Genomic DNA, 72089 nt, shown 5'->3' with positions numbered 1-72089 from the left:
CACTCAAAAGCTGATCCCTTATATGTCCCTGGATTCAGTAGGCTGGATTGCACAGCAATGCAAAGCTGTAACCCTCATGTGCCCTTGGACTCAGTGGGCTGGGTTTAACAGCACTTTAAGTTGCCACCCTCATATGGCTCCAGGTTCAGCACCTCCCTAACACCACTTCCACACCACAACCGTTTTGCTAATAATCTACTTGATGAGCGAACCCCATAGGATTTGGGAGTGTTAGAGGGATCTTTAGCTTAGGTACAAGAAGCATTGTGAATGGGGAAGCCAAAAGACCCCTGAAGGTGAGAGAGGAAGAGGGAGGGGGAAAAAGAGAGAGAAGCAACCAGCTTAACAATGAAAGTTATTTATTTCTAGGCCGTAACTATACAAGGGGAGCCCAATAAACAAAACAGTCACAATATTAAATCTAACAGTTACAATATTAACTCTAAGTTAAATCTGATTACAATTCTTAGGGCTAGCAAACCATATAACTGATCACAAAAGGCAGGGTCAGGCAGCTATATGTAGCAAGAGGTGGATGGGGGTGAGAGAGAGAGAGAGAAAGAGAGAAAGAGAGAGAGAGGCTATGTCTAGACTACAGGCTTCTTTCAGAAGAAACTTTTTTCGGAAGAGAGCTTCCGGAAAAACTTCTTCCGAAAAAGAGCGTCCACACTACAAAAGTGCATTGAAAAAGTAATCTGCTTTTTCGAAAGAGAGTGTCCAGACTGAATGGACGCTGTCTCGCATGTAAGCTGTGATTGCTATGGACGGAATTGCCACCAGGGCACCTGTGCTTTTTCCTCTTTCCTCTTCTTTCTAAAGAACTCCCTCTTCCCCGTCCACACGTGCCTTTTTGTGAAAGAGCTCTTTTGGAAAAAAGCTTCTTCCTCGTAGAAAGAGGTTTACCAATGTTGGAAAAACCCCTCTGTTCTTTCTATTTTCTTGAGGAAGAATGTAATTGCAGTGTGGATGTTCCTCAAGTTTTGTTGGAAAAACAGCTGTTTTTCCAACAAAATGCTTTACTGTAGACATACCCAGAGACAGTGAGAGAGATTTCACCACTCCATGAAGCTTGAACTCATCGGGGATCCCAGATGGCAATGGTAGCTGGGATGGGGGGGGATTCTAGAGTGCTGGAGACAGGCAGAGCAGAGCCCCCATCACTATCAGTCAGCAGCAGATGAGGTCCCAATGGAACTGATGCAGACTTTAGATCCAGGCATCAGAACCGTTTTCTTGAGCAAGAGTAGGGATTTTTGTACGGACATAACAATAGTTCAAAGGGAACACTGGATTTGTTTATGGGTAAACAGATGGTTCAGGGAGTATTATAAAATTTAGTTTAGGCTAGACAATAGAAACTGATCATTCTTAGCTATGGGTGGTGTTCCTTGAGAGAACTCATAATGCAATATTTCAGTATTTTGGATAACAATAGAGGATCTATTACTACAATTGGTCTGAAAATTACTGATTTGAGTGTGAGCAGGCATGGATTCATTAGCATCTGGAGTAGAGATTTTCTGCCAGGAAGTGCTTTTCTGCTTTTGGATCCCATAGTTCAGTGCGGATCCTGCTTTGGAAGTGCTGTTCTCCATTCTGTATGCTAATGTAGATGTTTGTCCTAGCTTCGATGCTGATGAGGCTAGGGGTGTTTCCTCAATTCTTTCACCCTTGTCTGGAGGGGGTTTGGTGTTCTCCATGGCTGTGTCTACATTGGCACCCCTTTCCGGAAAAGGGATGCTAATGAGACCAGTCGGAATTGCAAATGCCGCAGGGGATTTAAATATCCCCCGCGGCATTTGCATGAACATGGCTGCCGCTTTTTTCCAGCTCGGGGTTTTGCCGGAGAAAAGTGCCAGTCTAGACGGGATCTTGCGGAAAATAAGCCCTTTCAAGCCTACTTTCAAGTAGGACTAAGGGATCTTCCGGAAAAGGGCTTATTTTCCACAAGACTGGCGCTTTTCTCCGGCAAAGCCCCGAGCCGGAAAGAAGCGGCAGCCATGTTCATGCAAATGCCGCGGGGGATATTTAAATCCCCCGCGGCCTTTGCAATTCTGAAGTGTCTCATTAGCATCCCTTTTACGGAAAAGGGTGCCAATGTAGACACAGCCCACGAGTATCATGTCCTGGCTCCCCAAGAACACAGGGCTGACAGGTAACCATGCTTTGGTTCACCAATAACACAGAACTGGTAGGTAACTCTGCTCTGGTTCGCCAACAACACAGAGCTGATAGGTGACACTAATAGCCACTGATGGACCTATCCTACCTGAATTTATCTAGTTCTTTTTTGAACCCTGATCTTATAGCTTTGGTCTTACCAACAACCACTGATTATGTATTGTGTGAAGAAGTACTTCCTTTTGTTTTAAAGCTGCTAGCTATTAATTTGGTGGTCCCTAGCTCTTGTGTTATAGTAACACTATATTTATTTTCTCCACACCAGTCATGATTTTCAGACCTCTATCATATTCCCCCTTAGTTGTTGTCAGGGCTGATCCCCACTCTGGCACGCCAAGTGCAGAAGGTGGGAGGAGGGGCACAAGAAACCTTAAAATACCTCAGTTCTACAGGTTCTGCTTACAAAACCTCCCCAGAGTCACAGATTTACTGACTTTGAGGGGTTGCTGCCACCATCAAAGTATTGACCCTAAAAAAACCATGGGGGAACACTTGAATCCTCTCTAGGGAAACCCTAAGCTCTTTTACCAAAAGAGAGCTTGAAAAACAAGAGAAGAGAAAAACGAACTGCAGTCTCTGGTAGCTGACTGCTCAGTCTAGGCAGGCAGACACGCCCACACAAACCCCTGTTCCTTTCCAGGACACTGCTTTAAAAAGGTGATTTTTATTAACAAAACAAAAGATATACTTGATGAAGCATACTTGATTGCTATGTGTTACAGAGCAACCAAGTAAAACAAAATTAGGTTGGACATTAGGAAAAAGTTCCTAACTGTCAGGGCAGTCAAACACTGGAATAAATTGCCCAGGGAAGTTGTGGAATCCCCATCTGTGGAGATATTTAAGAGTAGGTTAGATAAATGTCTGTCAGGGATGGTCTAGACAGTATTTGGTCCTGCCATGAGGGCAGGGGACTGGACTCGATGACCTCTTGAGGTCTCTTCCAGTTCTATTATTCTATGATTCTATGAAAATACAGATAAAATCTCTGGGAACAACTCTTAGGGTATGTCTAGACTACATGGCTCTGTCGCCAGAGCCATGTAGATTAGTTTACTAGACATACCCAAATGAAGCGGTGATTTAAATAATCGCTGCTTCATTTAAATTAAAATGGCTGCCGTGCTGAGCAGATCAGCTGTTTGTTGGCTCAGCGCGCTAGTCTAGACGCTCCGCAGTCGACATCAAAGGCATTTGTCGACCACCCCGTTATGCCTCGTGGAATGAGGTTTACCAGGGCGGTTGACAAATGCCTTTGATGTCGACCGCAGAGCATCCAGACTAGCAGCAGCCATTTGAGAGAATGCTACCATGTGTGTCCCGGATTTCAATCTCTTAACTAGTAATCTAAATTTAGCCTTCAGGAGATCTCTCCTAATTGTTCCCTATGTTATTGGCACCTCCCAGCACTACAAATAAATCTGTCTGTCTGGAACAGGAAATAACTTTGGCATCTTTGATGCAAGCATAGACACATATTGACATTCTAATGGCAATGGATGGGGAGCCAGCTGCCTCTCAAGTGCCCCCTCATGGCCTGGGAATAGCTTTGCAGCATCCTGTTTCACTTCCTCTCTGGGTCTCCTCCATAACTCATAATAAGGTTTTCACAAGTCCAACAACACCCCTGGTTGTAGGCTAGGTTGATAAACAAAACTGTTTAAAACTGTCCTCAAAGCAAAGTGCCATAATGAACCACTTCCTGCCCTTTCCAGCCAGATTCCTTCCCAGGCCTCTGCTTGCACTGTTTGCACTGTTTGACTCTTTGGCTACAGCAAATTCCCTCTGGGGCTAACCTAGTCCTTCTGTGATTTTTCAGCATCCCTGAGGAAGCCATGCTGCTTTCTGCCACAGGGTGGCTGTAGCTTCCCAGGCTTCTGCCCTACTCAAGCTTCCTTCAGCTTCTATGTAGAATAGTGATAGAAATGTAGCCGTGTTAGTCTGGGGTAGTTGAAACAAAATGCAGGACAATGTAGCACTTTAAAGACTAACAAGATGGTTTATTAGATGATGAGCTTTCGTGGGCCAGACCCACTTCCTCAGATCAAATAGTGGAAGAAAGTAGTCACAACATATGGTTGTGACTACTTTCTTCCACTATTTGATCTGAGGAAGTGGGTCTGGCCCACGAAAGCTCATCATCTAATAAACCATCTTGTTAGTCTTTAAAGTGCTACATTGTCCTGCATTTTGCTTCAGCTTCTATGGAGGCCTCCCCCCTTATCAGAGGATCAGTGAGTCACATGACCCATTTAGTTCTATAACAGCAACCAGTGTAACTACAGCTCTAATAAAATTTTGGATTATGTGGTATAGAACGAACAATTCAAAGAACAGCTACTGTGTATTTGCATTATATCCTACCTGGGATGGCTAGCAGCCAGTGTATGGTCTGCAAATTGAAATTAGCTTTTCAAAATATTTCATCTTCAAAAAATAATGTGACCCCGCCAGCTCTACTTTGCTCTTCTGCTGAATACTTGAGTATTATTAGTTATTTACCAAATACATAGAATATGTTTGGTGCATTAGGGAACACAGAAGAAATAACATTTCCAGCTTCAAGGAACTTAAGATGTAAGGCCCCAATCCTGCAAACATTTAAGCACATGCATAACTTTACTTGCATGGGTGGCAGGGCCATTCCTTTGCCCCAGGCAGCGTGTGTGCGATGCATGTGCGGCTCTGCCCCTGGGCACAGGTCGCATGCATGGCCCTGCCCCCCCCGGCACGCTCCGCACCTTACAGCTGCGATCGGGCGCCTGATGGCAGCTCTAAGGGGCACCGCGCGACCCCCAGACCCAGGCATGCAGCACCTGATGGCAGCTCTAAGGGGCACCATTCAGCCCCTGGCTCCAGGCACGCGGCACCCCATACAGCTGCCATCAGGTGCCACCCATATGTTGGCACCCCGGGCAGCTGCCCGGCTAGCCCCCGCCTTAATCTGGCCCTGATGGGTGGTCACATCAGTGGACTAAAGTGGGGCCACTCATATAAATAAAGTTACTCACATGCTTAAATAGTTGCAGAATTGGGCCTTAATTGTGTGTATAGACACCATAGCTACCCAGAGTATTGTACACACAAACCCCTAATCCTGAATGCTTAAGTAAACACATTGTGAGTAATCCCGTTGAAAATGATGGGGTTACTTTGTGAGTAAAGTTGTGCACATATTAATTTTTTTCAGTATCAGAGCCATACATCTTAGGTATACATAGAAGGCAGATGAAGTATTGGTGGGAAGGATGAATCTTTATGCTTTTGGTGAATTTATATATTTGATATTTAAGGTTATTATTGAAAAATGTTATGGAATTAGTAAATTTTAAGGAGGGTTTAAAATCTGTGCAAGGCTTGAATGAAATGCTCAACTAAAATCTTTGGCAGACACTTGACAAAAAAGTAAATAATTGGCTTAATTATAAATATTTTTAAAATATAAAAACATTTGCATGCTATTAAAATAATTGTTTAATTTAAGTCAGTCACTCTGCTTATAAATATCACCAGCTACTTTGAATGCCTGGGAGCCTAATACCAAAGAAAATCCAAATGTGCTAAAAGATTTCCTGGAATGTATCACTGAACCATGTGTATTCTGTCTGAAAAATCTACTTACTAAAAAGTGTTCCCTGGAGGGTTGTAGTAACTAGGGCTATATTGAGATTAACTGCAGAAAAATGATGTGTGGTTTCTTTTTTTGGTCATTGCTAGCCGGATAATAACTCGTTAGAAGATTTAATGGCCAGTTGAAGGAAAGTGTGCTGGTGGTTCTCATTGGTAATAATCAAAGAACCATCTATGAATACTATTAAACCCTCTTTATCTTTTCTGCTGTCCCCGTTAAAGAATTTCTCAGAGCTAATTTCACTTCCTTCTTTTCCAAGGAAATTGATGTGCACTAGACACTTTTTAATATTGCTTCTTTCAGAAGAGCTTTGATGTGACTTTGAAATCCTGTGTGCACGTGTGCATGTGGCGAAAGGGCTGTGGAGCCATAACACTTGAGCTCCATCCCTTAGCTGTGCCATTGATTACATGTGAGATTTGGAGCAAGTCTCTTTACTGTACTACTCTTTGCCTCGGTTTACCTATCTCACACTGATGCTGTGAAACTTAATTAATGTTTTTGAAGTGCTTTGCGATCACTGGAATGGAAGATACTTTAGAATTCAGAAATAATATTATTATATCATGTTATTTCATCACACTGAAAAATAAACATGCCCGTTTCCTTTTTTCCATTCCACCCCTCTCTCATCAGGGAAACAGCTGATTTGCATAGTTAGAGATTCCCTTTGAGAATTATCACAAACAGCAATTAAATACACAGTTGTTTATTAGAAATTAAGATTATGGCAGCATTATTGTTATTTTTCTTACCATTTTCATCATCAGTATGTTATCATTAATTTAACCTCATTCAGGGGACACTCTTCAAGTAATCATTATATATCTTCTTCACTAAGTCATATTAACCATGACATTTTTAAGTCAGTTAACACAACAAATAATTTTCTTCCCATTGCCCCAAACCCAAGGAGCAAATTACATATAGTTACATATAGTAACTTGCATTAAAGTTCAGATCCAAAGATGCTATTGATTTCAGTGGGTATTGGATCTGACCCTAGGTACACATAGTCTCACAAATTGGTTGTGCATGAGACCGACCAACCCTGGGGGCCTCCAGCCTGGTGTTATGGGAGCAGAAAGAGAGGGTGTGGAGCTGATAAGTAATAAACAAACTCTTTGACAACTGAATAGCTTTCAACAAGATTTAGTATAAATGTATTGGTCTAAATATATAATTGATGTAACTCCATCAAGTTTAATACAATAAAATATTGCAAGGTTATATAAGGTTGTGATTTCTTCCATAAATATAATCCAGCAATGCAGGAACTGTATTTTCTGTGGTGATTAGAAAAAGAAGAAAGAAAACTAAAAGGGGAGGGGATATGACAGAGGTCTATAAAATCATGCCTGGTATAAATAAAGTAGATAAGGAAGTGCTATTTACTCCTTCTCATAACTTAAGGACGAGGGGTCATCACATGAAATTAACAGGCAGCAGGCTTAAAACAAAGAAAGTGTTTCTTCACACAATGCACAATCAACCTGTGAAACTCTTTGCCAGAGAATGTTGTGAAGGCCAAAATTTTAACAGGGTTCAAAAAAGAACTAGATAAGTTAATGGAGGAGGTCTATTAGTCAGGATATATAGGGATGGTGTCTCCAGCCTCTTGTTTGCCAGAAGCTGGGAGTAAGCAACAGGGAATGGATCAGTTGATGATTATCTGCTCTGTTCATTTTGTCTGACGCTCCTGGCACTATCCACTCCTGGAACACCACTGGCACACGTTTACACGTGGGGGTGGAGAGTGGCTCCGTGAGAAGCCAGCTTTTAAGCTTTTGCACGTGGGAAGCGAGCTTTTAAACTGGCTCCCCAAACGTACTGGCTCCCGCAGAGCTATCTGGCCCCACTCCCCTGTGCTGCTGCCTCTGATACAGAGGCAGCAGTGTGTGTGTGTGTGGGGGGGGGGGGGGGGCGGGAGGGGAAGAGGGCAGGGGCAGTTTGTGTATAACCATGAGCCCAGGATTATAGGTTAATCATTTACTCATGTACATTATCACATCCCTAATTGTGAATCTTATCAATCCTTAGTTAATTTGCAGACGCGTTGTATATCTGTGGGATTTGGGAAGTGCCTTAGCGATAGATGCACAGAATTTGATTCTTCTCATATTGGATTTACAATAATGTGACTTAATGGAGAAAATCCATATTTATACCAGAGTACGCAATAGAAATTAAACCCTCAGGGTGTGTGTGTGAAATATATTCGCTAGTGAAAACTGAAGTGGGAGTTTGTTTCAAAATGCTAGTGGTAAAGACAAGGAATCAGTGACTCTCAGTAGGTTCATTTCATGAAGTGGGAAAAGAGAAGCAGTAATTACACTGTGTAGTGTTGATGAAGCAAAAGCTTGAACTCTGATCTACATTAAGGTCCCCATAAAAACAAACCTTAAAGCAGACATAAATTATATTTAGTCTCACTTTAATTCCACTTAACACTGCCCCAAGTACTGTAATGGGGTCTTTGTCAGGCCCAAAAGTCAGTGGATCTGCTTATGTAGGAAGATGCTATTCAGCATGAGTTAATGGTAACTTAATGTGATATGTTATGAGAAGAAAAATAAAAGGTGAGTGATTTCTATTTCTTGGAGTAGCAGGAAACATGTTTTAATAAATTCTGTTCAGACTAGAGCAGGGATACTCAACTTTGGAAGCTCCAGAGGCCACAGTGATACCCACAGCACATGCCGAGGGCCACAACTTAAGCGTGGTTACAAATATATAGATGTAAGCCAGGGGTCTGAAGGACTGCTTGAAATGCAGCCAGCTGAAGTTGTTTAGCCTTGTAAGATAAGTAACTGTTGATATGTAAATACAGGTCATGCTGGGATGTGAAAGGAAGCCAGGGTGTGGTTATGTAAATCTAATATAGCCAGGGCTGATGGAGGATCGGTTGTTAGAATGGAATGTGATGTACTGTAACTAATTTGGGCTGTTATGGGGTCACAAATCATGCTACCCCTAAATGTGGGAACTGTAAAATATGACACCAGTGCTTGCAGGAGAGACACCATCATTGTAAGAAGTCTCAGATGAAAAAGCCAGAGTTAAGTGAAATGAGCTGGGGGGGGGGGGGGCTTGGGCCAGCCTGCTTCATGCTTGCCAGGTATGAGCTGTAAGGCTGGCTCAACCTGCCTTTTCCCACCTTGTTTTAAGGATAGACCTGAAGCAGACTCCAGGGCTGTGTCTACACTGCACCCCTTTTCCGGAAAAGGGATGTAGATTAGACACTTTGGAATAGCAAAATCTGCGGGGGATTTAAATATCCCCCGCGGTATTTGCATTAACATGGCTGCCGCTTTTTTCCGGCTTGGGGATAAGCCGGAGAAAAGCGCCAGTCTAGACGTGATTCTCGGGAAAATAAACCCTTTTCCGGAGGATCTTTTATTCCTACTTGAAAGGTTTTTTTGCTAGTCCAGTAGAAACTGGAATCTTTTGCCAGCCTAGGTAGTGGCTAAAGAGTTGAAATCATTAAGAGCTGAAGTCACTGGTTTGAGCCAGACCCATTGCAGTGAGCAAAATTGGTGGCAGGAGTGACCAGCAGGTGGCCAGTAGGAGTGGCGGTAGGCAGCTGGCGGGAGCTACAGGAGGGCAGTTGGTAGGAGTGGTGGCAGGCAGCTGGTGGGAACAACTGGTGGGTGGCCGGTAGGCGCGGCAGCAGGTGGCCAGAAGAATGGCTAGTGGGAACGACCAGTGGGTGGCTGGTAGAAGTGGTAGCAAGCGGCACAAGCAGACCACAGGAGCAGCACAAAGGTGGCATGACCTCAGGCTCAATGAGTGGAGTCATGAGGGTGATGTGTCAGGGACTGCACAGAGCTGTAAGTGGGGCATTACAAGTGGGGAGAAAGTTTTGGTAAATGAATAGAACTCTTAGGCTTTGTCTACACTGGTGGGTTCTTGCACATGAACATCTTGCATAAGAACCCTTGCGCAAGAACTCTTGTGCAAGAACACGTCCACACCGCCATGTGCTTTTTCACAAGAGCATCCATGGCAGTGTGGACGCTCTCTTGCGCAAGAAAGCTCTGATGGCCATTTTAGCCATAGGGCTTTCTTGCACAAGAAACCCCTGCCGTCCGTCCACACTGCCCTCTTGAGCAAGAGCTCTTGCGCAAGAGGGCTTACCCTTTTAGAAAAGAGCGTAGCTCTTGCGCAAGAAGCCCTGTCTTCCAACACCATACTGTAAATCTTCTCGCGCAAGAGCAGGATGGCAGTGTGGATGCTCTGTGGGTTCTTGCGCAAGAATGGCCATTCTTGCGCAAGAACCCGCCAGTGTAGACATAGCTTTACATTGTTCGACTAGTGAGCCTGAGGGACAAAGGACGCTCAACTCATTTGAGCTGGGATGGTTACTCGTGGGGGGTTAGGAACTATGTTTGTGGTATTTTTCCAAGCTAATGCCATGTAACTTCTCTCCCTTTTTCATTAAAAGTTTCTTTTCTACATTCAGACTCTGTGCTTGCGAGTGGGGAAGCATTGTGTTTCAGAGGCGTGTGTGAATTTCCCAGGCTACTGGGTGGGGGCTCAAGTCGGTTCTGTGTGAGATGGATGAAAAAGGACTCCTAGATATTGAACCCAGCCCTGGCTGCTGCTGGCACTACCTGGCAGAAGGGTTACATACAAATATATGCAAATGTATGCAAATAACCTTTGATACTGACGGGCATGAATACAAAGATTAAGGCAAGACTACACGACACGCAGGCCCCATTTAAGTCAGATCTGCTGATATTAATAAAATGCAATATTTACCTGATTTCCACCCATATGGCAGCACTTTTAATGAACAATGAGAGTTCAGCAATTTAACTACTAAAACACATATCAACAGAAGACCATTATATTGATTACTACCCAAGCTCCATCCCCGGCACAGTCCTTCCTCACCCTGGTCTCACTGCCTTGCTCCGCTGCCGCCTCGCTGTCTCATTGCCCAGCTCTGTCACTGCCTTGCCACATGCCTCTTGCCACCCCCAGAAGCTCCTGCACACACACCGACATGGCCTGGCTCAGGCACTGCGGCAGACATGGCGGGCATGCTTTGCCGCTGCTTTTTGCCATCCCTCCCCCCGTCGGCCGACAGCTCCCCTCCCCCCACATAGATGTGGCTTGTGTCAGTGCCACACCATGTGGCTCTGCTTGCGGGGAGGCGCTGCTGCGGCAGCATGCTCTGCCACCACCTATTCCCATCCCCCAGCCCTGCCAGCTGGCAGCTCCTGCGCACACGGCCTGGCTCAAAGCCGAGTGGCTTGGTGCTGCCTCTGGAGCCCCAGCAATGAGGCACGTAGGCAGGTGGCCCAGGAAGCAATTTAAGGCACCGTGGGCCACATGCAAAGGGGCCACAGGCCGCATGCGGCCCACAGGCCACTTGTTGAGCAGCCCTGAACTAGAGCCTTGGGCATGCTCCAAAAATAATTAGCTGACAGAATTAACTGCAACCCTTCACTCTCTCTCTGCCTGCCTGTACACACATTAACAAAAATATAGCTGGTTGGTTCCCAAGTTAAAAAATACTGGGGGTTCCCAAGGAAAAAAAAAGTCTCCTCATAAGTCTCAAAGCAATTGTATTCAAAACAATTTTCAAGATAAATTAAGTGAACATTTACACACAATGGAATCTACCTGGCAAGCAGATGCAATTTTAGCTTTTTTTTTTTTTTTTTTCCTGGGCATGTACATTTGTAGTCATTCATGTTCTGATCCACTGGTTAGGAGTAACTGACAACTTCTGATTTATGGATTTACAATCATTGGACTTATTGGCTACTGTACACTTTCGGAATGAAATATATATGTTTCCATGGGAAAGGATTTAAAGTTCCTATAGTTGTAAAATGAGCATGAGTCTGCCAAATTATGAAACTTTATTTGGAAATTAAGTTCCTATGTCACTTTATTTTAAACATGAGTGTAAACATAGGTATATAGATGCCAAAAATGAGCATCTCCAAACAGTAGGTTCTAAAGATTCAACTCTTAATTATAAATAAATGTACTGTTTTAACAGTCATCCTCCTCTGCCAGTAAGATGGTGGGAATTTGCTGTGTTTACATTCCTTGCCAAATGTGATGAATGTTTGGGAAGTCCCCGGAACGCACATGTATTTATAAAGATATTTTAGAGAGCTGGTATGTCTGTCTGTGAGCCCATTTGTTCAAGAGCACCTTCTAAACAGTAAGGCTACCTCCAGATTGCATCCCTCTGTTGACAGAAGGATGCAAATCAAGCACTTTGAAAGTGCAAATGAGCCCAGGGATTTAAATATCCCGGGCTTCATTTGTATACTCATGTTCAGGCACTGTGTCGATCATGTGCCCTTTCGAAAGTGAAAGTAAAGTCTAGCTGCGGCTCTGCCGATAGCGGGGACCTTTTTCGGCAGATCTTGTACTCATTTTTTGAGGAGTTACAGGATCTGTCGAAAAAATTCCCCGCTGTCAGCAGAGCCGTGGCTAGACCTTACTTTCACTTTCAAAAGGGCGCTTGACCGGCACAGTGCCTGAACGTGAGTATGCAAATGAAGCCCGGGATATTTAAATCCCTGGGCTCATTTGCACTTTCAAAGTGTTTGACCTGCATCCCTCTGTCGGTAGAGGGATGCAGTCTGGAGGTAGGCTAAGAGCTAGGACCACCAAATTTGTCATGAAGCTTCCTTTTATCCTAACTTAAAGCAAGGTCAGAGTTTGGTTGTGCTAGTAAAACGGGAAGTGCTTGAACAGTTTTCCATAACATGGAAGGGGAGGGGGCTAATTGGAGGACTATAACTCCCCCAGATGTGGCCCCCCCTGCAGGATCACCTCTGAGGCTGGGCAGTGTAGCCTGGTCCCCTCCCAGGAAAGCCCCTCCCCCCCCAAAAGAAAGGCCAGGACCAGGAATTGAAGCCAGTCCCCTGCCAGGAAATACCTCTCTGAAGGAGAGGCTGGGAATCATAGCCTGGCTGTGGACTAGCTGCAGGCTGGGGAGGCAACTGCAGGTCAGGGTTGGTCCCCAAATTCTCCCTGGGCTAGTTTCAGGCTTGGGGGACGGGAGAGGCTGTTGGAGGCTAATGCCAGCCCCCGGGCCCTGCACCCCCTCAGAGCAGCTGTAGGGGGGGAATGTGGGTCGATGGAGGCTGGGGCCTCCTTTTATTTATTTCCTTTTGTTTTCCAAACAAACCCCCAAACTCATTACTTCACTTGAAGATACAAGCAATGCCAGGTATATCAGGTGATATAAACAAAAAGTTAATCTTTCTAACCAGGCTTTCAAAATTCATATGTGAACTTTTATCTTGTGAAAAGTAGGGACTGTAGGGGAATCATTATAGCTACAAGTAAATGGCTCAGATTTAAGTTGTTTCAGACTTACATTAATTGAAAACTATAAACAAGATCATGTACTAACCGTATCCAGATTGATTGTTCACAAAGTGTCCTTGGTCTGTGCACAACTCCCATGAGTATCAACTGAAATTTTGCAGTGGTTATGGGTTGTATTTGTTGAGATAAAAAGCCTGATTCTCTTCTCAGTAACACCAGTGCAAATCTGGAGTAATTAAAGTCCATAGTCTCATTGGCTGTGTCTACACTGCACCCCTTTTCCGGAAAAGGGATGCAGATTAGACAAGTTGGAATTGCAAATGCAGCGGGGATTTACATTTTCCCCGCTGCATTTGCATGAACATGGCTGCTGCTTTTTTCCAGCTCGGGGCTTTGCCGGAAAAAAGCGCCAGTCTAGACAGGGATCTTTCGGAAAATAAAGCCTTTTCCGAAAGGTCCGTTATTCCTCTTAAAATCAGGAATAAGGGACCTTTTCCGAGCCGGAAAAAAGCTGCAGCAATGTTCATGCAAATGCAGCGGGGAAAATTTAAATCCCCGCTGCATTTGCAATTCCGACTTGTCTCATCTGCATCCCTTTTCTGGAAAAGGGGTCCAGTGTAGACACAGCCATTCAGTATTAGACCAGTTCAGGAGAGCATCCCTACTTATGAATGGCATTTAATCACATGCTTAAAGTTAAGCAAATGCTTACATGCACTCCTGGGCTATGTCTACACTGGCAGGCTCTTGCTCAAAAACGGCCATTCTTTCGCAGAGTGTCCAGACTGCCCACCTGCTCTTGCACAAGAAGATGTACAGTAAAGTGTGGTAAGAGAGAGCTTCTTGTGCAAGACCTACACTCTTTTCAAACAAGTGTAAGCCCTCATGCGCAAGCGCTCTTGCGAGAGAGGGCAATGTGGATGCGTGGCAGGGATTTCTTGGGCAAGAAAGCCCTATGGCTATAATGGCCAGCAGAGCTTTCTTGCGCAAGACAGTGTCCACACAGCCATGGATGTTCTTGCGCAAAAGCACATGGCAGTGTGGACGTGTTCTCGTGCAAGATATTCTTGTGCAAGAACCCACCAGTGTAGACATAGCCCTGAAGAGTAACATTAAATGTGAACGAGGGGATAATCAGGCCCTGTCAGAGGGTAGCTGAGATTTGGCCTAACCACCTCTGACAGGCTGCACATGGTGGCATGAGGCAGCTTGGGTTCAGCTGAAAGTAGTTTCTCACTGAGGCAGGTAAATAAGTAGGGAAGGACCTGGGAATCATAAAAGGGGGAAAACTCAAGCTGGAGGTAGTTGCTAGAAAGACAGAGGAGTCTTTCAGCAGACTGACGAGATACTACCAGAGGAAACTAATGCTCCAAAGAGGAAGAAATTAGGCAGGTGGCTGGGGAAGATTCTAAAGTAGGAAATAGCATTAGGGTAGCAAGAGCCTGAAGACTGGTTCTGGCTGTCCCTGACCTGGAACCCAGGGAAGTGAGTGAGTCTGTGTTCCCCTATATGCCCCAGCTAGGAACTTTCAAAGAAGATTTTTCTAAGCTCAGTAGAGCTAAGACTGATTAGCCCCTATTAGAGCTACACTCAGCCACACGGGAGTGTTGGGAGGCAACTGTGCCTCTTCTACTGGCCCCAGATACGTACATTTCTGTGCTTCGGTCATAGAATGAATGCAATCAAAAGAGGCCTTGATCTACATGAGAAGCAAACATAGAGCTATATTCTTTTACTAATATCTTGCTAATGAATCCCAAATTATAAGCATAAAAAAGCCTCAAAGGAGCAGTCATTATAGATTTAATATAGGGAGCAGCTTTCAACCTGGGGAATTTCAAAGATGCTTTGGACTCAATTACCATGAAAGTTTGCTTACACTTTTATGTAATGACCTGTCAATTTTTAATTGTTTATTTTTTCACAATTATAACTTGGCTTTTTCAGACTTCCCTAGAACTGTAACAGGAACATGATAGATTGGTTTGTGCCTGCACAAACACACTTCTAGGATGATATAGTTATCACTAAGCTAAGAATTTTGCAATATTTTCTAGAGCTGTAAACTGAGACAAAATAGACATGGTTATGTTGTTGGAACTCAGTTTAAAACTGTTTTGTGAAATGTTCATTCCAACTATTTCAATTGCCAACTAATGCTAAGTCCCAAATCTTGGGCCCAATAGTTTCCATAGCAAGGAGCCAGAAGTAGCTAGTGTATATGTTTCCTGAGAGGAACAAAAAAAGCATTTTGTGAGGCAGCCATTTATCTCTTAGGCAGATACTCAATCCTTCCTGACTCTGAGGGAGAGACACTGGCTCCACTCAGCCTTACTGCTATATGTGACAAATGGCCAGGGACATTAGCAGCACACTCAAGTGTAAAGCATGAGTCTGAGGCATGGTGTCCCCCAATGCAAGGGAGCTGATTCCTGCCTAGATGACTGCCTGCCAGAGTGGAATTGAATGGTCAGACTCTGGAATAACACTTCCAAAACAGTCACTGACCAGAGGGAAGATTGGGTCTATCAATCCAAAGGCTGTCCTCTTTATGACAATCAGGGAAGGGGGAGAATCCCCCAGATCTCTCCAGTCTTACATGGTGCACTACAGGTATTTAAGTCTCTCTTTCTCCATCACCACTATGGTTAGTATAACTTATATGGCCCCAGTAGACGCAAGAAAAGGGTTGGGATATGTGATCATTTAATCTAAGATTCTACCATAATTTTTAGGCACAAATGATGAAGAATAAAGTTGCCTAGACAAATTGAAAAGTGTTCAGGAAAGAGCTACAAGAACATTTCAAAGTCTGGAAAACCTGCCTTACAATAAAAGAGTTCAAGAAGCTCAATCTAGTTAGCTTATCCAAGATATGCTTAAAAGATGGCTTGAACACAATTTATAATCATCTATATGGGATGATTTCCAATAGCAAAAGGCTCTTTAACTTAGCAGACAAATGTATAATGAGATCCAAAGGCTTGGAGCCGAAGCAAGTCTTGAAATGAAGTTGAACAGTGAGGGCTATTAACCATTGAAACTAGGGATGTGGTGGTTTCTTCCTCACTTGAAGCCTTTAAATCAAGACCTTCTAAAAATATGCTCTGTGTCAGTCAAAAGCAATGGGCTTGATGCAGGAGTTACTGGGTGGAAGAGTGTGGTCTGTGTCATACAGGAGGTCAGACTAGATTACCATAACACTCCCATCTACCCTTTAAATCTTAACACAGGTATTTCCACATTTTTGAATGCTTGACTTTGCAGGCGTAATGATATTCTTTTACTGGACTTTTTAGTATGAAATTTCATACGTTTTGTAGACAGAAACCAAATGCTCCATCTCCTCACACACTCCAAAATCTGTCTCATAGAACCATAATCACCCCTGCAATTAATCAGCAAGGTGTGAACCCAGAACCCTCCAAGCAGATCTCTTCCACTCAAATTAAGTGAATTTTAGGCTGTTATCTTCCATGTCTAATAGCCACTGGAAGGATCACACCATTCCATGAGCTTTGGCAGTGAGTTATACAACTATTTGCAAGTTAGCAATGAAATGTTAATCAGGACTCCTGGCTTTTATTCCTGGTTCTGGGGTAGGGGAACATGGTTTAGTGGTCAGAAAGTTGATTACAAAAACCATAGTCAAGCACACATTTATTCTGAGAAGCGTTTGGGTAAGCAGGGGAACAAGATTTGGATCTGCCATATTACTCACTTGATAGAAGTAACTTTGTACCATCTCTCAGTATGGTGATCTGTAAAATGTAGGCAATGACACTCCTCAAGTGGGCATGCTTCCATTGACTAGTATGGAATCTCTGTGGCTTGTGAGTGCTTACATTGCATTTCTGATCAGAAGATTAAAGCTGTATGGATGTGGGTGAGCATACATTTGTTTTGACTTTCCACCCCAACAAAATCCCATGAGACCAAACCTTAATTTACCCCAAGCTATTATTATCATTGGAAACAAGGTTATTTTGCATTCAGATGCTGCAATGCCATCCCACTGTCTGTATCACCCTGTATAGTATTTTTGGAAGCACTTGCATTACAGCTGATGACAGGATTTAAGTTCGAGGTACTTCAGAACTGATTTCTTCAAATAACCTTTCTAGTGACAAATAATAGAATTGCATTGATGTGGAATTCAATAAAGCCACCCACTGTGACTCAGTGGTTACTGGATGCATAAGATATGCTATAGAAAAACAAACTTGTTATAAGGGGAAAATAGGAAGTAGGAATAAGAGATCCTCCGGAATAGGGCTTTATTCCGGAGGATCGGGCCAGTCTAGACGCTTTTCTTCCGGCTTTTCCCCAAGCTGGGAAAAAAGCGGCGGACATGTTTATTTAAATCCACGGGGGATATTTAAATCCCCCGCGGATTTCCCTATTCCCACTTTCAAAATTAGCATGCCCCTTCCAAAAAAGGGGCCAGTGTAGACGTAGCCTAGGGGTACAGCTACACAGCAACATTATTTTGAAATAACTAGCGTTATTTCAAAATAACTTAGTCCGCGTCTACACAGCAGGCAGTTGTTTCAAAATATGTTGAAATACTGTCAAACTGGAGGACTTCTTACTTCCACTCCTGTAACCCTCATGGTATGAGGAGAAAAGGAAGTCAGAGGAAGAGTGCTCTATTTCAAAATAAATGCTGTGTAGATGCTCCCAATTTTGAAATAAGATATTTTGAAATAAGCTATGCTGATGACGCAGCTCAATTTGTGTAGCTTATTTTGAGTTAAGCCCCTGCTGTGTAGACGCACCCAAGGAATGGATTTCTCTGTAATCTAAGTCAGCAATTTTCAGACTGTGGATTGGGACCCCAAAGTGGGTCACAACCAGTGTTTCCTCTTAGCTTCCCAGCAGTACAGCTTCACAGGAAATTGATCAGCACCACCCAGTCAGAATCTCAAGGCTCCCTGCAGGGAATAGTGGTCATGACTCTGTTTTAATAGGGGTCATCTTGGGCTGGTTTACACTTGCTGGGGGCCGGCCCAAAGCCTGAGTCTGAGGGCATCAGCCCTGGCCAGAGAGGTTCAGGTTACAGGCCCCCAACCTGATACTGAAGCCTTGGGCTTCAACTTTGGTCCTCTGGGCAAGGGCAGTGGGGCTTGGGCAGACTCAGGCTTCAGTCCCCTCTTCTTAGGTCCTACAGTAATTTTTGCTGCCAGAAGGGGATTGCAATTACGTGAAGTCTGAGAACCCATGACATGTTAATATACAAAATATGTAGAATTAATCAAATTAGTCCCACATACTTTAGTTCAAACAATTAAGCTTTTCTGGAATAGCATGAAGCTGTTCAGAATTCATGGATTCAGCAATTTGGATTCTTTGTACCCACAGGTATGATCATTTTAGCATATTTCTGAAAGTATTTTTCTACAGTCAGCAATGGCCCCCAATTCCCCACACATTGATACTGGCATAAATCATGAGTAACTTCCCTGATCATAGTGGGCTAGATCTCCACATGTCCCATGGGATGTTCTGCTAGCTAAGATTACTGTCTGCAGCCCTTCTCACCACTGGCATGCCTCCTATGTGCAGAGGAAGCCGTGCTGTGTCTGCTGTGAGCTCCCTGGAATCCCCAGCTACAGTCCAAATGCAGTTTTAAGTCTTGTTTGCATTCCCAGAGAGGCTAGGGGTTTGACCCAGCATCACCTGAGCATGACATAACAATGAAAACCCACACACGCATGCACACATACTTTCAAAACAGTCTTCTTTTATTATATAAACACAGATCACCAGAGAGACAGTTCCAAGTATTGTGTAGGATTTCCTGATCATTCATACATATGATTGTTCCATATAGGTACAAAGGAAGAGAGTTCTGTTTCTTTCCGGCCTGTACCTTTCCAGGGCTGACAACTTTGCCTCAAAGTTTACAATGCTGTGAAAAAGGAAGAGCTTTCCAAGTTGAATATACTTTACAGACTCAGGGCTTGAATCTACTTTTAATCAATGTTAATTAGGAATAATAACATCAAAGTTAATGGGAGATTTTGCATCTCTGAAAACAATACCACTTGTTTTGATACTTGAAAATGTAGTTTGATGCCTAACTTTTAGACATCTGAGTTTAAACATTTTGGTCTTATTTAGTATTTCATGTGTAGTGGAAAACCAGACCACTGTCAATAGTGTCAGCTGAGCTAATAAAATAAACTTCCCTCCAAGCCCATCAGTAAGAAAAAGTGATCAGAAAAAAGTTATGTTGAATTTTGCACTAAATTAAGGACTGAAACTATATTAGATGTTAAAGTAAAACACTCAATAAAAGTGATGCTTTTTATTCTGAGCACATCTGTAAAGCCATAGAACTTTACCTCTTGTTAAACATGTTTTTCAGCTCTTTGTATTTCTCTGACAGAAGCAGTCTTTTCAATTACATAGTCAATTATTGATCACCAGTTTTGCATTTTGAAGGCGTTGATGAAAGACAGCAATGCAAAACTGATATTGAAGTGCTTGGCCTGCTTGTCTATAAGCTACAGACTTGGCAGCTATGTGGAAAGAGCAATTTAATTATTCTTGGGCTTTTTTTTTTTTAACCTAGATCCACTACAATCCTTTCCCCTTCCCACATTCCTCCTCTTTGTGTGTCTATGCCCTACAAAATAGCAGAACTGTGCAGTTCCATTGTATGGTTGGAATCCAGGCTTCAGATAGCTGACACCTTCTGGATTAGCACCACCTTTGTCGTGCAAAGCTTGAGGAAATGGGGGGTCTCGGGTTCTCAGATCTTCCACCACCACTACCCCCCATCAGGCTTGGAGGTATGGCTTTGTGTGTATAAATGACTTGATCACATATCTGTTAGTACCCAAAATGTGATGCACAGTTGCAGATCAGTGGAAGCAGGGAAAGGGGCTGATTGAAAATTTGGCTCAAAGTTTAAAGCAATGATTTTCAAGGCCATTAATAGGAGATTTGTACAGAGCCATTGCCAAGTAGCTTCTCCTTAGAGAATTAATTTGTTAATTACTTAGGGTATAATTTCTGGTTAAATGTTTTCTATTAGAGTGTAGTCAATTCTCATGATTTTATCATGAGTTTCATAACTGTTGGTGCTTTCCTTAAAGCCTAATCTTCTGGAGTTGCATGATCATAGAAGAATTTTAGTTTTCATTTAATATCTGAAGAAAGCTTCTTGCCCTTTTGAGTGCATACAAAAGGATGAAAACATGACTGGCAAAGGCTGGAACACCAGAGGCGAATAAAAAGAACCCAACAGTTATTTTTTTAAAAAATCTCATGAGTTCAAACCAGTCTCATGATAGTTTGAGGCCTGATACATGATTTGTGAATGCTTGATGTTGGCAGTATTGGTGTTATGAATTACATCTGAATTCCAAAACTGTAATGTAATTTCTCAGCCACTGCGTTCTGCAGCCCACATTTTATACCTAATTTTATTAGACGGCAAGTAAAAATAGCTTTAGATGCCAGAGAGCTTGAATGCAGTACTAAAATAGCCTAAATCAAATTGTGTGTGCATGTATATTATTTATAGATACGCACAGACCACACGCACAGTAATGTGACATGGTATAAAGGTTTTATGAGCATGAGTTTAGTATGCTGCATTATGCTCCTTAATAATAGCGCAAGTTAGTTTTGCAAAACATGGAAAATAAGTGTCAGTAAAACCTTCATAAGTAAAATATACTTTACACACAAAATTAAAGTAAAACCTCCATATGTTTATGGTTCTACATGACCTTATTTGACAAAAAATCTATTACTGAATTTTCAAAGAGGTTTTCATATAATTTTGTGGGACTGTGATTTATCTATTTGTATCTTCCATTCACATAGCCAGGCTGCCTTAATATAATGATATCTGTCTCAGGGAAAGAAAAATTATAACTATGGTTCCAACCTGGACCTTCTCATATTCATCAAGATAAGTGTATTTATTTGTAGGGTCAGTGCCTCTCTTTTGAATAACCTCCAAAATAAGTAAGTAGCTTTTATAATAATAATCATGACATGATTTTAATGTCTGAGATTTCATGTCCTTCCAGGGATTGAAACAAATACATGAGGAATTCCCAGCTGCTCTATAGTGGGATAAAGCACTTATTTCTAGTTCTGATGACTCACATTATATGGTCCCTTCACTGGGTCACTGCTTCAGTGATAGGTAGTTGTTGGTTTTGTTTGGGGATACTAAAAAGTTTAGGAACCAGCGCTGCCTAAGCCACAGAATTCTGATTTGGATTCTGAAAGCTCCTCTACCACACTCCATCTCCTGCCTACCTTTCCCTAGTAACTCCCCTTACACTGGGTGCAGTGGGAGTTGCAAGATCCATCTATTCTGGTTCTATTCCTCCCATGGATCCCTTTGCACTGAGATGCTCCTGAGATGCCATTTTAGACACTGACTGCAAAAATGTATTCAGGTGTGTCATTTTTGTGCACATGAATAGTCCTGCTGACTTTAATGGGACTACTCATATGCATTTAAACACAATACAGAAATGCTTACAGGACTGAGGCCTTATAGCAGATCTGTAGTTCACTAGAACCAAAACTCCGGCTTTGTAATCCAATATAACTCACTATTGTAGGACAAGAAAGGGGAACTTTCTATCATGAAGAAGGGACAGTTCTCAACATTCTAACTGGATGCCAGTCTTCCCTGCAGCTCTAGAATATCGCAACCTAAGCGACTTCAAGATTGTACCATTTTTATTTATAAAACAGAGCTCTCTTACATCATCTCAGAGGTTGTTACATTATGTCTTACATCATCTCAGAGGCTCTTTTACTTCAATCTCAGCTTCCTCTGAACCTTTTGTATCTGCACTCAGGCTAATTAAGGCACCTGGCTTTTAATAGAGGGATTTTTTTTTTAAATAGCACAAATAAAGGTTCTAAACTCTAAAACATGCTTTAACACATTGTTTGTGATACACGTGATAACTACAATCTATGCTCTAGGGTCATAAATAATGTACCATATCAAACTCATGCTGAACATTTTTCCATCACTCCCACTCAAGCATGCATTAGCTATGTATAGTGGACAAGTGTGTATACATGTATACAGCATACGTTCATGTTTATTATAAAATATGTTGCCTATATTTTTGTGCTTGCCATATATGTACAACTATTATACACACTGGGAGGCAGATTATGCCTGCCCTATTAAGGGGCATGAGGACCTCTTTGGTCCAAGAAAAGTAGATTAGTCCTGAGATGCATCATTGCTCAAATAGCCCCCATGGATTGAATTGCCAAGGTGTAGTTCTGCCCCAGCCATTCCACCCTCACTCCTCTGCAGCCTTTTTCTGCTTCACCTTTTATTGAGGTCCTTTTGATATTTTGTGCAAATATGCAAATACAACAAACCAGATTCACAGATCTTTCTAACAAGCAGAAATTGAATTATTCTCAGTTTTAGATTTAATTTTATTTGTCATCTATTATGAACAAATTACGAAATATACTTCATTCACAAACTGGAAATATTTACTATTTCTTTACAAGAAGGCATTGTTGAGGTTTTGATTTCTGGCATTCTTGAAGCATTCTGTCTTTCAAAACAAAGACATCAGTGTTGTTTTCAGAAGACTTATCCTTCGCTCATTTGCACTCTGCATGTGCAATGCAAACCTTTTACAAGTCTGATTTGCAATCTCTTCACAGTACAATCTACAGGTTAAACCCTCTCCATTTTAATGGGATTAAAAAAAAAGTCTTCATGAGAGGAAGAGTTTGAAAAGCCTATCTTGAGTGCTGTGGTAATTCTGCGAAGTTATTTGGACAAGAAGAAAAAGAATAGAGGTGGAGTGAATAAATACTGTATATCCACAAAATCCTTGGGAAAGAAATTTCAGATATGTTTCTAAAGGGAAGTGTGCTCTTCTGCAGTTGTGAAGTTCTAGTAATAAAAGCCAAGACTGTTTCCATTTCATTTCAGTCTCTTGGTGCCTGTTTGTTTGTCCTGAAAAATCTTGAAAATATTTTTTCCTTTAACTTTTTAAATCTTTTCATACACTCTTCCATTGTAAATCAGCTGTGGTCCTCCATTGCTCATATTGTCTGTCATTTCCTGTAACAAGAATAAAAAAGGGATGATCAAAATTAAAATTATTTTATGGATCTTGAAATAATTGGTTAATGGTCTAATAAATATGGAATGGGCCCCGAATGTCAATATTCAGAGGTGTTGAATCTTTTTAAAAAAATCACATTATTAAAAGAAAAACTGCCAATTTTCATGTGAGGTGAGTTCTTATGACAGATGCTAGATTGACTGTCCCAGAGACAGGCATTCATGATGCACAGAACACAGATATGTCACAAATGGCAGCAGTGCAAGCTTCCTCACACTGTCCTGCCAATATGCTTCCACTGAGACATGGATGGCAATCTAATCAGGAGTGAAATTGTAGGTATCCAGGTCCCTTGAGACCTTGGCCTCTCTGCTCAGATGCCCCCAAAAGTGCCAGTTAAAGCAATCTCTGAAAGCGATTTTTGTGATGTAGAAATTAGTCTGCTGAGGTCATCAAAGCCATTTCACATATGCCATCAATCAGTCTCTAGATCGGTGAGGCTTGTACTGAAGCTTTTGAGCTGCAAGTGGCCCTTTTGCAGCTCTTTGCAGAACATGATATTAAAACAGTGTGAAGTGATTAATCAGTCTAAGTTATTAGCCAATCTGCATGCTTTTACTAGATTACTAGCCAATAGTAGTTGGTAAAATATTACTACTTGGACAGTCCTTTTGTTTTGAGAATAATATAAACTAAACCTTTCCTCTGTCATATTGCTCACATATACATACATAGTACTACAGAAAATGAACCTATGAATTCACACTCCTGTGGCTCTTTTGGGTAGTACTGATAGCTAATTTGGCTTCTGCACCACTGAGGTCTGAGTGTCACCACTCTAGAATATAGTAATATTTTGTCAGCTGGGCTATGAGTGAGCAAATGACCACAAAGTGAAAATTTCGGTTTCCCATTTCTATCACTTTAATTTATTGCCAGCATTTTCTATTTGAATGTACTTATCATTTCAGAATGAAATATTCACAGTCAGTATTTTCCTGACATTTCTATTCTAAACAAAAAATTGTAGTTGAGTTTACAAGCATTTGAATGTGTTGGATTTAAGACATGAAAAAGCATATATATTAGAAGTGGTGTAAACTGGTGGTGGATTCATCCAAACAAGATTGTTTGGATGTCTACAACTCAAGTGAATATGTCAAATACTTGGCTTACTTCCAAATCACAGCACTCCACCACTTAAATTGTTTCACTAACTGTTAATACCTGTCCTGAATGCATTACTTCTGAGAGTGACTTCACAGCCTCAGCCAACACTGATTAGCTGAAACTATGCCTTCCTCTTAGAGGTGGGATTTTTCAAAAGTGACATGACATAACACGGTAGCTGCCTAGAGTTCAGCATACCTTGGAGGTAATTCTGGTGTCGGGGGAACCACCGGGCAGCTGGGCAGGTCGGTTATTTCAATACCCCTCAATCTCTAATATAAATATAACAATTATACAATAAATATAGCACAAACATATGCACATATAGTACATGTCTATATTACTGTATCAGTATAAAATATAAAAAATATAAAACTCTTTAGACTTATGTTTAATTAGAGCCTAATTTAGTATTAATTTTTAAATGTCCCTCCATTGTTTTAAAAGACATGCCCTGGTCTTAATGTACTTTGAAAGACTTGTCCTTTCAGGCACTGTCTTTCTCTGCCCCACCCTCTGTTCTTGCATAAGGACTCCTCTTTGTTTTCTTATCACTGTTGATGCAAGAGTTTTTTTATTTGTAGCTCCTAGCAGCTGAAGAGTCTTCCTCTATCTACCTCATTGATTTTTGCTTGTTTCAAATTTCATCTGGAAATGTATTTTTCTCCCTCTTTAGTTTATTCTCTGAACCTTATTTTAATGCAGTGCCTATGCAATTTAACTCTAATGATCTTGTGAAAGAGTGTGTATGAAAGATACTATATGAGTTGTACCTTTGTATAAATAGGTACTGCCTTAGAGATTATTATAATGATGATGATGATTGGGACATTTAGGAAGTGCATTTTACTGTGTTACATGCAGAATTAAAAAAAAGATGTTTAATCAGATTAAAGCAATATAAAATTGTAACACGTTTTAAAAATGTAGCAGTATTTCCTTAACATTTTTAAATGAGTCCAGACTCTAGATCTGTGTAGAATCTAATCTCAGTTAAGAAAGTAGTGAGCAGTGAGCAGACTGCAAAGCAGTCTTTCCCCTTATTGTACTTGGCACTGTTACATCACATTTTATCTAAGAATCTCACAAAGCTTTACATATATGAATTGATCAGCCATTGAGGGAGGTGGTGGATATCATACAGACGGGTGACTAGCCACAGAGAAGATTTGTGTAGGATCCCATACTGAGTCACTTGCAAAGGCATACATAAAATCCATGTTCCTGGCTGCTGCTAAACACTATCCAACCTCTTAAATGAAAGAAAGAGGGCATCCCATCCTTATAGAAGATTTAGAACCTAAATGAGTATTTCACAGGTCAAGAATCATATCATTACACCAATTAGATGGCTTTAAGAACTTTATCTTACTTTAAGCCAACATTTTCAACCTTCACTTTAAAGCACCCAAATAAAGAAAGAAAAAGTCCCTCTGACCATTGGAAGCTGTGAGTGCTCAGAACCTCTGAAAATGGGATCACCTTTATTTAAGTGTCTATCTATGCCTTAAGGTGCTTAATTTTTAGTAACTGATATTTGAAAATGGTGCCCTTTGTGCTTGCATAGCCTACTTTATTAACTGAGTATAAAGGGAGAGAAAAGAATTGATTAAATCCTGCCAATATGAAATGATGTAGGTGCAGAAAGCATGCCATGCTTTCCCCCAGTCCAATACATGATAATTCATATCACTAAGGCTTTCAATTATGTATGATGTGCTATATTTAGAAGCTAAACCTTTGAACAGCTACACAATGGAATTATATCGGAAATGGATGTACTTCGCTGAAATGGATATACTGCAAAGATACACCACCTAAAAATAACTCCATATACTGCAACAGGATAAAGCTTATACAAAATGGTCACATTTCATTTCCCAGAAGCGCTTTCTCATATGTAGTCAAAATTGAATTCACTTACTGCCAATTGCATATGTTAGAGAGAGACAGTGGGTGAGGAAATATCTTTTATGGAACCAACTTCATAAAAAAAATTACCTCACCCACTTTCTCTCTCTCATATCCTGGGGCCAGCACAGCTACGACATTACATAACTGCATAAATTAGCACATACAGTTGCTTTGTAAGAAAAGAAGAGCAAACAAGGAAAGGCGCCCAACTCACTTTCTCTGCCATTTCGTGGGAATGATGCAGTGAATGCTCCCTTTCCGAGAACATTCTTCGTTGTTCATAGCTGGCTAGCCGACAAGTGAGCCACGAAGAAAGGGTGCAACCTCCAATTCCAATGCAGGCAAGAGACATGGAAGTGAGATGCAAGGAATAGAGGGTGGAGGACTTCTTTGTTAGAGCACGAAGGAACTGAAAATTTAATATTCCTCCAATTAACCCACAGATGCAACAGGCTGAAAAAAGGATCATCTGTTAGGAGAAAGAAGAGAGGCAATATCACAGTGACATTCTCCAGAGATTACAGGTCCCAGACAAGACCACTCAGACTGAAAGTTAGCTTGACTATAATAATAATACTTATTACTAACATAGTATACATCATTTAAAGCACTCTACAAACAACAATTACTAATCCCCATAACTCCTGTGTGTAGGAGGTCAGTACATGTTGAACCTCTCTAGTCCATTACTGAGATCCAGCAACATCTGTGGTCTGGCATGATTTTAGTTAGCTAGATATCCACTTACCATGGGCATGGCCAAGTTTCCCGCAGTCCCATAAAGTTTGTTTACAGCCACCAGTCCTGGCTCTAATTGTTCTTTGACATTATTCAGCTGTAATTTACTCCTAAATGTCTCTAAGAGCCCAGTAAGCAGCAGAAGTGTTGGTAATGTTGCTAGACAATATTGACCTCCCATGGTTCAGCAAATTCTCTTGCTCGGCACCAATCAGGTCCCAAAAATGCTGGACTAGAGAGGTTCAACCTATATAGATTGCACCTCTCAAAACCGGGAATCTCTAATCAGGACCATGGATGTTCTTCTTGAATGAGGGAGCCCTAGGGCAGGAGGGCCAACAGCTGAGATCCCCGGGCATAGAAAGATTGGTGGTAGTGGGGCCAGGGCCTCAGCAGCCCAGCAACCCAGCTGGGGCTAGAGCAGCCCATGCATACCAGTGGGGCTGGTACTGCGGCAGCCAGTTGGGGCTGTGTACTGGCCTGGCATTGGGGCAGCTGCCATGGCAGTGGAGCCAGCACCGCATGCTGCTGTGCCAGCAATGGGGCTGAGGCAGCCATGTCACCCAACCGACAGCAGGGCCGAAGGAGCTGGCAGCAGGGAGGAGCGGCAGGCTGAGGTGGCCGGTGGCAGGGGACCTTTCCTGGTCTGGTAAATTTCCTCATTCAGGACCACTCAGGTCTCAAAGGTGCCAGACCAGGGAGGTCCACCCTGTATAACCCACATTTTAAAGTGGAGGCACATCATGCTAATGTGACTTCCCCAAGTTGATGGCAAATTAGTGGAAGAATAGGACTAGGATTCAGGCCACCTGACTTCCCTCCAGCTCCATATTCAAAATTCTGAGCTAAACTTCAAAAGCCTGATTTTGATCTGACACACATCCATTTTAAATCAGCAAAATGCAGTGAGAGCAGAATCAGACACCATCTCTGCACCACTTATTTCCTCGGCTGGAATGCAGTTCTGTAGTGGTATTGATATTGAATCTCTCCCGAGTCTCAGTGCCGCCAACCTTCTCCTCCTGTTCTAACCTCCTCAGGTCAATGTGTGCAGTTTGGTCATGGCCTCTTTGTTTGCCACTCAAGCAGCTTTTGTATAATCTGAACATTTATTCATGGTTGAACTTAAACCAGTGAAATATCTGACAAATTAAAATTTGAAGCAACTGTATCAGGTACAGTGAGTGAGGTGCTACTTTTCAAGTTTAGTTGATCTGAAAGATCTTCTGGGGTCCCAGAAACATCTAAACTGGGCTACAAGTAGCAACAAGTATCACTGCTTGAAGACTGAAAAGTATTTACTACAGTGATGGAAGTAACTTTGTGGAGCCCCTGGAATTGCTCCATGGACCACCAGTGCCTCGTGTACCATTGCTGTGTGCCAATGGGATGGTAACTTTAAGAAGAACATAGTTTTCAAACTATTGTTCATGGTCCACTGGTAAGGGAATATTTATTGTGGTCTAGGAGACCACCAGAATTGACTAAAAAGGTGGGGGGGAGAGGGGACTTATTTCCATGGTTGGAATGCTCCACACAATGAAGTAATCCTTGGAATATTTTTTTAAATGACCATCACTGTTATAGGGAATTGAATAGTTCACTGACTCTCAAAAGAAACCATAGAGAGAATGATTCTCCTTCCACTTATACTAGATTTACATGAATATAACTCCTTTGACATCCATGGAGTTAGTCCCAGTTCTTTCTTGTGTACATCAAAATCAGACCTATAGAAAACTACAGCCAGTTTCAATGCTTATATAAACGGAAACAATTAAATAAGCTTTAACGCTGGGCTTTATAATAGGATAATATTTTAACAGATAAAATATTTCTACAGTTGCTTTTGTATCAATTGTACCATCTGTCTGCAGTCAGGAAGACTATACTTCAGATTCTTATATGAAACTGTTCTAAATTATTTTAGAACTGGTTTAGTCATGACTCAGGTTGAAAAATATTAACTTACGAAAACCAGTGAACAGCTAGAATTTCTGAGATCAATCTGGAGCAGTAACCTTGGAACCTAATCCTGCACTCACCTCAGGACTGCGATGCTGGTCAAAAAGGGCACAAGTCCAATTCCCACTCAAGTAATTAGGAATCCTTCCATTGATCTTAATGGGACTTGGATCAAGCTCTTAATCAAGACAGGGATAACTACAGGGGATACATTTTTGACATGATTTGTATAGACCATTTAAATATGTCCTCCCTTTGCTGTATTAACCAAAGGGCTGATTGTTTTTCCTTGACAGCTTGTGTTTACTTTTCAATGACTTGTTTATCAGCTGCATTTTGGAAATAAAGGAGTCCAGGGTGAAGAGTTCAAGTTACAGCAGTTTACATTTCAAGTACTTATGCATAATGCATGCAGTGCAAAAACTTACAACGAGTCCAGATTTTTTTTTGGCGCACAATATTCCACATATGCCACAAAGCAGAAACTGCAAGGGAAAAAGTACAAATTATTTCATCGTCTAATGCCTTGAGTTCTAAATTAAACTTTGCTCTTGTTATTGCAGTGGGAACCACAAAAGAAGATTATGCAGTTGTTACCATTGTGCCAGTGTTTTTATTACAAACCTTATGTTTCAGGAAGTTATAACTCATCCATAAACACATGTATCCAGGAAGAAACTGGGATGAGAAGTCAGCCTGAGGGTGATTGCTCATAAAAATAGCAAAAATTAAATAATATATGTTTTATAAGCTATGAAGATAAACAAAATATGAAAAACAATGTTGCCAGTATAAGAAGATTCTTTTACCCTCATGTTGCTCAGAAATTAAATTTGGCAAGGCAATAATCAGGAATATGGCCAAGTATTCTGATACTTTAAAAACATATAAAGTACTTATGATGTCATCTTGTAAATTGAAACACTCAGGGAGCCCATGTGGGATATTATTGAAGTCAGCTGGTCTTAGCACAGGAACAGAGGTTCACTGGTGTGAATTAGGTTGTAGAATCTGGGCCTAACATTTGAAATTGCTGCAATGTATATATAGTCTGTTTTAGCATGCATCTTCCAGACATGTAGTGAGCAGTATGACCAGAGTCAGATTAAGACATGCTAAGGCCCTAAACTATGTCAAGTTTTAGAGGTCCCATAGCATTACCAAAAAATGTATTACAGGTTGGGCGTCCCTTGTCCGGCATGCTCAGGACCTGACTGGTCCCCAAGGAGGGAGTTTGCTGGACCAGAGGAGGTCAGCCCCTCTGCTGACAGACTTTGGGCTCTCCTGGGAACTGTCAGCACATCGCCATGCTGTAGCACAGTCCACCGGGCTCTCAGCCCCGTGGTCACCACCGGGGCTGCCAGGCACCGCTGCCTCAGGGCCAGCATACTCAACAGCTTTGGAGCCACCAGAGCTCATCTGTCTCTGCCTTGAGCTGTGGCTCTCTGGTCCAGCAACATCTATGGTCCTGCTGGACCACGGATGTTGCCAGACTAGAGAGTCCCGGATCAGAGAGGTTCAACTTGTGTTAGGACAATGAAAATAGAAATAATAAAGTTTTATATCTGCATATATACCAGTACATAGGCAAGAATGCAACTAAAAACTATATATTTTTTTGTATTTAGAGGCCCCCCATAATCTGAGGCCCTAAACTGTAGCTTACTTAGCTTGTGCATAAATCTGTCCCTGAGTAGGACATACCATAGGAAGGAGCTTTTTTCTTTACGCAAATTTAGTGCTTATAAATTAGCTGAACTGATAATGCTGGAGACTTGTATTGGGCAAACAAAATTCTGTGAATAGATTTATTCCTTATTTTTTGAATGAGTCCACTTCAGCCCTATCTGTGTCCCTTTTACTTTCTGTGAATTGCTTCTTGTGTCCCCTGAGATGTGCATGTTAATTCAGGCTTGCCTGGGGAAGCAATGGGAGTACAGTTCCTGAGGAAGCTAAATTGACAAGGGCAGTATAAGGTATAAGGAGTTGTAGGCGAGTCGCAAGATTATTGTGGGGAGGTTGTGGTACTGCTACTCTTATTTCTGTGGTGCTGCTGGTGGGGCATTGTCTTGAGAACTCAGTGCCCAGCCAACAGTTGCTGCTCTCTGGTCACCCAGCTTGGAAGCTGGTGCAGAAGTAAGGATGGCAATTCTGCCATCCCCTAAAAATAATCTTGAGACCTGCATCCCCGCTAATTTTTATGTCTATGTGCACATGGACACGTATGGTGGGGTGGCACCAAGGGGTTGGAGGTGCAGCGGGGGACTCAGGACTATGGCAGAGTGTTGGGGTACAGAGGGAGACTAGTGCCTGAGAGTGTAGGCTCTGGGGAAGGGCTTTGGGATGCAGGCTGACTCAGGGAGAGAGGACTCCCTCCAACCCTCTCTCACTGCAGAAGCTTGGGGCCAGATGGCAGGCACTATTCCATAGCTGTGGCAGTTCCAGTAGGCATTGCCGGGGGAAGGGTGCCTGTGCCTCAGCCATGACAGTTTCATGCTGGACTGGGGTTGGGTAGGTATCAGGGCCATGGGGCTGCAGCAGCTCTGGGGCTGCTCCATGCTGGAGCCAGTGGGGAAAAACACATCTCCACTGGTTGGGGCAGCTCTGTGCTGGGACCAGTGGGTGGAAGCGCCTTTCCCTCAGCCATGGTAGCTCCAAGTAGGGCTGGTGGAAGGAGGCACCTCTCACCCAGCCACAGCAGCTTTGGGGCTTGGGAAGTGGCATCTTTCCCTGCTGCAGTCCTGAGCCTCTGGGCAGGGCTTAGTAGGAAGCTGGGTGCCCATGTGGCTATGCAGCTTAGAGGGAACTTAGCATATGTCCCTCTGCTGCATCTCCCTTTTGGATCAAGACCCCAATTTGAGAAACACTGGTTTCCCCTGTGAAACCTGTATAGCATAGGGTAAAAGCACACAGAAGTCTAGATTTCATGGCCCATGATGTGTTTTTCATGGCCATGAATTTGGTAGGACCCTATACGCAGCATAACATAGAAGGGCTTCATGTCCATTCATATATGCAAGCATGAAGGGAAAATTTTACATGGTGAAGTAACAAACCATTGGATCTGTGCTTACATGAGTGCAATGGCTGGAGGGCCAGTAGCACTTACTACATCTCCTAGCCTGAGATACCAATTAGAAGGATATCGAGATGTTTCACTGCAGTGCCCAGGCCTGTCTACACCTCAAGTTGGGTAAATTTCAGACTTCCAGCTTTTGAACAGGACACGTACATAAAGTTCTTTTACTTAGACTTTACATGGGATTCTAGAATTTCACTCAAAGTTCTGTCATTATACATTAACTTTAGTTTATGGCATACTGTATTTCATACTTTTACATATGGCGTTTTGTGATTCTCAGCATCCAGATGGAAAATACAGCCAATTCTTTGTTTGAGATATCGTAATAATCTCATTCATTCAGTCTTGATGACTAAATAATGTAAATAGACTAAGTAATGTTGTTTCCTTCTCCTGAAAACTTGACAGGAGTAAAAGAAAAATAATATCTAGAAAAAAGAATGTTTATCAGTTATAGCAAGCTTATAAAAAACTATCTGGAAAATACAATAAATGCTATTTTCAATATGTAACAAATGTATGTACATAAAAAAAGCAAAACTTCCTCTATTTTCAAAGCAGTGTGTTTAGGAATTTAGCTGCAAAACTGATGGCATAGGTCAGATGGGATGGGCTTTTCAAAAGCTTTGCAGCACTGAAGACATGAGAGTTTTACCATTGTCTTCAGAAGGACCAGACTTAAGCCAATACCAAGCCATTTTGAAAATCCCATCTATTATGACTCAGCTTTTACAATTTCCTCTACTTCAGGTTACAATCAAATTTAATTCCTTTACTTGCAGCCAGTGCAAACTCTAGCAATATCTTTGATTCCTGAACATGTAACATCGGCCTTACATTCTGCCAAGAGAGTAACAAAAGAATTATAGAGTCACTTTGCTCATATGGACTGGGACCTACCAATCAGCAAGATCAGCTATTGATTTACTGTCCTTCAAGTCACCCAGCAAATTGTTCTTTAAACCACCATTTGATGGTACCATTAAACCAGTGCGTTAATGTACATTTTCAGTAACAGTCCAAAGAATATGGAACAAGCCATTGCAGCAGGTATACCTTAGTCCTTCGGTTATTCTCTAAAACGATATTGAGTAGGTCCTAAGATGCTCTCTAGGAACTAGCATCTTTTACCATATCAAAGCAGTTTTCTCAACATAAATGGATAAAGAGTGTTTTGTGATTAAGGCACTGCGCGGGGACACAACAGCTGTTAGTTTCATTCCTGGCACTGCCCCAGGTTTCCTGTGTGATTTTTGACAGGCCACTGCATGTCTTCTGACAATATCACAAGCATGCTGTGAGGCAGCCTTTGCTAAGATTCAGGAAGCACATTGAGATGCTGGGATAGTGTGCAAGGATATTACTATTACTGTATTTTTGGGTTGTTGTGCATCAACCTCAGGACATTTTTCAGGGAAAAGGATTCTCCATCAAATAGAATGATGCGTCAGTTACAGCCAGGATGTATTTTGTCCAGTGTTTCAGGCAACTTAAAATCCCACAAAAATGTATGACCATGTCAAGCCCTCTTTTTTTCTGTTGGTGGTGTATCCTGACCCAATGAAACCGGTGTAAAGCTGCTGCACAAAATGAGTAGAGGAATTTAGAGATCTTACTCAGGGATCCTTTACTATTCCATCCCAGAGACTTTAGTTGCCTCATCCAGCTCAAACTCCCTCTTTCCCCAGAAAGCTCTGGAGAGAATGGGAAGTCAAGGGAGATTATAGGTTGACGCTATCCAGTGTGGTCTGATTGGCAAACCAGACACACGCAATTACACCCCAGCATGGAATTATGGTGTTTTCCCCATACATTTTCTGGAGGTTTTTGAGGACTCACTATTACTGACAGTGGTGATGTAATGTGCGTGGGAGGCACGGGTCATGTATACAGAAAGTAGGGCTTGTGCACAGTTCAGTTTGGAAATAAATCTGATAGGTTTGTTTTGATTTGCCTTTTGAGTTTTGAACTCTTAGGTTTCACAACACTGTTAGCTGGAATACAACATGAGTCACTTTTTCTGTCCTTAAAAAGCAACAAATAGTCTAGAAGCACCTTAAAGACTAGCAAAAGATGTAGATGTTATCATGAGCTTTCGTGGGCACAATCCACTTCTTCAGTTGACTGGAGTGTTGGAAGTCCAGATCCAAGAATAAATAAGGGAAGCAGGGAGGGAGGGAGAAGGAAAAAAATAGAAGGGAGGAAGAAAAAAAGAGTCAATAAGTAGATAAGCTTTAGAGGGATAGCCAAGTAGTATGTAGAATGTAGTAGAGAGATAGCCCTTGAGACACCACCAACTTCCTGAGGAAACTACAAAACATCAGTAAACTACCTGAAAATACCATCCTGGTCACCATGGACGTAGAAGCTCTTTACACCAGCATTCCACATGAAGCGACAAGGAGTCCTGTAGCACCTTATAGACTAGCAGATGTATTGGAGCATAAGCTTTGGTGGGCAAAGACTCACTTCGTCTATATTCCATATGAAGATGGATTACCGGCTATGAGGAACACCATCCCCGACAACAGCACTACACACCTGATTACAGAGCTCTGCAACTTTGTCCTCACCCACAACTACTTCCAATCTGGACACAATTTGTATCTTCAAGTTGCGGCACAGCCATGAGCATCCGCATAGCACCACAAAATGCCAGCATCTCTATGGCTGACCTTGAACAACATTTCCTCAGCTCTTGCCCCCTAAGACCTTTACTCTATTTACACTACATCAATGACATCTTCATCATGTGGACCCATGGGAAAGAAACCCTTGAAGAATTTCACAGGGATTTCAACAACTTCCACCCTACCATCAGTCTCAGCCTGGATCAGTCCAGACGAGAAATCAATATCCTTGACACTACACTACTATTAAATGATGGGCAAATTTCCACCACCCTATACTAGAAACCTACCAACTGCTACACTTACCTTCATGCCTCTAGCTTCCATCCCAGACACATTTCCCAATCTATTGTATACAGCCAAGCCCTAAGATACAACCGTATTTGCTCCATTCCCACACACAAATACCTACAGGATCTATACATAGCATTCTTAAAACTGAAATACTCACCCAGTGAAGTGAAAAAAACAGATCTACAGAGCCAAAAAAGTACTCAGACATGAACTACTTCTAGACAGGCCCAGAAGAGAAAACAACAGAATTCCGCTTATCATCAGCTACAGTCCTCAACTGAAATCCCTCCAATGCAGTATCAACAATCTACAACCCATCCTAGAAAATGATCCCTCACTCTCAGAGGCTTTGGGGGGAAGGCCAATTCTTGCTTACAGACAACCCCCTAGCCTCAAACAAATTATTTCCAGTAACCATGCAATACACTTCCATCATAATTATTCAGGAACCCACCACTGCAATAAGCTCCAGTGCCAACTCTGCACACACATCTACACAAGCGATTTCATCACTGGACCCAATGACATAAGCCATCAAATCAGAGGCTCATTTAACTGCATATCCACTAATGTGATCTATGCCATCAAATGCCAGCAATGCTCCACTGCAATGGTTATTGGCCAAACTGGACAGTCTCCATGGGAAAGAATTAATGGACACAAATAAGATATCCAAAAAGGCAACACACAAAAACCTGTTGGAGAACACTTCAATCATCCTGGACACTCATTAATGAATCTCCAATTCGCTGTTTTGTTTCAGACCAATTCCACAAGCCAAATACACTGAGAATGGTTGGAACTTAACTTCATTCACAAGTTTAATTCTCATGCAAATAGTATAAATTGTGATATCAGATGGCTCCCACATTATCAACCAACCAAACAACGAAGGTGCTAATGGTTTTTGATGTCTGTGTAGTATGTGGTGTTGGTCATCTTCCTTTCCAAGTGCAAACTAATGGTTCTTATCAGCCTCTTGTAAATATTTAGTCTTTTAGATGCTATTACACTATTTGTTGTTTTTTAAGTCTTTCCTGTTACAGACTAACTCTGCTATCCCTCTGAAGCTTATCTACTCACTGTCTCTTTTTTCTTTCTCCCCTCCATTTTTTCCTTTTCCACCTCCCCCCCCTCCCCCATTCCCTTATTTATTCTTGCATCTGGACTTCCAACACTCCCATCATCTGAAGAAGTGGGCTGTGCCCACGAAAGCTCATGATACCACCTACATGTTTTGTTGGTCTTTAAGGTGCTACTAGACTATTATTTGTAGTTTTTAAAGTTTTTCCTGTTACAGACTAACTCGGCTACCCCTCTGAAGCTTTTTTCACTCTTTGTCCTTCCATGGCTAGCCTGTAAGATTTCATCTGAAATAAAACTGTTTAAACTGAATGTGTAACTACTGAGTTACTGGGAGCAGGGTTTCCCCCCAACTAGTTGACTGGTGCTGAACAGGATTCATCCTTGTTTTCACTGACCAGCTCAGTCAGCATCTTGTCACCTCACTCCAGTGTTAAAAGTCCTGTTACTAAATGTAATTACATTTCCTAGTGGTCATAAGCTCTAAGGGGCTGATGCAGCTGTGCTAATCGATGCTTGGATCATTTCCACCTGCTGTCCTCTGAATCATTACAAAAGATTCAAAAACACATAGGAGAATGGGGGCTTAGCCTGAGGACTGGGTAGTCACCCGTCACCCCTCTGTACTTGTATTGTTTGAGCCCTATGGAGCACAGACTGCACTACTCCTGGGATTGGAAACACTTTCAGATTGTTGGCTGGAGCTGTATAACAATATATATCGCGGGAGAGAGAATTTCTCCTCCTGGAGGCAAAGACGATAACAAACAATTGGACTCAAGTTTCTAAAGCTGAAATACGCATCCAGGGACACTGATGCAATGATGTTATAGTCCTCCTGCCTGCCTACCTATCTCCTTTATGTATTGCCTTTCATCACAATACCTGAGCTCCTTACACAAATGAGATGACTCAGTGCCCACATGTACACATCTCAGGCTGAGGAATCATAGACTACTAGAATTGGAAGGGACCTCAAGAGGTCATCAAGTCCAGCCTCTGGCACTCACAGCAGGACCAAGCACTAGATCATCCCTTTCATTAGGATAAGTTAAAGGAACCAGCCTGGAAAAACTACCTGAGTAGACAGGCATTGAGGAAGGGACGTGCAATCAGTCCCAGTAGCAGATTTAACAGTCCAAAAGATCAGCAAATTCTGACTGGGCACTACTTTATCTGGGCTCCCCGTCCCTTTCTCCCAAGTCACAGAGGAACAAAAAGCTGGGCCCTGGAGCAGGTTTTTATTGCCATCACATGTCTCATATTCAAAGAAACTCTCACTTCCCTCATTCCCCACCACTGGTCCTTGCCTCTGGATCCCTGCTCTGCTCCCCCATGGCTTCTCTACCCAGGTCCATGCTGTGCCACCGTCTCCCTCTGGCCCAGGGCCTGCACCAGTGCTGCTACCAATAGACAATTTGCCACTGCTCCCGCCAAAGATTCAGCTGCTAGCTTGGGAGCCAAAGCTGTGAACCACCACAGCAGCTGCACCAGAGAGTCCTCTGCCATTGCCATCTCTTCTCTCCCTGGCTTGATGGTGGGGCCCTACCCTCACCAGTATACCGAGTCAGTCACCTTTGGTACCTGAGAGCTGGTGCAATTGCTTGGATTGCATGTGTCTATCACTGCCTCTGGCCAGCAGTCCCCATTTTATATGGACCCCAGGGGACCTGCACCCACTTCTCCGGCAACACCTTTGCTAAATCCCAGCAGCACTTGAGCATGGGAGTAACGATAGAAGTTTCCTATCCCATCCTGCAGAGCTCACAGTCACTTGCTATGCTCCAGTGTGGAAGTGGCTGATTTCAGAAAATGTAGCTTGTTTCCAATGCCTCCATAGATTCCCCTTGCTAAAGGACAGTAAGAGGTATGTGGCTGCCTGCTTCAGCTTCTCCTTACCCCCACAGCACTCTTCCCGATCAGCCTCACTCTAGTTCTGCATATCCCTGCTAGATTCTGCATGGAACAACCAACATTTTTTTAGGATTACCCCACTACTGAAGGTTAAAGTAAGCAGCAGCAAAATGTAGGGTGTAGGGCGTAAGCTTTGTGTAGGGTAGGTCTATACTTCCAACTTAGTTATTCTTAGACTAGAAGGTATCTGAAAATGAAAACAAATACAAACACAAGTCTGGTCTTAGAAAACAAAAAAGAAAAAAGATTATAGATTGCCTCCAAGGCCTAAAGTAGCAGAAACTATCGCTTTGTAAGTTTCCTGATCAAATCCTGCAGTCTGAAGTAGAAAGTTATGTGCAGAGCCAGAAAACGGAGCTCAGTACACCAAAGAAAGAAAATCCTAATATTTAACTGTCTTGCCTGTAGAAAAGAGAGAAAGAAGCTGAAATTTCAAATGGTTGCATGGACCCAGGAAAGTGTCTGAAATCCCTAGGCTCTCCTGTTTTCAGTAATAACACAATGCAATGGGAAAACATACAAATGCCCTCACCCGGTGATGAAGAGCACAAAATTCACACAAGCAGATAAAGAAATCAAATCAAAGGAAAAGAAGGAAGATACAGAGTGTAGATCCATGACAGAGAAAGAAAGAAATCAGCAGGTAGGCAGACCATACAGAAAAAGGTTAACCATAAGAAAATAGGAGATTACAAACAAACAACAACCCCTTTCAAATCCAAATCTATAGGCAAAGACTTCTAAGAAGATCTCGTTAAAGCATACTGAACACAGTGGCGGAGATTTTCAAAGATACAGTTAGTTAGGCATTTAATTCCCATTAAGTTTCAATGGGGCGTAGGTGCCTAATTTACCATTTGTGACTTTGAATATCTCCCCATCAGATTTGTTTAAAAAAGCTATTATGGGGATACAAATAATATCAAAGAATATCACTACAACACAGTAGTGAATAAAAACCCTGCTTGCCTGGGGCCTTTAGGCCTGGATCAAAAACTCACTGATGTACTATTGACATAATTAGGGTTTTATTCTAATTTACTTCAAAAAGGTTAGAATCAGTCCTGATGCTCAATGACAGAATACATTTCACTTTATGCTGTGAACATTATAAGTTACACATCAGATGTTTTATTTAAAGTATTCAATTGTTCTTGTGTAATTTTTTCTTTCCTTAAAAATGGAATCAGAAGATTATTTCTAGCTTATCAACTACGGCCTCAGATCAGCAAAGAATTTAAGCATGTGTTTAAGTCCATCCCTATTTAACAATGATCTTAAACAAAGTTTGTGTAATCAGTGGTTAAATGAATGGGACTCACGAGTAGGAGAAGAGAGGTTTGGCACTGGTAGAACTACTGCTGGAATACTGTCTGCAGTTCTGATGTCCATAATTCAAGATGGATGCTGAGAGTTTTCAAGAAAGATTGGAGAGGGTTCAAAGAAGATCCATAAGAATGATTAAAGAATGAGAAAACATGTTCTGTAGTGACAGACTCAAGGAGTTCCATCTATTTCTCTTAACAGAGAGAAAATTAAGGGGTGACTTGATCATAGTTTATAAATACCGATGTAGAGAACAAATATTTGATTATGGACTCTTCAAACTAGTAGCCAACTTTTTAACAAAGTCCAATGGCTGGAAAGGTAAGCTAGACAAATTCAGACTGGAAATAAGATATACATTTTTAACAATGCGGATAATTAACTACTGGACCAGTTTACCAAGGGTTGTGGGAGATCCTCCATCACAGGCAATTTTAAATTAAAATTGGACTTTAAAAAATATGTGCTCTAGACATTATTTTGGGGGCATTCTATGGCCTTTGGTTTAGAGGAGGTTAGATCGGATGACTACAGCTGTGGCCTTAGAAACTACGGATCTATGACTATGAAACTATAAGCACATCTTCAAATAAAGTAGTCACACATCTGCATTTAAATAACACTGTAAACTGTTTGAGTGTTCATTCGAAATAACTATGTAGTTTGACTATTCTTTTCCAAAGTAAGCCACGCTATTGGTCACTACACTTCCATTTTTTAAAAACTGACTTTAAACATTTTTTAAAAAATAAAGACCACCAACATTGCTTTCACAGTCCGAACTTATCCCTTAGTCTGTGACAGTTCCATAGTAACCCCTTTTTTTGAAAACTTGGGAAATAAAAAACTCCCCGTAACTATGTATTCCAGGTGCCAATTTTGGAGCAAATTCCTATAGCCAAATTATAAATGGTTGACACTGGAGGTTCTTGATGGAAAGGAAGTGCAACAATCACAAACATGGAAAGATGATCTGCATCTTTCTAGAGCTATTGAGTGACACTCTGAATACATAATGCCTAGGAGTGTTTTGACATTCGTCTTCATGAGTGAGAAAATTATCCCATTCCTGAGTGTCATAGCCATAAGGGTGTTATCTGATGTCTCCATACGAGTGAAGATAAATGGCATATTTGACTGAACGGGGCTTGAGTGTATGTGCACGGGATGGGGGTGGGTGCAGGGGTTGGGTCTGAGTTTTATTTACAATAAGGGTCTTTACACCATCTCAATGTAAATGAGAAGTAGGCCCAAACAGGCTTGAGAATTATAGTTATAATAAATGTCTATTATATACACATTCTGCTTAAGATTCCATCTTGATTATAGTATAGTTGACAACTTTTAACATTTGGTTATGTTAGGCAGGAATATTTTTGAAAGAATATTGTTCTGATATTTCTTTTGTGTGACAGCCAGTTCAATGCATTCTGTCAGACTTATTATCCTTGTGTGAAAGTAGTTTTAAGTCAGGGGTGGGTAACCTTAGGCCCTGGGGTCGCTTGCCTGGATCCGGCCCCCGAGGCTCAGGGCTCCCCACCAGCACTAGGGAGACTGTGCTGGCACTCCAGCTCCCCCCTCCACACACACACATTTTCCCACTGCGGGGCTGAAGCACATGTAATCTATTAGGCTGGACCCTCATAGGCTCTGGTGTGCAAAGGGAATGTGGGGTGTGCCCTTCTCTTTCTCAGTTGGGGACCATGACAGTGAGGTGTTTTTTTGTTTGTTTTTTTGCTTCTCACTTGTGTATGGCCCCCAACTGATTTTTCTGTGGGTCAGTGGCCACCAACACAAAAAATGTTCCCTACCCCTGCTTTAAGTGGCAGCATTGAGGAATGCAACATGATTTCTACTTACTAGGAGAAACTATAGCAGTTGGAATAAATGATGACAAGGCATGCAAAACACATAGGAAAAGAATTCCAGAAAGCAATAGTATGTTAGCTGTAGTAGAGGATTTTGATAACCAAGCAACCACCATAATATTTGATAAAGAACTCATATATATGTTTTATATATAGAAAATAAAATTAGATAAACATAAGTGATCATAGATGAAATTGTTTTCATTTGGATATTTGTCTCTGCTAATTTTCTTTATCTTAATAGAGGTCATTTTCATAAACTATTAGGTGAGGGCATTTAAAATACATGTTTTCCCATGTATTATATAATATATATATTTTATAAAATATATTTCCCCATGTATTTTAAATAGATGAGTACCCTAATTCAGATGCATTCATATTTTTCTTTTACTTCATTGCCTGCTATTCAAGTCATTTGGGCACAATCCTGCAGTGCAGAGCATGCTGGTCCCACTGGAGCAGAGCACTTAAACACTAGTCCTATTGATCTCAGTGGAACTATTGACATGCTTTATGTTGGGCACATGCTTAAGTACCTTGCTGTATTGGGGGTCATAAAAAAAACAACTGTTATAAAATAAGAAAGACTATTTTTTTAACAAGTGGGATAATCTGCTTAAGACTCAACATTATTACATTCCATGAGACGTTAATATCATTTCAATATTAACACATTTTAGTCTCAATTGAAGCCATATTCACTTCTTGCGTGCATATGTGTATGTTATATCTGTGTGGATATCTTGTTTCCTGGAGTAATATTACCTGAAAATGTCACAAAAGACCTTTGATCTAGTTCTGACCTCGCTTACCTAGGCATTGCCCAGCGAAGACCCAGTTTCTCATGTAAGTTGATAAAGATGAAGGTTACCATGGAAACCTTAATTCCGATGTTTGTGGATTTTAAATCTCACACAACATGATAGACAGATACAGATATAATGTGTGTGAGTTAAAATCCACAACCACAGAGTCAAGGTTTCCATAGTAACCACATCTTCACTGGGCCTTGGCTGAGTTACAGGCATGTAAGTGAGGACAGAACTGGGTCGAAGGTCTCATTACACTTGTAGGTAACATGACTGCTGGAAATATGATGTTATTTAGCTTAGATCCAGTGGTTTATCCTGTGGAGTTTCAAAGTAGTAATTTTTCTTTCCCCGTTTAGCTTCCCCACTAAAGGAAAATCTTGATTCCAGAGCACTGAATCAGAACACAATTACTTTGTGTGTGACATGCAAAGAGCTTGAACCTCTGGTCCAGCCACGATATGCTCAGTAGCAGACCCCACAGTCCTGAAGCTGGAAAGAGGGCAGATAAGTCTCCAGGGCAAAGCCCAGTACTGCTGCTCTAGTTTGTGTCTAGTTACAAATAGCCCCAAAGAGATATTCCAGCAGCCATGGATCTCTAGAGAACAGTGGCACTCTGACCCACCCTTTTTATCCGCCACATCACCAGCATTTCCCCTATGCCAGTGGTAGGCTGCCTACCTACTCCCCTGTGCCTGGGAATCCTCAGCAGGCTGGGTAAGCCCTTTGAACTGATGGGGCACAGGGGTACAATGGAGGGGAAAGCTCAATCCCAAGATTTCTAAATTTACATTCCAATTAAAAGCAATAGAAATACAATTATTTCACCATTACAGAAAGCAAGGATAGTTTGCTGAAAAGCATATTATAAAGGAACAAAACTAGTATATTTAAAAGAAGACTGTTATATAGGAAATATACATTGCTGTGAAATGTTTCTCACTTGTAAATTTTTATTACCTAAGGTGAAATACTAGCTCCATATCTACCAATGGCAAAACTCTCACTGACTTCATCATCAGTCTTCAAATTTCTCCTTAACCTGAGCTCTTTGAGCAATCCTTGCTACTCTTTTTACAATCAGAAATCCCCCTTTCTCTGCACTGTTGGTAACCTCCTTACCTGTCTTAAAGTGTGTTGTATTGTCTTGTGATTGTCTCCTGTCTGGGGGCAGGAACAGTGTCTCACTATGTTTGTACAATATCAGGAATACTTACAGTGCTATGTACATACATTTATTTATAATTATGAACACCAAGAATAATATTACATTAATGCCTTTGTTAGGAGAGACCTCTAAAGATTATCTAAGATTCCAACTGTAGTGAGTAATCAATATTTTTCCAGCTTCTCACCAACTAAAAAATAAATGGTCCTTTTAGCAATATAGCTGTTTAATCATAACCAAGCAGTGCTATAGAGTTTAAAGTACTTATGTTTACCCTGGATAGTCCATGTTGCAAGTCTTGACTTCGTTACTTCATATACAATTTTTGTAGGAGGGCACTTACTAGATAAAAGGCTCAAACTGAACATACATCAAATACCTTCTGAGATATGAAGCTTACAACAATGCTGTCTGGGGGGACAGAGGACACAGTTGTATGTTAATTGTGCTCACCCAGATGCTGGTATATTTCTAGCTAAATTCTTCCCTGAAACTTGAGGCCAGAAACCCTGGTCCTAAGACACTGGTGTAAGGCTCCAATAACTCTTATATGCTTATATTCTTTGTTCCCCTAGGAGCTCTGGAATGCAGAGGCCATGACTTGGCCATCATTCTAAAGGAACCCTTAGCTCTTCCTGCCCAAAGACAGGGCCAGCTGGGGCCCTTTGGCTTTTACAAGCAAAACTCCCCTTTGGGTTCAGGTTTGCAAGCCAAGGCCGAACCTGCTGAACACTGGAATCACACAACGGCCCAGGCAGCCTTTCACACTAAATGGAGAAGAGGTTTGGTGAAAGTTCAATTGTTTGCATTAAAAGGAAAGGAAAAGGGTGGGGTTCCTGTCCAAAAATCCCCCCCCCCCATGTGCATGACTATTGCACCGAGCCCAGCATGCATCCTGTAAGAGGGGGAGTGGGTCAGGAGCGGTCTCGTTCACACCAACTGAAGCTCATCACCACACCGAGTTAAAGAGAGTGAAATGGCTAACGTACACACACCCCGCTCCATACCGGAGAAGAGTCTCCCAGCTGAGGCTTATGCTCTGCAAGGACCAAGCTGAAACTGACCGCCCCCACGGCCACGCTGGAGACCCCCAGCCCTATCTCCAACACGGAGAGCACCAAGAGGCTCCCAATGATGTGGCTGCTGGTGCACATCCTCCCTGGGTCATCGTTCCTTCCAGCTCAGCCAGGAAAACAAACCATCCGCCTTCCTCCCTCGGGCTCCCCCGAACTTTTCTTCCTCCTCCTTCAGAGGCAAAGCGTCAGATCCGCAGCCGGGGGGCCGGGCATTCCCGAGGCCAGGGCGCCTCTCCTCAGCCAGCGGACAGGAGACCTCCTCTCCCCAGCCAGGCGGCCCCGCACACAGGGATACTCCGATGGCTGGAGCCCGACAAGTCGCAGCCCGCCGCAGCTGCGGTCAGCTGGGCGAATCCTCCCGCGCACCCTGCAAGGCGGCCGGCTGGGAGCTCTCCAAGGTACCGACGCCTCTTCCGATCCCACCCCGGGGCGCGCTCCGAAGTCTCCACCAGCCTCTCTCGGCTAGTCCAGGCTTGGAGGGCCCGGGCCAGGCTCTCTCGGGCTCGCTTGGCTGGAGCTGTACTCCCGCGTCTCTCCCCCGCTCTCCGAGAGGCTGGGAAACGCAGATTAAATTCAGCACCACGCTCCACTCGCAGGCTGTCTCCCCTCCGGAAAAGTCGACCTTGTCTGATCGCCTCCTCCACTCTCATTGAAATGACCTCACTGAGATTGGGGGGGCTTGGGGGGCTGGGGAGGGAGGGAAGTGGGGAAAACCCACCCTGGCTATATTTATGTATGAATCTGGGGCCAATATGCAGGCGAGTCTCTACAGGAGCCCCGCCCCAGGGTCCAAACACAAGGCACCCCCCACCTCCCAACACACACCTCCTCCATCCTTCTTCCCACGCCCCAGCTGGGTTTGCTAAGGGAGCAGGAAAGTGGTGGTGCTGGCAGCAGATTCCCTTCATGCAAAACTTTGGGGAAAGAGAAAGCTGGATTCTGCTGCATGTTGTCCCCCCTCAAACACTGTCACGATATAGAACAAGTGTACATCTTCCTGCTGCCATCAAATCCAGACCTCAGAGCAAGAGCACTGCAAAAAACTCAGATCCAGCATCGGAATGCTGGCATTTTTGGATCCCCTTTTCTCCTAGTACTAATGCCCAGATAGTGTGACTAGTAGAGATGCTCCTGGCATACCTATGCAATCCAGATCTCAATGCAACCCAAAGCAAATGAGCCACAACTATTCTGAGCTGAGTGTTGTGAAATCCTTCTAAGTTTTGGTACCAGTCGCTGCATTTTGTTGCTTAAATAGCATGCTTACCCTATTGCACCTTAAAAGCCAGACCCTGATGTGCCTCACTGCAACAATCCTCCAAAAATTCAGAGCTGGCATATAGACTCATCTGTTGGAAATTGAACCAGCAAGACATACATTAAGTGTTGTATCTAGAATTCTACCCCAAAATGTGGACCCCAGCACATCCCAGTACAAGATAGCTCCCAAAACTTTAAAATTTATACCAATATCTTGCTGAATCCATACTCTCCAGTATTACTGCCTAAATTTAGTTCCTATGTAGCTTCTTCCAGCCCACCAGAATGATCCACATCCCAACACTGGAATAACAGAATATTTCGGGGTCCAGATTTTCTGTTCAGGGAAAAAAGTCTACACTTGTTCCTTATTATAAAGATAAAATATATCTTTGAAGAAAAGAGTCCAAAAATTAGCAGAATCAAAGTAGATACTGCTTTTTTCCTGATCCTAAAACTTTCTTCTGAGAAAAGAGACATAATGCTATAGTCATGTGATGAAGCAGGATGCCCACTTGGAAAACAGGTTACATATGCTATCTAATCTAATTTGCACAAAGAGAGAGAGAGAGAGAGAGAGAGAGATCAGATCCAACATCTATGGCTATATGGGGCACATTCTAGATCTAACATATATATTGACATGGATAAATTTATTCCAGATTTACACGGACATCAGAATCAGATTTTATATCTAAATATGACATATGAAGGGAAGAGGGGGAAGGGAGAGAGGAAGAAGGGATATATAGCTATAGGATTGATAAGATCTTATCGCTTCATTATTTAGAACAGCGCCTTCTGCTAATCTTTCCACACTTGTCCCAATACACAATATCAGACAAGCAAATATTTTGTGTCACTTTCCTAAAGGAAAGCTACATTGCAGGCAAAAGCAAAATTGTCCCCTCACAGCTTCTCATATCTTCTGTCTTAAATAGAACCTGACATCTGTTATCATAAAAATCAAGACACAGTATAAAATCTTCTAACTACTATACTTATGTGGGAGGATGGTACAAGCACAGATTTTAAGGCACCCATATGGATATTTCTGCTATTCTAGTGCCCTTTTGATGTCAAATTATTATACATTTTACAGTGTTGGTAAGGTGCAGTGACTTTTCGCATTAGAATTTTTTTCAGAACTATAATAATCTGGTGGTGATAAGATGAGAACTGGCTAATGAGGTATCTCATTAATATGTTTAATGCATGCAGCCTGATACAGTGCATGTCATGTCAGGACAGTGTTTGTGTGACATAAATAATGTTTCTGGTGAACTGCTAGCTTTATATAACATTTCCACATCAGTTGTAATAAGCTGTCAGAAAGAGAGGGAGAACAAGGCCTTGTAAGAGGTGATTTCTAGCTGGAGATTGCTTGGTGTGACTGCTGTTAGGGATAGGGATATACATTAGAGTGGCATACCAGGAGGTGTCCTAGGATGCATGTTCTCCTGTATGCAGAGAAGTAAAGAATGGGGCAAGACCTCAGAGCTCATAACACTGCCCAGCTAGAGCTGAGTGAGTTTTTCACCATTTGAAATGAAAAAAGGAAGGAATTATATTTCAATAAGTATCTTTTTCAAATAAAGGTATTCTTCTCTTATGTAATTGCTTTTGTTTATTTGTGCAACAATACTGCATTATCATTTAGGCCCTGATCTCTGGGATTAATATTATTCCCTCCTGTGAATGTAAGCATAGGATATTGCAGCCTTGGGGCATTCACGTATCTGTTTGCTCTTTGGTTATTTCTATATTTTATTGTTGTTTTCCTATATTTATTTTCCATAGCTGAATAATACTAATAATATGCCAGTATAATTTTTAATTATATTTAAAAAACTAGCACACATGGCTTTCCTAAGACCCAAAGCACAGCCCCCAAATGCTTTTAGCTATCAAGTGATAGTCTTCCATTGTAACTAATTTTTATTTACCAATACAAATAATCAAGGGGTGATGCTTTCTATACTAAAACCATCAAGCATATAATCATTTTTCTTGGAATAACTCAAAGCTTATTTTTAAAAGTAATTTGACCATTATACCAGGAAGTATCAGAGGGGTAGCCGTGTTAGTCTGAATCTGCAAAAGCAACGAGGAGTCCTGTGGCACCTTATAGACTAACTGAAGTGTAGGAGCATAAGCTTTCGTGGGCAAAGACCCACTTCGTCAGATGCATGGAAGTGTTACAACTTCAACATACCTATACCAGGAAGTGTTACAACTTCAACAAGAATACTGTGTACAATTCTGGTCTCCCATGTTTAAGACAGATGATTCAAATTGGAGCTCATGCAGAAAAAGGCTACTAGGATGATCAAAGGAATGAAGAACCTACCTTGCATAAGAAGGCATAAGGAGTTTGGATATTTTTAATCCAAGAAAATGGAGACTAGGAGAGATATGATTGCTCTCTATAAAAACACCAGGGACGGAGAGGAGTTATTTAAGCAAAGGACCTACGATGGTGCAAGAACAAATTGATAGAAATTGACCATCAACAAAAATAGGCCTGAAATTAGTTAAAGTTTATAAACATCATAGGAGTGAAGGTCTGGAACAGTTTTTCAAGGAAAGTAGTGGGGGAAACTATCTAACTCCTTGTAAGGCCAAGCTTGATAATTTTATGGAGGGGGTGATATGATGAGGTTGTCTGGAATGACATATGGTCCATCCATGACTGCTATTAGCAAATATCTCCAATGGCTGAAGATGGGACAGAACAGGGGAAGGATCTATGTTCTTACAGAGATTTCTTTCCCAGATGTTTTCCCCCAGAGAAGTGTGCCCTGTCTACAAGCTGAGGGTTTAATTGGTCACCATGTTTAGGGTAAGAATTTTCACTCAGGTGAGATTGGCAAAGATCCTGCAGGTTTTTGCCTTCTTATATAGTGTGGAACATGGGATACTTGTTGATTTGAGCTAAAGTAAATGTAGATTGTAATTTGCAGTCCTCAAATAGTTATGACTTTAATAACTCATACTGAAGTTATAGAGCTGCCATTGGAGTAGGTGGTTGAGGTTTTGTGGTCTGCAAAGTTCAGGAGGTCAGATTAGATGATCATGATGGGCCCTTCTGGCCTTAAAGTCCTTGAGATTCTCTAATAAATAATAATGACTTATATATATATATATATATATATATATATATATATATATATATATATATATATATATTGATAAAAAGCAGTTTGTAGGCCATATATTCATTCAGGATTCTTTACACCACTCTTGCAATATAAAGAATTATCAGGGTGTATGAAGTATAATTTAGTCCCACTCTGATTTCACTTTGCACTGATAGAGTACTCTAAAGAACCCGCCCCGTAAATGATAATCAGGTCTGTAATATTTAGGCTGCTGATTCTAGTCTAGTCCAGGTGAGTAGTGAATAAAAAATGAAAATACAAAGTGATCTCACGGATGCTTAGTGACAAATGAGAAACAAGTCATCTCAGTTCCTAATGGACAGATATTCACATTGCAAACATCTCTGTCACACATGGGTTGGGTGTTAAGTGGTTGTCTAAAGAGAAGAGATGGAAAAACAAGTGTTTCTGGAAACTGAACGACTCTCACTTTTAGAGGAGTTGCCTCATCAGGCTTAGGGCACATAGGTTGGGCTAGCATGGGGCAGCTGACACTGTTGCAGCCTGAGCGGAACTTACTGTATTGCTAAATGAAAAAATTGAGCCCCAAGGGCTGTCAGTGAACCTGGCACCTTTCATGAGCACTAAACTGGTTTTGATTTCTCCGCATTTCATTAGTTTGCCACTGGAACATTTTAACCAAGTTCTGCCCAGGCCAAAACAGCCCAAAGAAACACTCTACTTTCAGCCTCTCAGTTCCTGAGGTGATCACTGATTTCATCTTCAAAAGAGCCACATTTGGGCTTGGCTTGTTTATTTAGGTTAATGGTGGGAAGGGAAGATATCCTTCCCTCTATTTCACACCTATGCAGGGCCTGGCATAATGTAGCCCTTAATATAGTCTTGATTCGTATTAGTGTTTCTTTCTAATGTGGGGAACAAAACCAATCAGAAAGCATGTAGCAAAGCAATTTTTGCAATTGATTTTTTAAAAATTCCAGTTAGTCAGGCTTTCTGCTGAGTAGTGAGTTCAGCTTCGAGCAAAGCCAGAATCTGTGACATTTTTATGACCTGCAAAGCCCGGTAGGTCTCAACTATATTGGTAAAATCAAGCCTTTAAAGTAATGATTTATAGGAATGAATTATGTTGATACCATAATATGAAATTACTTGGCATGCATTTTATTCTAATAGAAGCCAGAGGGATTGGGACTGTATTTGTTTCTATTTGAATCATGCTTAAAAAGCTGATGTCCCATTCATGGAAAAAACTGTCCCTTCCATGGAAAGTTTTGCTAGGTGCTTGACTGAGGTAGGGGTGCCTCCACAGGGGGAGATTACACTAATCCCATCTGTCTTCTATATCCCTGGCACTCATTTAGCCTTCACTGCTGCAATACTTGAGTAATGCACATTCATTAACAGCTTTTATCCTTACAACACCACCCCTGATATTACCTGCATGTAACAATGGGGAAATGAGGCACAGTGTAATTTATCTGCCTTCCCAGTGTCATATAGGAAGACTGTAAATTTGCCAAGAATCAAACTCTGGATTCTCAGGTCTTACTCCAGTGTCCTGTCCATTAGATAGTCTTTTCTAGCAGCTTTGTTCCTATGGGGTTAGCTGCAGAGTGTGATTCCCCACAGAGGCCTTTTGCCTCCACACTAGCTCATGGTTCCTAGCTCTTCACTGGATTACTCCCTGGCTATCCAGTTTCTGCAGACAGCAGCTACCCTAGAGGAGCCTTTCTAAAGGATGCTACTATATGGGAAAAAAGGCATGACAATGAAATACTTTTATGGATTGTATTACAATCAGTCCTTCTTACCCTTAGCAATGATGGAAGAAGATAGGGGTTTGTAGTGTTCTCTTTATTCTTCCTCCCATCATCCCACTCTGCCAACAACACCATGCTCAGATCCCTGGACGTCTGCAGGCACTGCTATGCTACTCTCCTCTGGGAAGATGGGTTAAGCTTGTGTGCACAGTGGACCTCTTGGTGCATCTCGGGGTCAGAGATGGGGTATGTTCTGACTGTAAGCTATGTTGTATCAATACAATAACACAGTGCTAAAAAAATCTAGCCAAGTGTTATTTTCTGTCATTTCATTAAAATAGCACCACAATCCATGAGCCACATCTTCTCTTACATCCTAGTTAGTGCTGTGCTAATCAAGTAACCATGGATTCTCTTAGTGCAGAGGGAATCCCTGATGGTATGACCAGATTTAAGCCTTCTTTGCCTCTCCATTGTAGAGAGCATGTCTGGAGGAGGGAGAGTCTGGAGTGCAGTGTACTCCAGATATTGGTGCCGACTAACATCTCCTTGGGGTCTGTTCCAGTTGGTGTAAATTAGAGCAGCCCAGAAGCAAACATTAAATAACTAGCATCTGGCAGCCCCAAGGGTAAAACATTTACTGCCCCATCCTCAGTTGTGCTGAGCAAAACTCTGGCTCTTGCAGTCCAAGATGTGGTTCTGATTGCTTTACCACTTACTGGTTATAAGGTTATCTTCTAAATCAGTGGTCCCCAACCTTTTGGGGCTGCCGGGCGACCCAGGGGCGGGGCCGCATATGCGCCAGGCACCCGGGGCCTGGGGAGCAAGGATGTCTTGGGCTGGCCCTGATTACTAGGCGAGTGCACATAAATGCCCCAGCGGGTGCCAAGGTGCCCGCAGGCACCCCATTGGGGACCACTGTTCTTAATTATGCACCTAAATACTCAGACTCTATGTAATCTATCTATCTCTCTGTCAGTTTAGCCTAATACATATTCATCCTCGGTTACGAGGTGGGCTGGCCCTTAAGGGGAAGTTAGGCTCAGCCTGACCTTGCCTAATTAACAAGAAGATGGGCTTTGGAGTGTGGGGCTTGGGCCAAGCCCAGGGCCTGAGCAGTTTACCAGGCATTATATGAAGGTAGCATTGAGGTATGGCTTCTTGTTACAGGGAGACTGCTCTTTCAGCCCTGATCTACACTAGGGAGTTACTTTGAAATAACCCTCCTTATTTTGAAATAATAAGTGGCATGTTCACACTACCAAACCTGTTATTTCAAAATAAGGGGCTGCTTATTTTGAAATTTGTACTTCTGCTTTCCTGGGAGAATAAAGCTTACTTTGAAATTGTTATTCTGAAATACTGTTAGGCCGTGTCCAGACTCAGGGGTTTTTTCGGGAAAAGTAGCCTTTTCCCGAAAAAACTTCCCCTGCGTCCAGACTCAAGCCGCGTTCTTTCGAAATTATTTCGAAAGAACGCGGCTTTTCTTTCGATGGTGGTAAACCTCGTTTCACGAGGAAGAACGCCTTCCTTCGAAAGTTCCTCTTTCGAAGGAAGGCATTCTTCAATGTAAAGAGGCCGTCTTCGAAAGAGAGCATCCAGACTCGCTGGGTGCTCTCTTTCGAAAAAGCGGATTTTTCTTTCGAAAGATCCGCGTGCAGTCTAGACGCGATCTTTCGAAAGATGCTCTTTCGAAAGATGCTTTCGAAAGAGCATCTTTTGAAAGAAGCCTGCAGTCTAGACATAGCCTTAGTGTGGATGCCCTCTTGCTGCTATTTCAAAATAACTAGTCCCCAGAGTAATTTGAAGTAATTACTTCCCAGTGCTTCCTGGAAGTCAAAGTAGTGCATCCACATTAATGGAGCCTGCCTTGGACTAATTTTGAGGATTCCCCATAGTGGAGACACACTATTTTGATTTTGTTATTTAGGGAGTTATTAATTTGAATTTAGTTATTTTGAAATAATTTCCTTGTGTAGACATGCCCTCAGACAGGAAGGAAATTAGGAAGGGCTTTGGGTGGCGTCCTATTGTAGTGTAAACCTGCTGAGAGAGTGTAAGCGCTCTGGACTTCTTGCCCTGAGATAAAGGTAAAGAGAAGATATTCCTGTGTAGGAAACATTGAGTCAGAGAGGGCTGGGGAAGGTCTCCCTAAAAGCTGGGGGAAAAGGCCTGACTGGAACACTGGCACTGAGTAGCAGGAATAAAATCCTTCAGAGGACTGGGGGACTGTGAAACCGAGCAAAGAGGGCAGGAACTTCTAGTTTTGAGCTAAGCTATTATTTTTTTAATAGTCCAAAGAAAACACACGATTGGGCCATTGGTGGTGGCTTGTTCTTTTGAATGAGGGAAGGATAGAATCTGTTGCTGGAGGAAGTAAATCTCACCACAATATTTTTGCTTTGATATTATATGCAATATATGGCAATATGAGAGGTAATTAATTATATGTTGAGTCAGAATCTGGTAAGAAACTGAACTCCACCATACTTATGTTGCCAAGGGCCTACACATGATTTCATAAGGTGGCATCTGCTTTTCATATTGCCCTCTGTAGTAAAATGAGCAGTTCTCAAAAGACTTGGCAGAATTTTAGCAAGCAGAGAACTATTCCTTTTATTCTGCTAACCTGACAAAAACAACACTTTGTGCACTGACCTAAAATGAGATTGGACAGAAGCATGAATTCTGATCCATTTATTCAATGTAATCTTCAGAAACCCAACTTCTTTAATCATACATTAACCTTAGATGTGCAAAAGAAAGCAAAAATGAGAACATGATACTGTCTTTTTCTATAAACAAGCAGAGCATTTAATTCAATACTCTATGGAAAGGGAAGATTTAGATAACCCACTTGATGCTCTGCCATTCTTGAGTTCCATAGGCTTCCCTTTATTTGTAGGAATAAACTTTATATCCCACAAGTCCATTAAGCCAAAATTTAAATTAACTCTTTCAATCTGAATGAAGTACAGATCTTTCTGATTTGGTACATACTGTAAGAAAGCAATTTGAAACCTAAAGTGCCACTAAAAAGTGTCTGCATACAGGCCACATCTAAACTTACCATGCTGAAGATCGATCTTCTGGTATTAAATTTAGCGAGTCTAGGAAAGACCCACTAAATCAAATGCTGATGGCATCCCTGGTTGGTGATAGGAGTCCTCTCAGTCACGGGGAGTAAGGGAACCCACTGGGAGTGTTTGCTCCCATCAGCATCCCAGTGTGAAGACGGCGCCAAGCATGTCGACTCCAGCTATGTTATTTACATAGTTGGAATTGCATACTTAAGATGACCTTCTGTGTTTAGTATTGACCTTCTGGGTCTAGTATACATTCTGGGGCTGCTGTGGTTTTTTGGAATCCAGTAGTGCATTCAGGTGAAAAGATGAGATTATATTAACATTTTAGTAATACTGGCCTTAATCCAGCAAAGCATTTCATCATATGCTTTAAGATCAGCATAATTTATGTGCTTTGCTAACACCAGTAGATTTAAGAACATGAACTTTCAGAGTTAAGCACGTGCTTATGAGCTGTGCTGATTTAGGGACATAATAGGTTATATCATGCAGACATTACTCAGGCAAAGCTCCCCTTTATTTAAGTAAGTGTTTTCTGAATAAGGACTAAATTATCCAGTGGGAGTGATTACTATTGGTTTGGTCCTGGTTCAGTAGCTTTGGCAGAAAATTATTTCCTCCGCTGCCAGAAATTAGACAGCACACAGACTGCTACTCAAACTAGGTGCTAAGTTCTAGGAGTTAGTCCTTACTAGACTATCATTGCAGGTTTGGTGGCTGAGGCTACTTGAAAGATCTGGAATGGGAGATGGAGTTTGAAGAAACAGCTCAGACTTTCAAAGGCCTGTGTCTTATTTATACTTGGATCCCTTTATATCACTCCGAAAGGCTAAAGGGGCTTTAAAGTGGACATAAATGTAATTTACACTCACTTACTATTGCCAGAATAGTGTAGAGAGACCTTAGTGTTAAATTAAAGCAGATCCTAAACCTTCGGTAGTACACTTATCACTATTAGGAGACAGGTTTTGCCTTCAGGTTAGTAGTCTATTGATACCTCAGCTTCATCAGAGTCATTCAGTTACTCGACTAAACCTTTTTTGAAATGGAGCTATTGATTGAAATTGCATGGACATGATAATTCAAGACAGTTTCTACTAATATCTTTATATTCTAAAGCTTGACTATTGTAGAAAACTTCAAGTGAGATTTATATTGCTTTGTTTCTCTGTATTTACATACGCTTTGACAGCGCTGTGGAACATCCCTTTACCTTGTAATCTGTCAACTGATGTACTTTGATAAATATAAACTAATCGGGCCTTTTTTGCTCCTGGATTTGTAATATAGCTTTCACTTTACTGCAGCCAAATGCATCACTCTCAACAATGAAGGCGTACACTATATGAACAATTAGCAACTCTAATTGGCACCGCATTTGCTGGAAATCTTAGAGCTACACATATATCATACAGCTATCTATATATACTTTAGTGTGCATCTGTCAACGTGTGTCTGTCTGCAAGTCCATTTGTTCAAAATGGTAAGAGCTAGGGCTACCAAATTTGGTATGCAGCTTCCTCTTCTGCTAACTTAAAGCAAGGTCAGGGTTTTGTTATGCCAGGACAACTGGAAGCCCTTGGAAAAGTACTGTTTTCCACAACATGAAAAGGGAGGGGCTACTGTTCAGAGGAACATGATGCTGAGAGAGGCATCTGCAGGCATAGACTCATAGACTCATAGACTTTAAGGTCAGAAGGGACCATTATGATCATCTAGTCTGACCCCCTGCACAGTGCAGGCCACAGAATCTCACCCACCCCTCTTAGAATAATCCTCTCATCTATGTCTCAGATATTGAAGCCTTCAAATACTTTGAAGGCTCCAAGATGCAGAGAATCCTCCAGCTGTGATCTGTGCCCCATGCTACAGAGGAAGGCGAAAAACCTCCAGGGTCTCTGCCAATCTACCCTGGAGGAAAATTCCTTCCCGACCCCAAATATGGCGATCAGCTAAACCCTGAGCATGTGGGCAAGACTCACCAGCCAGACACCCAGAAAGTTCTCTATAGTAACTCCTATCACCCTCCATTGACCTATTTCCCACTGATAATGAATGGTCAATTAGTTACCAAGATCATGTTATCTCATCAAACCATCCCCTTATCATAGAATCATAGAACTGGAAGAGACATCAGAAGGTCATCAAGTCCAGCCCCCTGCTCTAGGCAGGACCAATCCCATCTAAATCAACCCGGCCAGGGCTTTATCAAGCCGGAACTTAAACACCTCTAGGGATGGAGACTTCACTACTTCTCTAGGTAACCCATTCCAGTGCTTCACCACCCTCCTAGTGAAATAGTTTTTCCTAATATCCAACCTGGACCTCTCCCACCACAACTTGAGACCATTGCTCCTTGTTCTGCCATCTGTCACTACTGAGAACAGCCTCTCTCCATCCTCTTTGGAACCTCCATTCAGGAAGTTGAAGGCTGCTATCATATCCCCCCTCACTCTTCGCTTCTCCAGACTAAACAGACCCAAGTCCCTCAGCCTCTCCTCATAGGTCATATGCTCCATCCCCCTAATCATTTTGGTTGCCCTCCGCTGGACCCTCTCCAATGCATCCACATCCTTTTTGTAGTGGGGGGCCCAGAACTGGACACAATACTCCAGATGTGGCCTCACCAATGCCGAATAAAGGGGAATAATGACATCTCTGGATCTGCTGGCAATGCTCCTCTTAATGCAACCTAATATGCCATTAGCCTTCTTGGCTACAAGCGCACATTGTTGACTCATATCCAGCTTCTCATCCACTGTAACCCCCAGGTCTTTTTCTGCAGAACTACTACTTAGCTGGTTGGTCCCCAGCTTGTAACTATGCTTGGGATTCTTCCGTCCCAAGTGCAGAACTCTACACTTGTCCTTGTTGAACCTCATCAGATTTCTTGTGGCCCAATCCTCCAATTTGTCTAAGTCACGCTGGACCCTATCTCTGCCCTCCAGCGTATCTACCTCTCCCCCTAGCTTAGTGTCATCTGCAAACTTGCTGAGGGTGCAATCCATCCCCTCATCCAGGTCATTAATAAAGATATTGAACAAAACCGGTCCTAGAACTGAACCTTGGGGCACTCCGCTAAAAACCGACCGCCATCCTGACATCGAGCCGTTGATCACTACCCGCTGGGCCCGGCCTTCTAGCCATCTTTCTATCCATCTTACTGTCCATTTGTCCAATCCACATTCCCTTAACTTGCTGGCAAGAATATTGTGGGAGACCGTATCAAAAGCCTTGCTAACGTCAAGGTATATCACATCCACTGACTTTCCCATATCCACAGAGCCAGTTACCTCATCATAGAAGCTAATCAGATTGGTCAGGCATGACTTGCCCTTTGTGAATCCATGCTGACTATTCCTAATCACTTTCCTCTCATCCAAGTGTCTCAAAATGGATTCCTTAAGGATCCCTTACCTGATTTTTCCAGGAACCGAGGTAAGACTCACCGGCCTATAGTTCCCTGGATCATCCTTCTTCCCTTTTTTGAAGATGGGCACTACATTTGCCTTTTTCCAATCATCTGGGATTTCTCCCGATCTCCATGACTTTTCAAAGATAATGGCCAAAGGCTCCTCAATGACAGTTGCCAACTCCCTCGGTACCCTCGGATGCATTAAGTCCGGACCCATGGATTTGTGTACGTTTAGCTTTTCTAAGCAGTTCCTAATCTGTTCTTTACCCACTACAGGCTGTCCATCTTCATCCCATCTTGCATCACTTAGCGCAGAAGTCTAGGAGCCGACCTTGTCTGTGAATACAGAGGCAAAGAATGCATTGAGTACTTCAGCTTTCCCCACATCATCTGTCACTAGGTTACCTCCTTCATCTATTAGGGGCTGCACACCCTCTCTGATCACCTTCTTCTTATTAACATGCCTATAGAAACCTTTATTGTTATCCTTTACATCTTTAGCCAGTCGCAATTCCATTTGCGCTTTCGCTTTCCTGATAACCCCCTGGCATTCTCGAGCTATACATTTAAACTCCTCCCTGCAGATGAGAGATATCCTAGGCTGTGTCCAGACTCCATGCCTCCTTCGACGGAGGCATGTAGATTAGCCACATCGGAAGAGGGAAATGAAGCCGCGATTAAAATAATCGCGGCTTCATTTAAATTTAAATGGCTGCCCCGATCTGCCGATCAGCTGTTTGTCGGCAGATCGGGAGAGTCTGGACGCGATGCCCCGACAAAGAAGCCTTTCTTCATCGACACAGGTAAGCCTCGTGAAACCAGGTTTACCTGTGTCGATGAAGAAAGGCTTCTTTGTCGGGGCATCGCGTCCAGACTCTCCCGATCTGCCGACAAACAGCTGATCGGCAGATCGGGGCAGCCATTTAAATTTAAATGAAGCCGCGATTATTTTAATCGCGGCTTCATTTCCCTCTTCCGATGTGGCTAATCTACATGCCTCCGTCGAAGGAGGCATGGAGTCTGGACACAGCCCTGAAGAGTGTCTGCTGGGAACAGTAGCACCACCAATGGAGAGGCCAACAGGGCAGCGGTTCTGCCATCTTGTCTGCAAGCACACCGGGTAGGTAGCCCACCTGACCTAAACCCTCCACCTTCTCTGGCCCTTGGCTTCAGCATTGGGTGAGCAGAGGAGAAAATGCCCCTGGTAACCAGGGCTGGGGGCCTAAGGGGAGAGAAAATGCCCCTGGCCACCAAAAAGCAGAAGGCTGAGTGGAGAGAAAACACTCCTAGCAGCCAGGGGTGCAGGATTTGGGGACAGAAAATGCCCCTGGGAGGGCTGAGAGTGGAGGGCTGGGAGGAGAGAAAAGGCCCATGTCAGATGGGACCCCTTCCCCTGAGCCCGTCCTCACTCCACAACCCTTACTCTTGCACCCCCATCCTCCTGCTCTGTCCCCCAACATTTCCAAGGCCCTGCCCCCTGACTCCCACACCCCCTCTCCACCAGCTCCCTGGACCCAGGCAACACTGGGAAAGTCTGTTAGTACACACATACATATATATATAAATAATAATAAATACTGCAGTATTCCAGCTACTAATCTGAGATTTCCTTTTGGTCAGTGTTCACTGTTTAATGTTGGGCACTGCACATGAATATATGAAATGGCTAGTATATTAACATTAGTGTTTTCTATACTACCCAGCCCTCTAAAAGGTGGGGGTAGTTCACGGCCCATAACACTGAAACATTCACCAGTAGAATTGCCCTGTTGAATTTTACTGGTTTAGTGCTCTGGCTCACTGGCTGTAGTTAGTGAAGGAAATCTACCCCCGTGCCTTTGGCAACCACTGAATACCACAAGAACAGCTTTCGCAGGGCTGAAGGAAAAACTGGGCCATAATACCTTGTTCAGGTTCTGCTTCCATCGCAGTCAGTGAGTTTCCCCTGTATAAGTGAGACTAGAAAAGGGTCCTAATATACTAAAGAAAGACAATACTTTCCATCTGTGCTACAGAAAGATGGTGTTAATGAGCTGACTTTTCACTATGTGGTGTTGATTTGTTCTTACCAGTTTTTAAGTATTAAACATACCTAGATACCTAGACACTGGGGAAGTAAGAGCAACTCACTCAGTGGAACAGTATAATGAATGGATGTATCAGCCCTACTATTTTAACTATAGATGTGCAAGGATACTACAATTTGGCAAAAATATCTGATCGAGCATTTTAGCTTCAATCTTGTCAAGATTCAATACTGAGGACATGAGAAGCATGCAAACAAAGGACTCAAAATTGCATCTGTCTGGCAGCAATTACCAGAGATAAAAATCCATGAAAAATAACATACTTAGCTTCACTCGTTAAACAGTACTAGATAGCAGGAAACAATTGATTTGCATGTGTCTGTATGAGTGAGAGAGAAGCCCACAGAAATCAAATTATTGTAATCGTCTCTCCTTCACTTAGACTACGTCTACACTGTGGCTTTTGCCGCAAGAGCCTATGTACATGAAGTGCAGATTATCATATCACCACACTTCATTTGAATAATTAATTAGGGCCTGTTTTTGCACAAAATGGATCTATGTAGAGGGCTCCTTTTTTTCCCCAAACCTCCCTCTTGCGCAAGAGCCGTTCTTCCTCATTTTTTCAGGAAGATTAATCTGTAATTCCTGGAGATACAGGCCAATCCTGGAGGGTTGGCAACTCTGGCCTGTTCAAAGCTAGATATTATACAGAACTTCTCTTAAAAACTGCATGCAGTTGCATAGTGGCTGCTTTGTACATGCAGATGTTGTAATCAAGCTACTTAAAAGTAATCAGATTGGCTCATAAAATGAGTTTCTTAACTTCAAAAGAATCCCCATTGCCTTTCCTACAAATGATCTGAAGAAGTTAATCTTGCATCTAGGTAGCTTTATCACATTGATATCTTCTTTTAAAATGGCAACTGAACAGTGCCTGCAGCAAGATAATATTCATCAGAGGTTTAATATGTAAGGATCTGCATGTGGAATGAATTCCATTGTCAAGAGCCATGTGCTTTCAATAATTTCTGGCAGACTTCTTTACCATTTTAGTTTTACATTTCTTAGGGTACATCTAGGCAGAGGGGCTATTTTGGGATACCAGATGTTTCAGGATACCATCTTTGTAACACACCCATTATTTCAAAATATTTTTCGAAATAACATGCACTCTATTCCGGCACCCCTCTAATCCTCATTCCATGAGAATTAAGGGATGTCTCAAAATAGCACATTATTTTTAAATTTGGCACTGTGTAGATGCACCAAATTTCTAAATAAACTATTTCAAAATACAATCAAAATAAGATACGCAATTTGCGTAGTGCAAAGTTTATTTTGAGTTTAGGGTGCTGTGTAGATACATCCTTATTTAATGGACTCTCTCCTAATAGAAGCAAAAGAGCATGTTTTCAATATCTTAACAGCAAAGTAAGAAGTTGTTGTATCTTGCACCCTGTTTGCTGTCTAGTCCATGGTGAGAGCTGGCTGAAAAATTGAGACTATGAAAAATATCAGCACAAGTTTCTTCCTCCTCTGGGTTTGAAATAAACCCACTTTGTGCAACTTTATTGTTGATACTTTTAATTAGGATTTTAATCAACCTGTTTATCAGGATATGGGGGATCATTACTGAACATTTTCATTTATTAAAAGCTGTGTTTTCTTGCCAACAAAGGGGTTGCACATAGCATATCAATTAAAAAAAGATACATAAAAATGTTAAGAATTGTAAAAAAAACCCTAACATTTGAATTGAACACTTTTTTGTGGACATCTTTTTCTGGGGCATAGGGGTAAAAGACCTTTTTTTAGAGAAACTCCATCATTAGGAATGGTGCCCAATGGTCCTTTCACAGCACAGCTCTGGAGGAAAAACAAAGAGTGCTTCTGAGCAGTCACATTTACCTCCTGCTGCCTCCCTTGGGGCCAAAGCTTTGTTTATTTCAAGAACATTAGCAAGTTGATATTATTTATATGAAAGTAGCAGGGCCTCATTGTGCCATGCACACTTATGAATTCCATTTAGTTTGATGAACTTTTAATTATGACTAATATTCAGAGTGGCACTAAACATCCATTTTTATGGTAGAAGACAGACCGGGTTTGTGATTCAGAAACAGGGCCACCAACAACAATTGAACAATCTGACTTGGAGGATTCCATGGAGGTGACAGGCTGAGCATAAATCCTCCTCTGCCACCCACTCCAGTGGCAGGAAGGAGGGAAGCAGCAGCAAGAAAAGGTGTCAAACCCTGGATTTACAGGGTCAGGTGGTCTCTAGCAGAAGTGGGTTACATCATCATATGGCTGAGCAAGAGGTGTGGAAAGCTGGAGGGACCTGGCTCCATGGAAGGATGCAGACCCAACCTCCAAGGAAAGCTAAGCATTTAGAGGAAAGTAATTGCTTTCAGTTGGGTTATTCCCTCTCCCCCGCCCCATAATCTGTAAATCTCCACTGCTGAGTAAAGTGTGTCTAAGAAGTTCCTTTGCAAAACCCATGTTCTCCTTACTTTAACAGTCATGTCTCTGAACAGCAGAGCTACACACTGAGGTGCTCAGGCGGGGAAACTATAGGATCAGTATGTTTAAACTACTGGGAAAACTTGAGGGTTCTCTTCTAGCCTTGGGGCCTAGGTCATCTGGATTGTGGAGGGTCTCCGTTGTCCCAAGGAGTCAATACCCTGGGAGTATGCTTAAGAAGCCAGTGCTAGGAGAAATATGAGGACACTGCCCAGACCAGTGGGTTTGGATGCATGTGGGAATCCAAACTTTACTTTGTGTCAGGTTATAACAGCCTGGGATCAGTGCAGGGGGAGGATGCAGCCAGTCTAGATCAGAAGCACAGTTCCTGCCCTGAAAAATTAATCTTGCTTGTGACAAGATGAAAAGAACAGATGGGAGCAAGTCTTGGGTGGCTATATTTATAGGCACTTAGGCTACGTCTACACTGCAACACTATTTTGAAATAACTAGCGCTATTCTGAAAAATGTAGTCCACGTCTACACAGCAGACAGTTATTTTGAAATAGTGTCAAAATACTGTCAAGCTGGAGGACTTTTTACTCTGACTCCTGTGACCCTCATTGTATGAGGAATAAGGGAAATTGAAGGAAGAGTGCTCTGTTTTGAAATAAGTGCTTTGTAGATGCTCCCTATTTCAAAATAAGCTACGCAATTGATGTAGCTCAATTGGCGTAGCTTATTTCGAGGTAAGCCCTGCAGTTTAGACGCACCCTTAAAGTGCTTTGACAAACCCATTTCAGCATAAAGTTAACAAAAGCAGCATTTACTGTAATTTCTCTGAATTAGAAATGAATGCTGAACTCATGGGTACCTTAAATCTCTGGAGTTAAACTGGGTGAGAATCTGGGCCATGAGAATGGACCAGTAAAAATATTCAGTTGAACCTGGGTTTTAGCTACAGTGTAACTGCAGCTTCTCTCTGGCTCACCACATCCTATAAGCCCTTCATTCCCACCTGCCTGTCAGAGCTGCAGTCCCCCTGGGAATGTCAATGAACCTGAAAGGCTGTGTTCTATTCTTTTACAGTTCCCTCATGTTTTGATGTAGAGATGTCACAGCACAATAGGGGAATGTCTACCTTGCTAGCTATTGTTTAAACCTGTTTGGCTTCTACTTGCAATCTATTTTTAAAGTTTGTTTCAAATTGTTTGTTTTTCCCTTTTGGCGTGTGGGCTTAGAATGAATCCCTGTCCAATTCCCAAAAGGGACTATTAGTGTCCCAGCTAGGTGAACAGGGCACTTATATGTAATTTGATTAATGTGGAATACCTATACAAGTTGTTTCTTTAAAACTGTTTTAGTACTGAAATGAGCACTGTTTGTCTCAGCTCTATGAAAATCTCCAGAAGATTAAACACTACATAGGTTGGTGACAATGCTCACAAAAACCAGGCAAATTCAGAGATGATGCAAGGCCTGTTATGCAGACCATTACACTTACACATGCTGACATCTGAAGTCCAAGGGAGTTTCCTTCTCCTCTTAGTCCTAGTTTATATTGGTGTAACTCAAGTGAAACAAGAGTGGTAGAAACAGCTGTAGGAGCTAAGAATCATGCCTGGTAGAAAAGAAGCGATGTCTAACTTACAACTCCATACATAACTTCTAAACTTGCAGAGCAGTGAAAGGAAGACTTTGTCTAAATGAGGATCAGGCCCTTTGTCTCCCCATTAAGTCACTGAACAACCATGCATGTTCAGTGGAGATATTTCTGTTATCTTCTTCTCAATTCGACCTTTCTGCACAGATCAAGCCTCTAGGAACTACGGTTTCATATGTCTGTACAGCACTTACAGCAATAGGGCACTGATCCCAGACAGACCTTTCAGATGCTACCATAATAAAAGTAATGACATGATAGAATGTAAATACAAATAATTAAATCCATGTTTCTTTCCACTGAAATAAGTTATTTTATTTTTTTCCTAGCTCCCATTTTCTAAAGAACTTGTAGATAGTCACACTAATAAAAGCACTTTTCTTATCTTTGTCATAAGGAGCTTAGTCACCCTATTGAGAATCCCTTCAAGTCTGGTTTCGGTAGTTGTTGAGTTTGCAGATCATTTTTACATGTGCCAGACAGTATAAACTTCATGGCTATGTTAAATAGCTATAGTTCAATAACTCACTCCACCAGCCTGCTTCTTACACCTCCGCCACCCTCTCATATCCACCAGCTTTGGTTACTACTAGCCAGATGACTCCAACACATTCCCACTCCTGATTTTTTACCCAGAACCAAATGCTTTGAATATCCAGTTCTTCCCTGGGCCATTCAGAGGAATAATAAGGCTTGTTACCCCTTTCAAAGGGACTACAACTAGCAGTTTGTCACATTGACTGAAGCTGATAATTCAGTTCAAATACAGCACTAGGTTTTTTTTTTTTCAAATAAAAACAAGTTTAACAACAGGATATAGGTTAAGCAATGCCAAGGAAAAGAGGTAAAGTAGAGGGCTGTGTCTAGACTGGCCAGTTTTTCCGGAAAATCAGCCGTTTTTCCGGAAAAAGTAGACCGCTTGAATTTCTGCAAAAGCACTGACGATCTCATGTAAGATTGTCAGTATTTTTGCGGAAATACTATGCTGCTCCCGTTCGGGCAAAAGTCCTTTTGCGCTAAAGGGCCAGTGTAGACAGCTCAGATTTGTTTTCTGCAAAAAAGCCCCGATCGCGAAAATGGCGATCAGGGCTTTTTTGCGGAAAAGTGCGTCTAGATTGGCACGGACGCTCTTTTCCGAAAATGCTTTTAATGGAAAACTTTTCCGTTAAAAGCATTTCCGGAAAATCATGCCAGTCTAGACGTGGCTGAGATGTTTATAAGCAAATGAAAGTTAAAAATCTACATCTAAAACTTAATCTAGCAAGGTACTTGCTTAAGATAGTGTCTCTTACCAATTGCTCTTTGGCCTGCAAAGGTTGTTGTTTCTGTTAGGACCTGACACAAAAGAACAGGGGGCTGATTCCCACTGTCTTCCTAGGTGAAATATATCCTAGGGTTCTTTGACCCTCTCTTTTAAAGGCCAGCAAGCAAATGGTCTGGCAGCACTTTATAGACTAACGGAACACGTAGATGGTTCCACGAGCTTTCTTGGGCAGTGAATCATTGAAATGGATTCTTCTGAAGTTATTCAAGCTGTAAAGGAGACATGAATTCTGCTAGTGAAGGAAGTTCCATATTGGTTCCTTCCCCTAAAGGGATATGTTAAATGCAAAATTATTTGTTTCTGCCCTCTGTGATGCAAATGAATGGCTTCTTGACATATGATTGTGAATTGACTCTGACACCTGGCTAGAGGCATCAGCTAATCCTTATCTCGGGAAAGCCTGTTTCCCCCTTCCCAGGCTTGTCTGGTAACCATGTTTTAGTTCCATGTTTTCTCCACATTTGTGAGGTCCCTCAGCAGTTACTGAATATATGCAAAACAGAAATAGTAGTGATCAGTTTTCCAGTGACAGATCATTTAAGGTATGCCAAATACAATTTTATACTAGAATTGGTGCACATTGAACTGGTCAGACCGGCTGAAACTCCCCACCAGATACCAGTGATTCCCTTGCCCTCTTACATAGGGATGTTGGTAGGGCCACAATGTTATAAAAAACTTGACATTTCTATTCTATGGTAAATGTCAATATTTTGACTTTGTTCCAGTTAGTATAAAAACAAATTTTGACATGTCAGAATTCCCTATGGAATGCAAAATGTCATTTTCTAACTGGACTTATCCATGACCAAACTGTTGCTCTTGTTTGTGTCGGTGGGCTGAAAATGAACTGGTTGTTTTTGTTTACTCTGTTTACTTACTTTCAACTAGTATCAGGTATTAAGACACTAGTAAAAGTCTTACATGACTTCTTTAAGATACCCTTCACTTTATGATCTCCAAAGAAGTCCAGGACCAGATCCTCCAGTGGTTTAAATAAGCATAACCCACAGACATTTATAGAACTATCTGAGAAAAATTCTTCCTAATCTCCAAACCATGAAAAATGGCAGGATTCAGTCTGGTCTTTCTTCTGGATTTCATATTTTTGACTCATTTATCATCATGTTGCTCATCTGTTATTTCCAATCCTCCATCTCTGTTCAGTAAACAATACAAAGGTCCCTCAGAGACACCTTGGTATCTAGAGGATGCTTATATCTACCAATACATGGACGTACTACTTTAGTCCCTCTAAAGAACGATTGTTTTCTGAAAAAGTCAGCTTCGTACTTAACGTATTTGATCAGGACTTATGATCTCTAAAGAAGTCTTTGGAACAGAGTCTTCATGACCAGAAGTCATGTAAGACTTTTACTAGTGTCTTATTACCTGACACTACTTGCAAGTAATATTCTTGGCATCAGGAATTATGGGCTTGACCAATAGCTCACTGAGAATATGTCTGCACTACAGGACAAAGTCGAATTAAGATACGCAACTTCAGCTACATTAATTGCATAGTTGAAGCTGAAGTAGCTTAACTTGGCTTTTGGCGCTATCCACACTGCAGAAAGTCGAAGGAAGAACACTCTTCCTTTGACTTCCCTTACTCCTTGTGAAAGCAGGGTTACCAGCATTGACCAGAGTGCCCCTCTCAGTTCAAATTAGCTGTTTCAACTTCTTCGCCAAAGGATCAATGCCCACAAAACAGATATTAGACAGCATCACAAAGAAAAAACCGTTTCTTGCCATTTCAACCAGAAAGGACATTGTCTCAACGACTTAATTACCTGCATCCCGCTTCAAAAGCCTTTTAAGACTGCACTTGAAAGAGAATCCTCTGAACTGTTATTCATGCTTAAATTTGACACTTTACACCTGAGTCTGAATAAGGAATCTAATTACCTTACCCATTACAAAGATAGCTTCCCCAATTATCACCTCTAATATCATTAGCTCACAGACATTTACCTCCCCCCATCCCCCATCTGTTCTGAAATTTGATTTGTCCTTTTCATGTGTTCATTTTTTTAAATTGTATCCTGTGGTATATATGGTTGTGACAATTTTCTTCCACTATTTGATCTGAGGAAGTGGGTCTGGCCCACGAAAGCTCATCACCTAATAAACCATCTTGTTAGTCTTTAAAGTGTTACCAATAGTCCTGTATTTTGTTTCTGTTTCAACTAGACTGCTAACTTGAACCTTGGAAGATCAACAGTGGCAACTTTGATTTTTCTCTGTAGTGTAGATGTACTCTGAAGGCTGTGGAAAGACTCCCATTGGACAGATTGTAAGTTGGAATAGCTACAGCAGTAAGGCTAAATACAGGCTTGTTGACCCTGGATTTTATAGTGTGACACAATCACACACATTTACACCACTGAAAATCTTGCCTGTTTGACTTCCAAACAGTGATATTTGTCTCAGTCTCTGAGGTTGTTAAATTGTGTCTGTTTACTTTTACTGCCAAATGTGCTATGTTAACAATGTAGTACTAAGACACTTTTGCAAGAACAAACTGGACTTTTATCTGCCTCATGTATCAGCAAAATTGTGAGATGAATTCTGATTTCAGATTCTTTGACCAGAAATGATGTAAGGAGCAGAGAAGAACACAGCTTGTATTTCAGATATGGTTGAGTTGACTGAGCTGGCAGTTAGAAAAATCATGTTTTGATTTGTAAGATGAGCACATCCTCTCTGGATGTCACTGACATTAAATATGGAGCCTTGCAATGGATGAAATTCTGACCTCAAGCTAGACCCCTGATGGTTCTGCTGCTGACTTCAATGGAGCCAGGATTTTTCAGTCTCTCTCACACAAATCATTTTAATAGTCCTAAATGTCTGGGTTTATAATAGAAGTGAATAATCTTTGCAAATAAATGCTTCTATAAATGCCATGCACACGTTTTTGCTTCTTTCCTTGTCAAATCTGACCACAGAATGCAGGCAAGCTGATTACACTGACTTCAGCAGGTGCTGGGCATAGTCACTTTAGGATAGAATTTGGCCCTTGAACATTATGTATACCTGATGGGGTAATAAACCAACACACACCATGCATTTTAGTGTAATTCCTTATTATTAGTTCAGCTTTTGATTGGAATTTCATCGTATATCCACAGTTAGAACTCGTCTAGACTGCATTCCTCCCTTGAAAGAGGAATGCAAATGAAGCAGCTCTAAAATTCAAATGAAGCGCGAATTTGCAAATCTCATGCTCATTTGCATAATCATGCAAGAGTGCTTTTTCGAAAAAGGGTTTTTCAAAAAAAAAAACCCAAACAAATCCCACAGTCTAGACTGGGTTCTTTCGGAAAAAAACAACAACCCTTTTTTGAAAGAACCTGTACTCCTGAAAAAATGAGGAGTACAGGTTCTTTTGAAAGTTTTTTTTTTCCCCTGAAAGAACCCCGTCTAGACTTCAGGGTGTTTTCGAAAAAGTGCTCTTGCGATTATGCAAATGGAGCGTGAGATTTGCAAATCCGCGCTTCATTTGAATTTTAGATCTGCTTCATTTGCAGTCCTCTTTCAAGAGAGGAATGTAGTCTAGACATAGCCTTGGATTCAGGCTTTTAAAAGTCTCTAAGCAAAACTCAAGTTCAGAGCGCAAAGTGGTCTAATGCTTCCAAATGCACGTGCACATTTTAAAGTCATGCCAATGCATGTAGTTTGAGCCATCTCTACCACCGTTTCAGAAAGTGTATTCTATGTTCACAATATAATAGCTTACTCTGTGAAGCCATTTAGCTCTGAGCAATAACTTCCTCAGTTTCTCTAGCTGAGAAATGTAATAGAATTTTTTTAAATGAACCTTGGCTGGTTTCCCATAATAGTAAACCCTCAAAGGTAAGTTGTTTAAATAGTTTAGTTCAAAATGGTTTTTGTCTCTTCAGTGTTTCTTTAAGGATACATCTTATTTTTTTACAAGCCTTGCATTTCATGCACAAGCTGCTTAAGCATTGTATGGTTAACACAGTGGAAAGCTAAATATTTATGTTTTAAGGACTAAAATTGCAACCCAGGTACCATCAATAGACAACATTTATAAACAGTAAGTGGCATTTTGGCCTTTAAACGCTGAAGCAGAAACTCAAAGGAGATGCCTGGCAGCATGGGACATGTTCAGGGCATGATTCTGCACTGTCTTGAACTGGGCATCATCACTTGTATAAAGTGGGCACAAAATGGATATACAATGTAGCAGTTAACTGGTTACACAATAATGTTTAACTGATTTACCAATTAAATGAAGTTTACTTCCCTATTCTGTTCTCAGTTTTACTAGTATAACTATTCCCCACCCCTAGTGGAATTTTGCCTCTGTGGTAAACACTCAACCCTTCTTTACAGTTCTATTACACAAATTGGTGAAAGAGAAGAAACTAAACATCATACGACCAAGATGTCATCTCAGTTTTCTAGTGAAACTAGTGAGTTTGTATGTCTTTTCATAGTCTGAACTTTCTTAAATTCTGCAGCTCTGAAACTAATTTTCTGTGGAACTCTTTTAGGATTGTGCCTGTGACACCTGGTAGGCACCTCATGGATTTTAGCATCTCTACAGGACTGAAACTCCTGATTATTTCAGTCCTTGGTTTTATGAAAATCTTGGGTATCCTTCGAGTGCCCTGTAAAAATCAGAATTTATTGTACTTTGGTGCAAGCTAAGCGTACAAAGCAATGACAGGCAGAATATTTTCTGCACATTTGTCTTGGGCCCTGTTCAATCTGCCAATTACAGGTCTCAGCTCGCTGGAGAGATTATTCTTTCAATTGAACAAGCAGTTCTGGTAGCACAAGTACATTTTACTTATTGAACTCTGTGACCAAACCTGGGATCAGTATCAGAACACTAGGTGCTAAAAGGGGACAAAGAGCACCCCATCATTAACATGAGTTTTACAGCCACATAGGCAGTTCATAAAATTTTCTTTTAACTGTACAAGGGCATTCACAATAAACTCCTTTGCAGTTTCTTCAGGATCAGTGTGTTTTATGGGATGTGCATAACTTGGTATAAGTGCAGAAAGGTATATGTTTTGTTTACTCCCTTTTAACTACGTCAATAAACTCTGAATAGAATATGCTGAACTGCCTATGCACACATCTCTGCTATGAGCAAGTTTAGTGTTTGATGAACAGGTGCATTTCCAGCTCTAATTGCATCCAGTCCTCCCTCTCCACCATAAACCACAAATCATGGCTGAATTCCTACCAAAAGAGCCAGTTGAGACCTTTTCTCTGTTTTTAATTCTAGCTTTACTCAGGCCTGAATTTGTTTCTCTCTCTTCAACAGAAATCATCTTCACTGATGCTAATAAAGTTAGACACTCACATGTCATCAGTTCCCATCACTGGAACAGACTTTCTGTATTTCGCCCCTGAATTTTTTAATCGTATCAAATCTAAACTGAATATTTTTCTCCTCTGTCAAATCCTCTCTCCAATTACCTTGTTTTTAACTGTGTATGTTTTGAGATACATTTTAAAGTGAAAATAAAAATGACACTTGATTAACACAATGGAGGATGGGTCATTTTACTTCTTGCCCACATTATTGGTTACTGACATTTATATGAAAAATATGGAGCTAGTAAGTCCTGTGGTTAATAAATGGTGTGGATAACCTGGAAACCAGAGACTCTTTTTTTATTACCCAGGCTGTATCTTGAAAGAGGATGCGCACTGGTCCATATTTTCAAAGAGGGCTTTTAAATTTGTGGGTGAGCAATCTGAAATGCCTGTGGCCTGATGTTTCAGAAGTGCAGAGAGTGTAGAGGGCAGCTGTTAAGACCTGGAGATCCTCTGCACCTCAGAATATTAAGTCCCGCATGTCTCAAGGTATGTTCCTACCATTATTAACACCAGTGGACCTGAACTTGTAGCAGGGAGAGCTGAAGGAGGTGTGTGAGTGATCTAGTCTAGACAAGGCTAGTATATATACCATGCCATTCAAATAATCCACAAGGAGCACAAAATAATGCCTTTTTAGAAACAGAGATAAGCGTTTGCTGGAAGGAGGGGGCTGGAAACACAAGACTTCCTTGGATAATAGAATGTTACCACTTGTTGATGGCTAGCTAGTACATAAAGCATATTCTTCTGCCCCCATTACTGAAAGGAAGAAAAAGTATGAGTCACATTTCCTTGTTGCTTTCCTGGTTCCATTTGTTGAGATGCCATTTCTCAGAGATTCAAGCAAGTAGCCTCTGTGACACTGATAGTTAGGTATCACTCACCATTGTGTGTGTCAAGGCTTGGATATGCCTAAAGTCACTTTTAGTCTGAAGTACTCCCAGGGGTGAATCTAGCCGAACTGTTCACTAATAGTAACTGAAATAAAATAAAATGTGATGGGGGTGGGAAAAGAATATCAGAGAAACATTTAACTTCAAAAAGGGGACCTACACAAGTGAAAGAGCTAGTTAAACAGAAATTAAAAGAAATTTAGTCACAAATGAAATACTTGCATGTTGGATAAAAAAACATCCTAATAGAGAAATTTTAAAAACAACGAACAGTCTAGCAGCACCCGAAAGACTAACAAAACATGTAAGTGGTATCATGAGCTTTTGGAGGTACAACCCACTTCAAGTTGTACCCATGAAAGCTCATGATACCATCTACGTGTTTTGTTAGTCTTTAAGGTGCTGCTAGACTATTCATTGTTTAAGTTTTTCCAGTTACAGACTAACTCGGCTACCCTGAAAACCTAATAGTGGTTCAGATGAAATTTATAACCTGAATAAAAAAAAGAAAATAAAAAAAGAGGACCATAAAAATGCTACTATGGCTAAATAACAAAATAAAAGACATGGTTAAAAGCAAAAAAAGGCATCTTTTAAAAACTGGAAGACAAATCCTACTTAGGAAAATAGAAAGGAGCATAAACTCTGAAAAATCAAATTTAAAAGTATAATTAGGCAGGCTAAAAAAGAATTAAGATCAACTAGCAAAAGCCACACACAACATTTTGTTGCTTAGTTTTTAAGTATATCAGAAATTCAATGAATTTCTTTTTATCCATCTTCATTGCAGATGGTGCAAAGGAGGTTCCTACACCTAAGTCCTTTTTTTAAGTGATAAATCTGAGAAACTGTTCCATTGTGTGGGTTTAATAAGAGGTGGTTTAGAAGACATTATTGTTTGTTTTATCAATAAGTCAGCAGGACTAAATAGTGTTCATCCAAGAGTTCTTAAGAAATTCAAATATGAAATTGGAGAACTCCTAACTCTGGCAATGTACTCTTGTTGCTTATGTCAGCCTCTGCACCAGATGACTGTAATGCTGATTTTAAAAAAAGCTCCAAGGGTAATCTTAGCAATTACCAGCCAGTATGTCTAGCTTCAGTACCATACAAATTGTTTGAAACTATAGTAAAGAACAGAATCAAGAATGAATGCACTATGTTGGAGAGAATTCAGCATGGCATTTGTAAAGGGATATCATGCCTCATCAATCTATTAGAATTCTTTGGGGAGGGGGAAGTCAGAGAGTACATGGACAAGAGTTCCAATGGTCCTCAAACTTTTGTACTAATAACCCCCTTTACAGAGCAAGCCTCCAAGTATAAACCCCCTTATAAATTAAAACACTTTTTATATATTTAACACCATTCAAAATGCTGGAGGCAAAGCAGGGTCTGGGGAGGAGGTTGACAGTTTGTAACCTTGCAACTCCCTGTAGTAACCATGAAGTAACCTCA

At 41.7% G+C, this 72089-nt stretch overlaps 1 protein-coding gene across 1 annotated transcript; it reads right to left on the bottom strand.

The window, feature by feature from the left end:
• Positions 1-22139: 22139 nt before the first annotated feature.
• Positions 22140-44871, bottom strand: TMEM196 (transmembrane protein 196). The gene is made up of 4 exons (XM_025179103.3): positions 44162-44871; positions 29424-29480; positions 26507-26761; positions 22140-23204 (listed from the first exon to the last, which is right to left on the bottom strand). Exons 1-4 carry the CDS (start codon positions 44324-44326, stop codon positions 23133-23135), a joined length of 549 nt encoding a protein of 182 aa, XP_025034888.1. The 5' UTR covers positions 44327-44871; the 3' UTR covers positions 22140-23132.
• Between the last annotated feature and the right edge of the window lie 27218 nt (positions 44872-72089).

This window comes from Pelodiscus sinensis, chromosome 2 (genome assembly GCF_052426305.1).
Source record: "Pelodiscus sinensis isolate ZL-2025 chromosome 2, ASM5242630v1, whole genome shotgun sequence".
Classification (NCBI taxonomy): domain Eukaryota; kingdom Metazoa; phylum Chordata; order Testudines; family Trionychidae; genus Pelodiscus; species Pelodiscus sinensis.
This window is presented reverse-complemented; position numbering and strand designations above follow the sequence as displayed.

What these genes read in the sequence shown, in the direction of transcription:
- TMEM196 (XM_025179103.3), bottom strand. Translation starts at nt 44,326, where the DNA reads ATGTGCACCAGCAGCCACATCATTGGGAGCCTCTTGGTGCTCTCCGTG. An exon ending in AAAAAAAATCTGGACTCGTT is followed by an intron (nt 26,762 to 29,423) that starts GTAAGTTTTTGC and finishes TTCTCCTAACAG; the next exon opens with ATGATCCTTTTTTCAGCCTG. An exon ending in CCCACGAAATGGCAGAGAAA is followed by an intron (nt 23,205 to 26,506) that starts GTGAGTTGGGCG and finishes TTCTTGTTACAG; the next exon opens with GAAATGACAGACAATATGAG.